Source organism: Pecten maximus, chromosome 5, assembly GCF_902652985.1.
Source record: "Pecten maximus chromosome 5, xPecMax1.1, whole genome shotgun sequence".
Taxonomy (NCBI): Eukaryota; Metazoa; Mollusca; class Bivalvia; order Pectinida; family Pectinidae; genus Pecten; species Pecten maximus.
This window is the reverse complement of record NC_047019.1, coordinates 30804380-30876468: the sequence shown is the minus strand read 5'-3', so window position 1 is coordinate 30876468 and position 72089 is coordinate 30804380. Positions and strand designations below refer to the sequence as shown.

The following is a 72089-nucleotide window of genomic DNA, read 5'->3' as shown; positions in this document are numbered from 1 at the left end:
ATTGAAGGGACTTGACCGCTCCTTATTCACAATTTTGACCTCTCCTTTCACCATCCCTGTCCCAGAAATGTATCAAAGTGTTGGTGTTTCTCTTGATAATCCCTCTTAAATACCTCTAATCTGATTTGTTTCCAATTGATCATTTGTAATTCATCAATTTGTCAGTGCCAGTTCTCCAAATAATTCATGCAACTGGCTTTCTAATTTACTCTTGAATGAAAGTAAATAATTTTACTATAAAAACAAGACGTCTCAAGATAGCAAGGAATCTTTCTGTTATTTATTTCATAATGATTTTGCATAAGTGCAATTAATGTATATATAATGTTGAATACATACCTGATAAAATAATGGTCTTGTGTAAAAGCAATTGTGTAGATAGTATTAAAATATTTTTGATCAGGACTGGAATTGCTATGGATGTTACTAAGACTTTGTTGAAGGCCTTCGAAAAGTCTCCTGATATAGGACGGATAATTGTCAGCCAACTGGAGTTACTCATACAGATGGGAAAGATCAAGGAAGCCAAAAACTTTGTGGAGGAATCTATCACTGGTAAGGGTTTTAATTATTGATCTACCATGTTGTCTCCTGAAGCTGTGAATCATACTGACATTGATGATCATGGAGACTAAACACATGGTAGGTGGGGGTGTCTGTCTCTGGACATGGATTTAATCCAAAATTAGACTTTTCATGATGTCTGCAGTGTTAGAAGAATGTTCTATCCAAACTGTGGTCAGGCAAGAAGTTGATCTGCACAGAGACATCAATCACTGTGGTACTTAATCTTGTCAGAAAACCCTCTTACATCAATCCAGGCTGTTTGTTATTGTCAACAGATACAGTCTAGTGATATAGTGGTTTGGAATTAACTCTCCTTGTTTTCCTCATTATGAAGGATCTCCCTCCAGTCAAAGTGAAACAAAATCAATCAATAAATTATAGACATTATATATGTACATGTATCTTGTCCTCAAAAGAATTTGATTGGATATTATATTTCCTGAAGAAATGCAATATGATCTTGATACTCGTGATCTAAATGATATAAGCTGTAAACATATCTTCACTTATGTATTTGAAATTGAACATGTCATCTTGTATTCATTGTCTTGTAAATTTATTTATTTTAAGGCCACCGGAGACAAAGTCTCAAATTTTGATTGTCCTTTGTCCTCCGTTGACAGTCCATTAAATAATTTACATTTCCGACTTCCTTGCAAACCCAGGACCAATTTCAATGCAATTCTGCAGAAATTCCATGGACAATGGTTGCCCAAAATTGGGAATTATATGGTCCCCACCCCAATGAACATGAGGTGTGGGGCAAAAAGGAGTTAAATTGACTGAAATGCTTAAAATCTTCTTCTCTAGGCCAAGATATCATAGAATGGAATACTCTTTCAAGATTTAAGGATCTTAAGGTGCTTTGTCAAAATCGTGAATTTCACGTCCCTATACATTTCCCCTGGAGATGGGATAAATTTACTACAGTTTATATAGGGAAATCACATTTTTCAGCATTGTTGGGAACAAACTTGGTTAGAATCATCAATATGGAATGTCAGTTTGATGGTATCCACGTGTTGCCCCCAGACTGACCCAAAGAAGCTAATGAACAGGGCCAAAAAGGGGTGAATTGACTGAAATCAATTTTTTTTCTCAAGACCTAGATATGAAAGAATGAAATACTCTTCATAGATGCTTTACCAAAATTGTCCATTTCATTACCCTGGGGGTCTTATGTGACCAAAAGGGTTGATGGGTGGTGCCAAAGACGGACTTGAAATATATCAACTCTGGTGACCATTCAGGCCTCTTATTTAAACTTGGTGACTCTAAGAAAAACTTGACCAGAACCTAAAATGTTATATGATGATGACCGAGGGATAACATAGTTATATGTACGATATTTTGAACTTCATGTACTGCTAAATATGTGCTTATAAAACTGGACAGTTAAGGATAACAGTTACACTATACTATACCACAAATCACCTACTGTATGTACAGGTAAGGGTAACACTATACTATACCACACATCACCTACTGTATGTACAGGTAAGGGTAACACTATACTATACCACACATCACCTACTGTACGTACAGGTAAGGGTAACACTATACTATACCACACATAACCCACTGTATGTACAGGTAAGGGTAACACTATACTATACCACACATCACCTACTGTATGTACAGGTAAGGGTAACACTATACCACACATCACCTACTGTATGTACAGATAAGGGTAACACTATACTATACCACACATCACCTACTGTATGTACAGGTAAGGGTAACACTATACTATACCACACATCACCTACTGTATGTACAGGTAAGGGTAACACTATTCTATACCACACATCACCTACTGTATGTACAGGTAAGGGTAACACTATACTATACCACACATCACCTACTGTATGTACAGGTAAGGGTAACACTATACTATACCACACATCACCTACTGTATGTACAGGTAAGGGTAACACTATACTATACCACACATCACCTACTGTATGTACAGGTAAGGGTAACACTATACTATACCACACATCACCTACTGTATGTACAGGTAAGGGTAACACTATACTATACCACACATCACCTACTGTATGTACAGGTAAGGGTAACACTATACTATACCACACATCACCTACTGTATGTACAGGTAAGGGTAACACTATACTATACCACACATCACCTACTGTATGTACAGGTAAGGGTAACACTATACTATACCACACATCACCTACTGTATGTACAGGTAAGGGTAACACTATACTATACCACACATCACCTACTGTATGTACAGGTAAGGGTAACACTATACTATACCACACATCACCTACTGTATGTACAGGTAAGGGTAACACTATACTATACCACACATCACCTACTGTATGTACAGGTAAGGGTAACACTATACTATACCACACATCACCTACTGTATGTACAGGTAAGGGTAACACTATACTATACCACACATCACCTACTGTATGTACAGGTAAGGGTAACACTATACTATACCACACATCACCTACTGTATGTACAGGTAAGGGTAACACTATACTATACCACACATCACCTACTGTATGTACAGGTAAGGGTAACACTATACCACACATCACCTACTGTATGTACAGATAAGGGTAACACTATACTATACCACACATCACCTACTGTATGTACAGGTAAGGGTAACACTATACTATACCACACATCACCTACTGTATGTACAGGTAAGGGTAACACTATACTATACCACACATCACCTACTGTATGTACAGGTAAGGGTAACACTATACTATACCACACATCACCTACTGTATGTACAGGTAAGGGTAACACTATACTATACCACACATCACCTACTATATGTACAGGTAAGGGTAACACTATACTATACCACACATCACCTGTATGTACAGGTAAGGGTAACACTATACTATACCACACATCACCTACTGTATGTACAGGTAAGGGTAACACTATACTATACCACACATCACCTACTGTATGTACAGGTAAGGGTAACACTATACCACACATCACCTACTGTATGTACAGGTAAGGGTAACACTATACTATACCACACATCACCTACTGTATGTACAGGTAAGGATAACACTATACCACACATCACCTACTGTATGTACAGGTAAGGGTAACACTATACCACACATCACCTACTGTATGTACAGGTAAGGATAACACTATACCACACATCACCTACTGTATGTACAGGTAAGGGTAACACTATACTATACCACACATCACCTACTGTATGTACAGGTAAGGGTAACACTATACTATACCACACATCACCTACTGTATGTACAGTCATACAGGTAAGGGTAACACTATACTATACCACACATCACTTACTGTATGTACAGGTAAGGGTAACACTTTAGTATGTCTTTTCATTGTTAAAAGGTAAGAAAGTTCTGGTTCATTGATAATTATACATTTGTTTCTCTTGAAGAAAAATCTGCAAAAAGATTATTTTCTTTAGAAGATGTAACCATTTGATATTTTTTAGAATTAGGGGCATAATGATAAGAATAAAGTTCATGCAATAGTATTTGGTACTGTATATACCTTTAATTGGTCACAGTTTGATTATATGTAAAATAAATGTCCACATTTAAAATTGACATTTAAGCTCACAATACTGGAAAGCCTTTAGATGCCACAGTGAAGAAAAGGTTTCACCTGACACTGTGGGAGCAGGCAGCTGTAGCGTTTGAGGTATGTCAGCTCTGGTTCCTTTACCCTAATACTCTTGCTTTGATTGGTCTGTCTTATATTCTGTTATCCATTAGGATCAACTTTTGCTTGATCACCTGTCTTGAATGTTTAATCACCTCTCCTTAACAGATTCTTTTTTCTGATTCAAGCCTATTATCAATGAAAGAGTGATAACTCAAGATTGAGGTCTATCTGTTACTTTTCACCAACCATTGACTACAACCTATCATGGTTTGTGGTTACCTGGTATCAAACCTGTCATCAATACTTGGCTGGTTACCCTGTATCAAACTAACCATCAATACTTGGTTGGTTACCTTGAATCAAACTTACCATCAATGTTTGGTTGGTTTGTATCAGACCTGTCATCAATGCTTGGCAAGTTACATTGTATCAAATATTTACCATCAATGCTTGGCTGGTTGCCCTGTATCAAACTTACCATCAGTACTTGGCCGGTTACCTTGTATCAAATCTATCATCGATACTTGGCTGGGTACCTTGTATCAAATCTATCATCGATACTTGGCTGGGCACCTTGTATCCAACATACCATCAATACCTGGCTGGTTGCCCTGTATCAAACCTACCATCAATACCTGGCTGGTTACCTTCTATCAAAGCTGTCATCAATACTTGGCTGGTTGCCCTGTATCAAACCTACCATCAATACCTGGCTGGTTGCCCTGTATCAAACATATCATTAATACTTGGCTGGTTGCCTTGTATCAAACATATCATCAATACTTGGCTGGTTGCCTTGTATCAAACCTACCATCAATACCTGGCTGGTTGCCCTGTATCAAACCTACCATCAATACCTGGCTGGTTACCTTCTATCAAAGCTGTCATCAATACTTGGCTGGTTACCTTCTATCAAAGCTGTCATCAATACTTGGCTGGTAACCTTGTATCAAACCTGTCATCAATACTTGGCTGGTAACCTTGTATCAAACCTGTCATCAATACCTGGCTGGTTGCCCTGTATCAAATCTACCATCAAAACTTGGCTGGTTGCCCTGTATCAAACCTATCCTTAATACTTGGCTGGTTGCCCTGTATCAAACATATCATTAATACTTGGCTGGTTACCTTGTATCAAACCTGTCATCAATATTTGGCTAGTTACCTTGTATCAAACCTACCATCAATACTTGGCTGGTTGCCCTGTATCAAACCTACCATCAATACTTGGCTTGTTGCCCTGTATCAAACCTACCATCAATACTTGGCTGGTTGCCCTGTATCAAACCTGTCATCAATACTTGGCTGGTTACCTTCTATCAAACCTGTCATCAATACTTGGCTGGTAACTTTGTATCAAACCTGTCATCAATACTTGGCTGGTTACCTTCTATCAAACCTGTCATCAATACTTGGCTGGTTGCCCTGTATCAAACCTACCATCAATACTTGGCTGGTAACCTTGTATCAAACCTGTCATCAATACTTGGCTGGTTACCTTGTATCAAACCTACCATCAATACTTGGCTGGTTGCCCTGTATCAAACCTACCATCAAAACTTGGCTGGTAACCTTGTATCAAACCTGTCATCAATACCTGGCTGGTTGCCCTGTATCAAATCTACCATCAAAACTTGGCTGGTTGCCCTGTATCAAACTTACCATCAATACTTGGCTGGTTACCCTGTATCAAACTTACCATCAATACTTGGCTGGGCACCTTGTATCAAACTTACCATCAATACTTGGCTGGTAACCCTGTATCAAATCTACCATCAATACTTGGCTGGTTGCCCTGTATAAAACCTACCATCAATACTTGGCTGGGCACCTTTTATCAAACCTACCATCAATACTTGGCTGGGCACCTTGTATCAAACGTACCATCAATACCTGGCTGGTTGCCCTGTATAAAACCTACCATCAATACTTGGCTGGTTACCTTGTATCAAACCTACCATCAATACCTGGCTGGTAACCTTGTATCAAACCTGTCATCAATACTTGGCTGGTTACCTTGTATCAAACCTGTCATCAATACTTGGCTGGTTGCCCTGTATCAAACCTACCATCAGTACTTGGCTGGTTGCCCTGTATCCAACCTGTCATCAATACTTGGCTGGTTACCTTCTATCAAACCTGTCATCAATACTTGGCTGGTAACTTTGTATCAAACCTGTCATCAATACTTGGCTGGTTACCTTCTATCAAACCTGTCATCAATACTTGGCTGGTTACCTTCTATCAAACCTGTCATCAATACCTGGCTGGTTGCCCTGTATCAAATCTACCATCAAAACTTGCCTGGTTGCCCTGTATCAAACTTACCATCAATACTTGGCTGGTTACCCTGTATCAAACTTACCATCAATACTTGGCTGGGCACCTTGTATCAAACTTACCATCAATACTTGGCTGGTTGCCCTGTATAAAACCTACCATCAATACTTGGCTGGTTGCCTTGAATCAAACTTACCATCAATGTTTGGTTGGTAACCTTGTATCAAACCTACCATCAATACCTGGCTGGTTGCCCTGTATAAAACTTACCATCAATACTTGGCTGGGCACCTTTTATCAAATCTACCATCAATACTTGGCTGGTTGCCTTGTATCAAACTTACCATCAATACTTGGCTGGTAACCTTGTATCAAACCTACCATCAATACCTGGCTGGTTGCCCTGTATAAAACTTACCATCAATACTTGGCTTGGCACCTTTTATCAAACCTACCATCAATACTTGGCTGGTTGCCCTGTATCAAACCTACCATCAATACTTGGCTGGTTGTCCTGTATCAAACCTACCATCAATACTTGGCTGGTTGCCCTGTATAAAACCTACCATCAATACTTGGCTGGTTGCCCTGTATAAAACCTACCATCAATACTTGGCTGGTTGCCTTGTATCAAACTTACCATCAATACTTGGCTCGTTACCGTGTATCAAACCTACCATCAATACCTGGCTTGTTGCCTTGTATCAAACTTACCATCAATACTTGGCATGTTACCTTGTATCCAACCTACCATCAATACTTGGCTGGTTGCCTTGTATCAAACTTACCATCAATACTTGGCATGTTACCTTGTATCCAACCTACCATCAATACTTGGCTGGTTGTCCTGTATAAAACCTACCATCAATACTTGGCTGGTTGCCCTGTATCAAACGTACCAACAATAATTGACTGGTAACTTTTCATCAAGTATTGATTACAACTGATCAGCATTGTTTGTTGGTTACCTGTCTCCATATGATGATGAATTTTGAATATTGGTAAAACCCTTTATCAGGGGGTCAAATGTAATTTGTACATACATGTAGATAGTCTAATTGTGCAAATCTTAAAATTCTAGAGCACATCTAGAATTTAAATATACATTATTATATTCTGGGTTACAACATGTCTCTGATTTATCATCTTTAGGCAAAAGACTTCAAGGAATCACTGGAATGGTATAACTACACATTGAGCCTGTTCTCTCACTCCGATATAGAGGCACATAATCTGGCCAAGTTGTACAGGAATAGAGCCTCGTGTTACCTGCATCTGGAGCAGTGGGAAAAGGTTGGTTGTCCTGTTTAAATAATTTGAACTCAAAACCAAGGTTATGTCATGGCACAGTGTCCATCTATTTGAATCATTTATAATCAGAATGCATTCTGAATAAAACCATTTATTATTTCCTGGTATGACGTATGATTTGGAAGTTTATATCTGGCTACTAGGCAGTTGAGTCCGCCGAGCAAGCAGAAAGATGGGAACCCAGGTCTGTCCATACCCAGTTCATCCTCTATAAAGTCTATCTTGCTGGTGCAGATGTTAATAAAGGTAGGTTCAAAAGAACAGCTCTGATCTTCCACACATCAATCCTCGTAGATAAAACTAAGAGGAGGTAATGTCTTTTCTTGTTACACAAGACAACAGTTACTAAGCAAGCTACACCATGTTTAAAGGCAAAGGTCCCAAATTACCACCCATACTTTCAGTCTACCCCATACTGAGCTCTAACTTAATTTCCTACATAGATACCAGTAACATTGAGATTGGGAAAATGTTTATTGTAATAGATGATTTGCTCAAGTTTCCTTGATAAGTGTTTTAAACCCATTTCAGCAAAGAGTGTACTACAGAATATGTGTGAGATAGTATCTAGCCCTGACCTGGGGGATGATGGTACCGATGCACATGGCATTATGTGTCTGGCCGCTCAGATGGCGTTTGAGGTAACACTATATAATTATATAAACTGATGGTATTTTAGCTCATGGTATTTTTGAGAGACTTATCTTGATATAATCAGCTCTTAACCAAATTTTTTCTCAGAAATACAAAAAGTCTATCTTAAAAAAAATCCTATTTTTTTAACCTGATTTCACACAGGAAACTTGTCCATGGAGATGGTTTTATTAAGCAAATCCCACTTGTATTTTGGTTAAAGCATAGTGGACTTAAACAGTCAAATACAGTATCATGGGATATCCTGAAACACTCCTACACGAAAAGACAGAGGAAATTTGGGATTCAGAATTTAGACAATACTTGGTCAAAAACTAGAAAAGATATGTAGATGATTTTTTTCATCATATGGATATACAACAAAGAAAGGTTAACAGCACTCAATAACCTTCTAAACACGCTGGATCCCAAGCATCAAATTTACCATCGAAATTAAATTCCAAGGTACTTGCCTTTTTAGACGGTAAGTACAGAAATCAGGAAATTATAAGAATCTCCACTGATCTATATTATAAGCCAACAGATTCCAACCAATATCTCCACTTCGGTTCATGTCATCCTGGACACACAAAACACCCAATCCCATACAATTTGGCCAGAAAAATTTGCACAATGGTCAGTGAGGAAAACACAAGAAAAATATGTTTACAAGAATTAAGAGGCTACCTCAATCTCGACATTATCCGACAGAATTAATAGAGGATGGAATAAAAAAGGCAACTGCAATAACCAAACACAATTGGCATCCCTTCAGCAAAAGGATAAATCCGAGTCATCAATTATACCATTAATGACGTCACACAACTCTAAAAAATAGGAATATTAGCCAAACAGTTAACATCAACATTTTACTAAAAGAACATACTCAAATAAAAGATATATTGAAAAATAATTATTTATTAATAGTAAGTGGCAAGCCAAAAATCTAAGAAGACTTTTATGCAAGCCAAATTCCAAGGATCAAACAGAATTTAAGGTTACAAAATGTAAAGATCCATGATGCGGCACATGCACACATTTAGAAGAAGAGACATCCTATCAACTTAGAATATGTGTTAAAAGAATATTTCTATAGATACCAATATGACACATGTAATTTATGTTATAACATGCCCACGATATAAGGAATATTTCTATAAATACCAATATGACACATGTAATTTATGTTATAACATGCCCACGATATAAGGAATATTTCTATAAATAGCAATATGACGTGTAATTTATGTTATAACATGCCCATGATATGAGGAATATTTCCATAAATAGCAATAATTGACGTGTAATTTATGTTATAACATGGCCAGGATATAAGGAATCCTATTGGAGAAACAAGCAATGCTCTACAGGCCCGGGTTTTCTTTTGCAAACAACATGTTAATGTGCAGGAATATCGAAAAAATTAAATTTAGTGAACATTTTGATATATGCGGGAAAAAAACAGTTAAAAATATTTCCCATTTATAAACGTTTTGAAAAAGATACTGTTTAAAGAAAGGAAAAGGAAAAATCTTCTATTAGAACTTAAAGATCTAAACTGAACAGACTGTTGTGGACATAATTACCTCCCATTAATATGACATCACAATGTATAACTAATGAATTATTGTACAGGTGAAATCACTGTCAATGTGTTTGGCTGTAGGAGAATCACCAGGTTGTAGCCTCCCTGGCACTCGAGTGTGTCGCTAACAGCGGTTCTGACCCTTGGCAGGTACTCACAGCCCTCCGGTGTCTTGTCAGGCTTAAACTAACCTGTCAAGGAAAAGAGCAGGGGTAAGTGTGATCATTTACAGGCCCTTAGAGCCCTCTACTGTCATATTGGATATAAACTAACCTTTCAAGATAGTAACCTTTTATCATTTTAAAGTTTCTGAGATGACCACCAACCATTTGGCTCATCTACTTTTATTGAGATATTTGGCAATCAAGTTTGAACTTGGGCCTTGCACCTTAAGGTAACAGAGGGAAATAGCTTAAGAATTTAAAACATTGAAATGTTCAATAACAGTTTATTAGCTTGCTTGCTATCAGCTTTGCTAGCCAAGGCCTCTGATTCAGTTACTCTCCACGAACCCTTGGCAGATACAGTTATGTGCCCTGAAATCCCAGGGCCTCCAATCAAATCACGTCTTACATTCAGGCTTGGTTTCGCAGTTAACAAAAATTTTGGAGTCCAGTAAAGAACTTCCTTGTCGAATAGGTCATGGCATTTTACTTAAAAACATTCAGAGTGATCGATCAATTGATAACATTTAGTGATCACATACCTCATAAAATTGACAGATGCCTCCATGTTGTTTATAAAAATCACAGATGAAGTACATCTGTGATGCTCATCTTGATTGGTCGAAAATTTCATGAGTAAAGGGCAGTAATTTTGAATCTCCACTAGAGGGCCAAAGCTGACAACTATATTTGTCAAGGCTTTGTCGAGTGAAGCGCAATCAGAAGCCTCGACTAGCAAAGATGGCTTGCTATCAAATCAACTGTGAGTTTACCTTTATCTACTCTGAAGGTCACAAATGTATTTGCTAACACAAATAATTTATTGAATATGAGGTTTAGCTATACAGGACCATCTGTGATTTCTTTTCAGCTGTAACCTTAAACCAGCAATTTCAATATGATGTGAAAATAATTAAGACCTTTGATTAGTGATTTTTCCTTGGTTATATTTTTAGAACAGAGCCTTCTGGTATTGACAGAAATATCCAAACTGGTAAGTTGTTTAGAAGTGTATAAGCAAATTTCTCATGAACAGGCTTGTTGCTATACACCAAGTGCAGAGCATATCACACCCTCGGGTCAATATGTTATGAAAGGAAAGAATTGCAAAAGATTTAAACATCAGTCTTGTGTTCATTCTTCGGAAACCAGCTAACTACTTAATTGTAATTTAATGTTCCACGTACAAATATTGCTGTTTCAGCTTACCACAAATTACTTCAGCTTCAAAATGAAAGCAAAGAAAACCAGAATCGGGTCCATAATGAAGCCAGCTGGTTCATCAAAATAGGTACTTATAAACTTATCATTATATGCATTGATCTGTGAATATGTAATTGTCTTGTGTGTGAATGAAAAGGAATGTGATATATCATCTCTACATGAATTCTGTTACAGACATCTGTTATATGTGTAACACTATTACAGCTTGGAACCTAGCCTTGCAGTGTGAGGAGAGTCCACAACGATTGAAAACACTTTTCTCTCTCTGTCAGCAGGTAAAATAAAAATGAAAATTACCCTGTAAATCATATCTGCAAACTGCATGTTTATCCTGAAAGACGGTGAATCAGGTACAGCTTGAGTTCACGCTTACCCTGATAATTGATAATGAATAAATTTACATACAGAAAATGGTAATACCAACATTTTAAACAAGAAGATCCTATAATGATGATGACTTTTTTGCAAAGAAACAAAGAGTGGACCATCTCGTCCTGAATAGAATTTGATGTTATGCTTTCCCGTTGTAAGTCCTGTCTTGTAAATAAAAACTGAACTGATCATTACATGCATATACAAATGCATATATGATAGTGCATTCCCTGACAAAACCAGTTATTTGACTGGACTTGTACATTGTTTGCCCATAGATGCCATCACTCTGTCCTTGTGGTGACAGTAACCTAACCAGACTTGTACATTGTATACCCACAGTTGTCATCATTGTGTCCTTGTGGTGACAGTAACCTAACCAGACTTGTACATTGTGTGTCCACAGTTGTCATCATTGTGACCTTGTGGTGACAGTAACCTAACCAGACTTGTACATTGTGTGTCCACAGTTGTCATGATTGTGTCCTTGTGATGACAGTAACCTAACCAGACTTGTACATTGTGTGTCCACAGTTGTCATGATTGTGTCCTTGTGATGACAGTAACCTAACCAGACTTGTACATTGTGTGTCCACAGTTGTCATCATTGTGACCTTGTGGTGACAGTAACCTAACCAGACTTGTACATTGTGTGTCCACAGTTGTCATGATTGTGTCCTTGTGATGACAGTAACCTAACCAGACTTGTACATTGTGTGTCCACAGTTGTCATGATTGTGTCCTTGTGATGACAGTAACCTAACCAGACTTGTACATTGTGTGTCCACAGTTGTCATCATTGTGTACTTGTGGTGACAGTAACCTAACCAGACTTGTACATTGTATACCCACAGTTGTCATGATTGTGTCCTTGTGATGACAGTAACCTAACCAGACTTGTACAGTGGACCCTCGATAATCCGAACACCTTCGTTCCCAGTCCAAACCGTCCGGATTACGAGTTTTCCGGACTGCCCAATTTCGTGTACCAGGTCAAAAAAATTGTCGTGTAAGAGTTATCTCCCTTGATTATATACAATCCGGGACGTTTCATAAACACGTCTAATTGTCAGACTTTTTAACAATAAATATACTTATGTTTCTGATATGATTCTTTTTTTTGTTTTGTAGAAAGTAAAAAATAAACTGTTTTTAAAAGAACATGTAAAGTGAAAGTTGTTTTATTTATAGCGGGCATATGTGACCTACAAACAACACACATGTGTCACGTCCCGGAGGTTCACAAACAAGTAGAAATTACAAACGTTAAATACCTTAAATAAAATACCCCGATTTTACAACTTACCGTCAGTCTATGTTTTTTTATGATTTTTACGTACCAGAAACCCCAAGCTATCTTTTAAAAGTACGCGACACCAGCGAGAACTACCCAAGATGTCTGATAATTATTCAACTCGTATTCACTTAACAATGTGACGCTTAGTTAAGTATCAGAAGACTATTGACTAATTTGTGTGTAATCAACCCAGTTCTTGTGATCACTGCTTAATACGTAAATGTGTGTGTAATTAATAACATTCAACTTTCAACGAGTCGTCTTTTCACGTAACGTTAACGATGTTACAATGCCGATAGCCGTGTTTACCCAATACAAGTGTTAATGATGTTAATTACCGATCATAAATTGAACTGAATGTGTGTGCATAAATTCTGTAACAATTAGGTCGTAGAGAAAAAGCAATGTACTGTTATAAAAACAAAAGCTACACATTGTAACACAGGTAAACACCCGGGGCTATGACCTGGCAGTGGTCGCTATGACTACGCACAGTGTCAAGCGATATTCTGTACAGCTGTCGACACGGGTGACTTGCCCCGACATTTTTTCTCCTCGTGGTGAAAAAATCGTCCGGATTATTGAGGGAAATTTACTGATGAAAAGTACGTTCCGTTCCCAAAATGGGCTTCCGGAATCGGAATCCGAATTTCCGGACTGGTGAGTACAAATAACGTTACGGAAATCCGTTCCCGTGCATTTCCGTCCGGACTGTGAGTTTTCCGGACTATCGGCGTCCGGATTATCGCGGGTCCACTGTACATTGTATACCACAGTTGTCATCATTGTGTACTTGTGGTGACAGTAACCTAACCAGACTTGTACATTGTGTGTCCACAGTTGTCATCATTGTGTCCTTGTGATGACAGTAACCTAACCAAGTTGTACATTGTATACCTACAGTTGTCATCATTGTGTCCTTGTGGTGACAGTAACCTAACCAGACTTGTACATTGTGTGTCCACAGTTGTCATCATTGTGTCCTTGTGGTGACAGTAACCTAACCAGACTTGTACATTGTATACCCACAGTTGTCATCAATGTGTCCTTTTGATGACAGTAACCTAACCAGACTTGTACATTGTATACCTACAGTTGTCATCATTGTGTCCTTGTGATGACAGTAACCTAACCAGACTTGTACATTGTATACCACAGTTGTCATCATTGTGTCCTTGTGATGACAGTAACCTAACCAGACTTGTACATTGTGTGTCCACAGTTGTCATCATTGTGTCCTTGTGGTGACAGTAACCTAAACAGACTTGTACATTGTGTGTCCACAGTTGTCATCATTGTGTCCTTGTGGTGACAGTAACCTAACCAGACTTGTACATTGTGTGTCCACAGTTGTCATCATTGTGTCCTTGTGATGACAGTAACCTAACCAGACTTGTACATTGTATACCTACAGTTGTCATCATTGTGTCCTTGTGATGACAGTAACCTAACCAGACTTGTACATTGTATACCACAGTTGTCATCATTGTGTCCTTGTGATGACAGTAACCTAACCAGACTTGTACATTGTGTGTCCACAGTTGTCATCATTGTGTCCTTGTGGTGACAGTAACCTAACCAGACTTGTACATTGTATACCCACAGTTGTCATCATTGTGTCCTTGTGATGATGGTAACCTAACCAGACTTGTACATTGTATACCCACAGTTGTCATCATTGTGTCCTTGTGGTGACAGTAACCTAACCAGACTTGTACATTGTATACCCACAGTTGTCATCATTGTGTCCTTGTGGTGACAGTAACCTAACCAGACTTGTACATTGTGTGTCCACAGTTGTCATCATTGTGTCCTTGTGATGACAGTAACCTAACTAGACTTGTACATTGTGTGTCCACAGTTGTCATCATTGTGTCCTTGTGATGACAGTAACCTAACCAGACTTGTACATTGTGTGTCCACAGTTGTCATCATTGTGTCCTTGTGATGACAGTAACCTAACTAGACTTGTACATTGTATACCCACAGTTGTCATCATTGTGTCCTTGTGGTGACAGTAACCTAACCAGACTTGTACATTGTGTGTCCACAGTTGTCATCATTGTGTCCTTGTGATGACAGTAACCTAACTAGACTTGTACATTGTGTGTCCACAGTTGTCATCATTGTGTCCTTGTGATGACAGTAACCTAACCAGACTTGTACATTGTGTGTCCACAGTTGTCATCATTGTGTCCTTGTGATGACAGTAACCTAACTAGACTTGTACATTGTATACCCACAGTTGTCATCATTGTGTCCTTGTGATGACAGTAACCTAACCAGACTTGTACATTGTGTGTCCACAGTTGTCATCATTGTGTCCTTGTGATGACAGTAACCTAACTAGACTTGTACATTGTGTGTCCACAGTTGTCATCATTGTGTCCTTGTGGTTGTCAGTAACCTAACCAGACTTGTACATTGTATACCCACAGTTGTCATCATTGTGTCCTTGTGGTGACAGTAACCTAACCAGACTTGTACATTGTATACCCACAGTTGTCATCATTGTGTCCTTGTGGTGACAGTAACCTAACTAGACTTGTACATTGTGTGTCCACAGTTGTCATCATTGTGTCCTTGTGATGACAGTAACCTAACCAGACATGTACATTGTGTGTCCACAGTTGTCATCATTGTGTCCTTGTGGTGACAGTAACCTAACCAGACTTGTACATTGTGTGTCCACAGTTGTCATCAGTTTGTCCTTGTGGTGACAGTAACCTAACCAGACTTGTACATTGTGTGTCCACAGTTGTCATCATTGTGTCCTTGTGATGATGGTTACCTAACCAGACTTGTACATTGTGTGTCCACAGTTGTCATCATTGTGTCATTGTGCTGATGGTAACCTAACCAGACTTGTACATTGTGTGTCCACAGTTGTCATCATTGTGTCCTTGTGGTGACAGTAACCTAACCAGACTTGTACATTGCGTGTCCACAGTTGTCATCATTGTGTCCTTGTGATGACAGTAACCTAACCAGACTTGTACATTGTGTGTCCACAGTTGTCATCATTGTGTCCTTGTGGTGACAGTAACCTAACCAGACTTGTACATTGTGTGTCCACAGTTGTCATCATTGTGTCCTTGTGATGACAGTAACCTAACCAGACAGAAGACTTGCATGCTGATGGCTGCTGCTGCCAGTCTACAAGTGGCCAGGATGTCAGAAGACGAGACAGAGAAAGTAATGTCTTGTGCTAGTATAATTTGAGTGAGATCTTAACATTACTATACTCTTTTGTTGTACATGTATATTAAATGGATTATGAATATTTATACCTGTTCCTTTAGATCACTGAAAAGATCTGTGATCTTGTATTTACTTAAATATAATTAATACATTTTAATGTTTTGAAACCTTCAAACTGATTTTAAGCTCTCATAATGCAAGAGCTCTTAAATGAGAGAGGTTGTTTCCTAGGCCCTGGTTTAGCATGTGGCTTTTTCCGTTTCAAAGCCTGGTTAACTGAACAAAAAATGAAAAATAAGAAAATAAGATTCAAAATTGTATTTCAGAGGTACTGTCTGGAAGAAGCTTTGCAACATGTGAAGAACTGTAGACATCTGATCAACCAGTTGCAGCAGAACACACTTGTTGCCACAGGTAGAGTTGTCTCCCCTTATTTCATTCTGAATGATGTAAAGCTGTACATCTAACTATATCAATACAAACTTGTCCTTGTTGTGGACACAACAGTAAATTCCTGTTAGGGGATTCAAAAACTCATTCCCTACCTAGCTTCTTGTAGATACAATAAAAAGTCAATAAGTATTCTTTATAACTTATTGAAGAGATATTGTTTGTTGTACATATCTGAGCATAATCTTGTTCTGTTCGTTTATACAATAGAGAATAAGGGGAAGGACACCACAGAGACATTGTTATTGCTGTATGAGTTTGAGGCACAAGTGAAACTCAATGATCCTGTGTCAGAACAGACCCTTGAACAAGCGCTACGCCTTCCCAACCCAGATCCAAAGACCTTTGAGACACTGGCTGGTATAGTAGTCACTTTGATCTCTGATTTTCAGTAAGATGTACATGCTTAAAAACAATAGAGGTTTCTTAAAGGGTTTATCCACTTGGAACATCTTAGCTGAATTTGGAATTGGCAAATACGATGATTATAGATTGCCTAAATTTTGTGAGGTCATACTTATGGTAAAAGACATATCTCAATATTCTATCTTTCCTTTGGGAAAGAAAGCTTGCAATTGCCTCTATTGTAAAGGCACAAATTTTCTAGGATCACATATCAAATTTAAAATATCTTATGCATGCAGATAAGCATTACACTGCATCATCTTGACATGGCATGTAATATGACCAACACTTTGCCGTGTATTGTTAATTTTAGAAGGAACAATCATCCAGAACTATTTAACTAATGTTATGATGAATGTGGTGTTGCTATATCCCATCAACACAAAAGCTCAAAGCAAGGAATGCTGTTTTCATACACTTAAAACACATGTGTTTAAATTTGAATTAACACCACTGCTTGGTAGGCAAATGAAACTACAGGTACATGTACAATGGCACATACTATGCTTCACTTCTGAGGCAGTTACAGGAAAATATTAAACTTTAGCCCATTAAAGGTGTGTTATTCCATCAGGACAATGCTCCTGTTCATAAGTCTGCCATTGCCATGGCTGCCATTCACGATTGTGGCTTTAAATTTATTGAACATTCACCTTATTCAACTGATCTCGCTCCATCAGACTTTCATCTATTTTCAAAACTTAAAACAGATATTTCAGGCACCCACTTTCAGTCCAATGATAATGTCATACATGCAGTGGATGACTTTCTGAACAGCCAAGAAATGGAGTTCTATAAAAGTAGCATTGATGCTCTTAAACACCACTGGCAAAAATGTATAGATATTGAAGGGTATATGTTGAAAAATAATACAATATGTTCGGCAAAATTCCAGTCCTTTGATATGAGACTCACAACATATCAATCAGCCCTCTCATTAAAGATAAGGATGCATATTATTCAAATGACAGAAAAAAAGAGAAATGTAAGAAAGTTATATAAGTTGATGATGAGATGGTAGACACATTTTTCAGCCCTGGCAATGGAGCCCCCAGCTCAAAACAAGAATGTTAGTGTGAGAGCAATCAAAGTAGCCATCAGGAAGCATCTACAGCTACCTCAGCCAGACTTCAACAAATGCAGGTAAATTAGTCAACGGGTTTCTACTTTAGGGTTAAACATCTGCTGTTCATTAAGTGGACTTGGCTATAAATTGGTAAATATTTTGTTCTACTTTAATGAAACCCTTCGATGTATCTCTTTGTCACAGTAAGCTTTTCCATAGTCTGGTGCAACTCTCTCTTTCTGGGGATGCAGGAGCCAGAGAGGAAGCTCTCACATACTACACTGAGGTCATAGAGGTTATCGACAAAAGGTCACAGGTATGTACTTTGCAGAATTCACAAAACCAAAAGATTACACTCACTTTACGTAGACAAAAAAATGAAAAAAAAATCAGTTCTCACTACACAAGTCATAGAGGTCATGAGCAAAATGTCTTAGACATGTGGTGAGTCCATGTTCAGCTAAATAGATCAGATGTCATCAACTTAATGTCACAGGCATGTACATTACAATGATAGGTAAGACAGAACGTAAGTATGCTAGGGCATCAATAGCTATGACTTATTATAACAGAAGTTATAAAAGAAAAAGTAATCAAGTTTGTATTACATAGGCATTTTCAGTCACATATATCCGTAGTTAAAAATAAATGTTTTGAGTCTCTGTTGATTAAGTGACAATGTCCTGCAAAAATTAGAAAAATTAGTTCTACTTATTTTTACAGGGTCAGTATCCCGAAATGGAGGTCCTCTGGCTGATGACTAAGGCATGGAATTGTGGAATCAACTTTTACAGGTGAGTTCATTGGTACAACTTTATTGTTTCAGGCACTTTGTTTACCCCTGACAACAAAGTCCGAGAGAGGGGACATAATGAATAGTGTATTGTTCCGCCCATCCTTCAGGCTGTCGGCACATTTTGCCCATTATCTGAAATTTCTGCATCGATTTTAAAGAAACTGCACTAATCTTAAATATCACATGGCCATCATCTTCGCTAACCAAGGGTTACTCTACGCTAAGCTCCATTAGCATAGAGTAACCCTTGGTTAGCGAAGATGCATGTATAATTTGTTTCATTGATTAGAGTTATGGCCCTTGATTTAAGAATGTTTGTTTATAATCATTTTTGTTCACGATTCCTGCAGTGCAAGATGCAAATAAAGGTTTTATCATAAACATCTTACATATGTCATTTTGAATTGTTTCATCACATAAAGAATCATAACCCTTGATATGTATAAATGAGTGTTTGAATTTGATGTATTGACATTTGGACATTTTCTCATACATGCAATGCTCTCGTGCTCTTTCACAGTTCAGGACGATGTGATGAGGCAGAGCGGTGGTGTAGTACCAGTCTTAAACTTCTTAAGTACCTTGACACCATGAGGGAAAACTATGAGGACCATGTAAGTACCCAGATAATTAAGTCTGGTGATACGCTGAGGCACCAGCAGATATGTGAAGGCATTTTGGTGTCAGAGGTTGTGAATATGAAGCAACCTCAATTTGTATTACCATGCAGTGCCAGCTTCATCACTGTAACATTTCAATGTCTAAATGTTGGCTTCTTAAAATGCTATTGAGGCAGGAGATAGGAGAAACATGATCCAGTTACATTCATAGCCATCATTGAACACAATTTCCTTTCAGATCGTATTCACGCAGAAATATGAATATTAATTTCCATATTGTGCCCAGATGTGAACATTGTCAGAATTAAGAGAAAATGAATTTAAAGATTACTTTATAAGAAATTTAAAGATTACTTTATAAGAAATTTAATCAGAGTGCTATGGAACTGAATGTGGACAAGATTGTACAATTGTAGCATGTGATGGGTGTTATTTATGCCTGATAGTACACTGTGATGGGTGTTATTTATACCCGATAGTACACTGTGATGGGTGTTATTTTTGCCTGATAGTACACTGTGATGGGTGTTTTTCTGCCCGATTGTACACTGTGATGGGTGTTATTTATGCCTGATAGTACACTGTGATGGGTGTTATTTATGCCCGATAGTACACTGTGATGGGTGTTATTTATGCCCGATAGTACACTGTGATGGGTGTTATTTATGCCTGATAGTACACTGTGATGGGTGTTATTTATGTCTGATAGTACACTGTGATGGGTGTTATTTATGCCCGATAGTACACTGTGATGGGTGTTATTTATGCCCGATAGTACACTGTGATGGGTGTTATTTATGCCCGATAGTACACCGTGATGGGTGCTATTTATGCCCGATAGTACACTGTGATGGGTGCTATTTATGCCCGATAGTACACTGTGATGGGTGCTATTTATGCCCGATAGTACACTGTGATGGGTGTTATTTATGCCCGATAGTACACTGTGATGGGTGTTATTTATGCCCGATTGTACACTGTGATGGGTGTTATTTATACCTGATAGTACACTGTGATGGGTGCTATTTATACCTGATAGTACACTGTGATGGGTGTTATTTATACCTGATAGTACACATGCCAAAATCAAATTTTGTTGAGTTTTCTTTTTTTATCTACATGTATTTAATAGATTGACTTTTTACAAGTTTTATCATGTTTCTGAAGACACATTTGGTGAAAACTTGTCAGATGTCTTGTATATATGTAGTGTGTATATAAAAATCACAAAAATCAAATATTTGTGAAATACAATGTAAACCATATTTATTGGAATGTTTTCTTTTAAGATGAACAACACCTATGGTCAGATCCTGGCAAGGATGGAAAGATTGGGAACAGATTCAAGGGAAAGGTCTGGAGGAGTAGAATCATCAGGTCAACATTCCCAATCAGAACTACATTAACTTTCAGTTTATCAGTTTCATTTAATGTAATTACAAAATTCTGAACTGTCTTCACATGGAGTGATCACAACCGCGGCACTGATATGTATATCTCAAGTAGGATGAACAAATTTATTATTTTCAAGAACAATTTTTATTTATTTATTTATTTGTCTTTTACATGTTTTATTGAATTGTATATAAAAAAAAATGTGCGTTGGATTCAATAGTTAAGATTATATATTATGTACTGAAACTCTAATGTACCTTCAATGGTATGCTGATTGTTGAAATACACCAGTTATAGAGAATAATTTTGTTTTTGTTAGAGTTGAGTGTTGTCTTCATCATAGTTTTCAATGACAGAAGATAATGTATCGTGGAGAAACTGTCCAGTATCACTTTCATAATAGTGTAACTTTTTATAGAATTAGTAAAAATATGTCTGTTAAATTAAAATTACATATAGCAATAGCATAATCAAGTAGCGGAACTGGACTGGAATGAATGCCGGCGACCAGGAAGCTCAATTGGTAGAGCATCTGGCTAGTATTTGGAAGTCCCAGGTTCAAACCCCAGTCTGGTGGTGCATTTTTCCTCTCCTTTTACATATGGCGCCCAGCTATATACCCACGGAGGTGGTATAGGGTCTCGTGTGTGTCTTATATCAGTATCAGTAAAATCAGTGTTATTTGACAGTGACCATGTGACTATATAGAATCTTTTCTTACCTTGAGGGTGTTATAAAGAATCTCCCACTTGAGGCATTGATATATGTTCTTGATCGTCTATAACCCGAGGCTCTGCAGTGATTTAGACAATCAAGAATCTCGACACTCCTCATGTTCTTGGTTGTCTATAACCCGAGGCTCTGCAGTGATTTAGACAATCAAGAATCTCGCTCCTAATGTTCTTGGTCGTCTATAACCCGAGGCTCTGCAGTGATTTAGACAATCATGAATCTCGACACTTCTCATGTTCTTGGTTGTCTATAACCAGAGGCTCTGCAGTGATTTAGACAATCAAGAATCTCGCTCCTCATGTTCTTGGTTGTCTATAACCCGAGGCTCTGCAGTGATTTAGACAATCAAGAATCTCGCTCCTCATGTTCTTGGTTGTCTATAACCCGAGGCTCTGCAGTGATTTAGACAATCAAGAATCTCGACACTCCTCATGTTCTTGGTTGTCTATAACCAGAGGCTCTGCAGTGATTTAGACAATCAAGAATCTCGACACTCCTCATGTTCTTGGTTGTCTATAACCCGAGGCTCTGCAGTGATTTAGACAATCAAGAATCTCGACACTCCTCGTGTAAGAGATTTCTCTGTTACATCCTTAAAGTAAGGGATGATTATTTTTCTCCTATCATACTACTTTATTTTAAAAGTATTGCAATGCAAAGCAATATTGATAACATCATTGTATTGTTAACAGCACGTGCTGTCTGATATACCTAAGGTGGTGACAGAGAAATCACACTCTAGGTGGTGACAGAGAAATCACACTCTAGGTGGTGACAGAGAAATCACACTCTAGGTGGTGACAGAGAAATCACACTCTGGGTGGTGACAGAGAAATCACAATCTGGGTGGTGACAGGTAAATCACAATCTGGGTGGTGACAGAGAAATCACACTCTGGGTGGTGACAGAGAAATCACAATCTGGGTGGTGACAGGTAAATCACAATCTGGGTGGTGACAGAGAAATCACACTCTAGGTGGTGACAGAGAAATCACACTCTGGGTGGTGACAGAGAAATCACACTCTGGGTGGTGACAGAGAAATCACAATCTGGGTGGTGACAGAGAAATCACACTCTGGGTGGTGACAGAGAAATCACAATCTGGGTGGTGACAGAGAAATCACACTCTGGGTGGTGACAGAGAAATCACACTCTGGGTGGTGACAGAGAAATCACACTCTAAGTGGTGACAGAGAAATCACACTCTAAGTGGTGACAGAGAAATCACACTCTAAGTGGTGACAGAGAAATCACACTCTAGGTGGTGACAGAGGAATCACACTCTAAGTGGTGTGGGAGATATCTTGAACAGGTAAAATGGGAGACAAATCTATGAATGATATAACTTTGGTTAATAATAAATCAATTTCCACTTATGATCTTTTTTTTAGTCAGTGTTTACTGACTTGAGAAAAGCAAGCAACATATAGGTATCACCATGTCTGCATCATCAACTTTACAGAGGTTTCCGTGCGATAATTCAAGTTCCCATGGGCCGATCAAACTCGAAATAAATGCAGACCTTCCGTACCAAAAGTTCTTGCTTGGGATTGTTTTTCAGGTCCAGAGGTTGAGTGTCCAGGTCACTGTTACTAAAAATAGAAAATTTGTTTCCTTGTTTTCAATAACTAAGTTCCTTTCGGCCCATCAAACTCAATTTTCATGCAGATTTTTCTTATCGCAAGTGCTTGCATGGGATTGTTTTTTTGACTTGTTCAAAGGTCAAGGTCACCGACTTTAAATAGAAAATCTGTCACTAGAAATAGAAAAAAAGTAGTTTCCTTGTGATAACTCCAGTTTCTTTGGGCCCATTAAACTGAAATTTTTAGCAGTTTTTCTTTACCACAAATGCTTGCATTGATTTTTTTTTTTTTTTTTTTTTTACAAATGTTCAATGTTCAAGGTCATTGTTAATTTTACTTTTTTGTGTACAGGCGACACATCCACCTCCGTAGAATTCTTGTTTTTATCATTTAGTCGTATTTTTATTGACAGTGGTGAATAGTAGAAAACATTTTTTGGTTCAAAATACTTTATTAATAATATTCAAAATATGACATATGAAATCTACATATGGTGATAAACATTGTCCTGTAACACATTAAATGAATGTGAACATAGAACAACCAAACAGATGTGCTATTAAAAATGTTTGCATGTGCACCAAAACATACCCCTCACACAACCACACTTCACTTTCTTTCATCATTTGTGCATGATTATTGATATCACAAGGACACCATTGTTAACATCTAGACTTCACAACCACAAATTATACAGTTTTCTGAGCCTATCACATAAAGACTAGATTAGATGGCATCCCTAAAATTCAAATTATGATTTTACAACATACCTCTGCTTTAATTTCTCAAGAAATATCAATTATGGTTTATCAAATTAAATTTCAATTCTGTAAAAAACTAAGAGTTCAATAGATTTTCCTCTGATTTTGCTTTCTTTGAGGTTAAACTTTAAACATTGATTGTTGTCTTCTATGATGTCTCAATGTTCGTGCCTGATTTCATGTAGTTCATCCAGTTGCTACTCAGACACTTAGCCTCCTGGAAATAAAAAAAATGTGTAGAATTGATACAAAATTATATACAATCTAATTGATTAAAGCATGAGGTCCAAAGGGACTAAATTTCTCACATTGGTATTTTGTGACAAATTATTTAATCAATTATGACTAGTGAAGTAATCATTCTTAGCGGCCACCATCTGTTTCAAATTGTCTTTCATCTTTTAACAATTTTATTTAACCTCTATTTCAAATTTAATATGTAGCACTGGGCCCCTAGCTGTGCATGTTTCATAAATAAATAAATAAATAATAATAATAAAAAAAAAAATGCTGGCATACATTTAAATTTCAACAGTTAATGTTTGTTATTTCTCAGGAGGTTCTACTTGGTGTATAGTAAAATATACTGAAATTGGAGACTGATTGAAAATCTTAATGGCTAACAGGTGGCCATCTTGGATTTGGACAGTTGAAGTTTGTTATCACTATTTCTTCAGAATACTGAATTATATATTCTCAAACTTGATATGCAGGTTCCCCTTAGTCCCTTAAGTTGTGCCCATTTAACTTTGAGTTTGATTTGAAAACAAAATGACCGACTGGCAGCCACCTTTAACAACTTAAGTTTGTTATTACTATTTGTTATGGACAGAATGTTCTAGGCTCCTCTTAGAATTCAATCGTAGGTCCCCATGTTATTGAATTATTAAAAAGAAAAGGGGAAGAAGGAAAAAATAGAGAAAAGATCAGTCTTACATACAACAAATCAAGTTCACTCAATGGTGAGTGCCAAGATTCCTCTGCGATCTCTTGTTCTATCTCTTGGAGTACCAATGGCAACAATTAACACCATTTCTTCAAAGATGATTCACACTTTGGTAGGAAAACACTAATTTTTCAACGCCTAATCTCTACTAGGCCTTGGACCTCTACCCATGATAAAACCATCCAATAATCCTCAAACCAAATTTGGTCAAATGCATGCTGTTGTACTCAACAAGTGGTGTTTTAAAGAAAAAGTTGAAGGATAGATGACTTTTGCAATCCCACCGCATAAGCTTTACATTTCTATAGACTAAGTGAGCTAATAATTACTATGGTAGAATTCAGTCTACTGCAATATTTAAAATCTGCGAGAAAAGACCTAATGGATTTAGAAAACTCAAAACTGTGACATTGTGTCTTCACATGTACATCATCCCCTACTTACAATAACCTTGGTCTTGCCTCTAATTTCGTCCATGGTAAGGGGCAATGGTGGTGCTTTGGTACGATTTGATTCCCTAGACTGTAATCTTCTGTACAAAGGAATGAAATGGTCAATTACCATACTAACATATAAATTGTACATAATTTAAATATACATGAAATATAGTCAATAAAAAAAAACTTACTTATATTGATAGATGATGTATTTTCACATTCTCCATCTTTATTTTGCATCTATAGACACAAATATTTATATCATGCAGCCACACACTGATCAGACTCCTGCTTTGACTGTAAGGTCAATATCTACGATAGAACCAGAAACAGTTACCTGCGAAGACCTGGTGTTCTCACAGACTTGCTCCCCCTAGACTGTTGACTCCCGCGGGATGCGAGGCTACCCCTTGAATGTAGAGTTGCACGTGAGCGGAAACTTCCATTACTGGATGATCCTCTACTGTGGTCATCCTGCATCAGTTGACCACCAATCTCTGCCACCTCTACATCTTGTTGAGAGATATACTGGTCCTCTGGGGCAGGCAGCACAGATATCTACAGAAAAAATATCAATATGACAATGTATGCTGTACCTTATTGACAGTAAAGGTATCTTAATAAAATATCTATGAAAAAATTCATCAAGTACCAGCTCTAGCCTTGAGTAGTGTCATCATCACAATGTACAGTATGTACAATGTCCATTATCCTCTCCCACACAACTCGCATTCATCAAGTACCAGGAGCTGGGCTCAATCACGTATGCAGTTCTAATCCCACAATCAGTATTACTAGCTTGTAGTCGCACACTCATCTTAAGTCTATCTGGTCTTGCAGTCATCAAATCAACATCCATTTAAAACTACCAAGACTGGTCATTATGTGATGAATATTTTTACTGAGCAAGAGGAATGTGCATTTTACAACGTAAAATGTCAAAACATTTATCATGCAAGCCTTAGAAGCATTTTCCTCGGGATAATTTATGAGTTAAGAAATTTGTTTGAGCCTCAGATTATAGTCATAGTATGACTTACAGAGGTAATTATAGTATAGATTCTAACGTTGACTTACCAAAGTTAACTATAGTCAGTACAGATTCTAATGTTTTCATTATCGACAAGACAGCATAGCTATATACATGTAAGCATGGAAGACATAATTTTGCATCACCTCAAACAAAAATCCAATATGTACATACACACGCATATATATGGCATGCAAGTTTACAAGAAAGGTGTAATATAAAAGAGACATCCATTTGTATGAAGGAAGTCTTCTTGCTTTGGTAACATATGTGGCTATCAGCAAAATGCTAAACAAATGTGGTTTACATAACACTGCAGTGGGCATGTGTTGGACAGACACAAATTGATTCACTATCAACAATACTTATTCACGTAACTGATTGTTTATGATTCACTAATGTTTGTTAAAAACTATGATCCATGCTCTGCTTATTGAGGATAGGCAAGATACCAGTGTCATAGATTTCAATTAAAACAATTACCATATAAATACATATACTAACAATTGCTATTCTACAAACAAAACATCACAGACGATATAAATCCCCTTGTGCCAGGAACTCATGAACTGCAAATATCTGAAAGATTTTTTTTTTTTAAGATATCCATTTTATCAAAAAATAATCTAAATCTTTGAATCATATAAAAATGAATTCTGTTGGAACAAAATTGTCACGTTTGACCACCAGAAGACTGCTACACAAACATGTTCAAAGACTAATGTCATGTGTTTTGAGCAAGTGAGAGAAGTTTAATGACAATCAGATTAATAACCCAAGTCTGCAGAACTAGGATACCAAAGTGTAGGTTTTTGAACACATGGCAAATAAAGTCCACACCATTTGTGTAGGAGGTGATGGTTGTTAAGGCGAGATGTGTGAAGTCTTATGAATAGGATAAAATACAAGAAGCCCATGGGCCATAACGGTCACCTCAGTTTTGATATATTTTAGCATATTTGGCCCCTGTGACCTTGAATAAAGGTCAATGTCATCCATTTCAACAAACTTGGTAGCCTTCATCCCAGCATGCTACAGACCTAATATTGAATCTCAGGGCCTTTTGGTTATCAAGAAGAAGTTATTTAAAGATTTTAGCATATTTGGCCCCTGTGACCTTGAATAAAAGTCAAGGTCATCCATTTGCCCAAACTTGGTAGCCCTTCATCCCAGCATGCTACAGACCTAATATTGAGTCTCATGGCCTTTTGGTTATCAAGAAGTTGTTTAAAGATTTTAGCATATTTGACCCCTGTGACTTTGAATGAAAGTCAAGGTCATCCATTTGAAAAAATTTGGTAGCCCTTATCCCAGCATGCTAGACATAATATTGGGTCTGTGGGCCTTGGTTATCAAGAAGAGGTCGTTTAAAGATTTTATCGACCCCTGTGACCTTGAATGAAAGTCAAGGTTATCCATTTGAACAGTCTTTGTAGCCAGTCATCCCAGAATGCTACAGGTCCGAAATAAGAGCTCTTGGTCTGTTAGAAATTGAGATGAGGTTGAAAATGTAATTTATGGCGATCGCAATAGGTCAAGGTCTCAGGTGACCAAAAAAAAATCACAATTATCTGAACATTCATATACAACTCTTATAATTAGCAGGTCATGTGGAAAACGTGTTTGTGAATATGATATAGCTAGCTACTTCAACAATTCACATGTTTGTGTGCTGGTGTTTTCAGAGTCAAGGCAAAGCGTAAGTGCATTTCAATACAGGATGCATAACTGAGTTAGTTTAGAACACATGATTACACGTTCATCACAACAGGTAGAGGGGATACACATACAAAGTTCTGTATTCCACTATACATGGATGCCTGAAAACAGAATTACTGAAACATCACAACAGGATTCTCAAGCAGAGTTACTGTCACATAACTTAATAAGCGGTTCCGCTAAAATTACAACAAGGCAATTTTGAAACAAAAACATTTCCACATCATAAATGACAACACAAAACACAGATTTGTCTCACAATGTGTTTAACAAGGATGTCATTATTAAAGCTACATGGTTTGGAATAAATCAAATACAAAGGAAATGAAGTCATGGATGGCTAGAAGGGTATGGAAGTTCACTTCATGGATGGTTGATATGTAAATTATGGAGAGGTCACTGAACAGTGCATCAGAAGATGGAAGAGCATGGGAAGATCATAACCCACAAGGTGGTTTGTTCACATGGTATGAATAGTCAGGATATTCACATTTTTATCAATTCAGTGGAGACAATTAGACAAATAGTTAAGAGGCAAGAATGGTAGAGTCAACAAAAACAGCACTGTATGTATAAGTATTCAAATCGTGTCTCAGATTTAAAGGTAAATGAAAGAATGGCTGGATCTTTGGGAATTCCATTAATACAGGAAATTAAATTTGATTTTGTTGAAGAGGTGTTGGATTTAGGCCTCACAATATACATAATTCTTACGTAAAAATCAGACGGTAGATACTGTAAAAATGACATCATCCAGTCAGTTTCATAGAGTTTTATCATGACTAATGTATTTATACCAATTTCACCAGAAAACATGTAGTGGTATTATCCAGAATTAAATTCTAAATTTCACATTAATTACTGGTAAGGTTGTAACAGAATCAGCTGATGTCGGCTAATTTAAAGGTGATTTAATTACAATGATACAATAATACTATATATTAGCATCTGATGTTTAAGATAATTTTACATATTTTACTAAGATTGTCAGATGCGACATATTCACAAAATAATGTACACATGCAATGACATTCCGACAAAGTTTCTAATACTGATATGAATATGATATACAATAGAGTTAAAAAGAATGTAACACATGCATACTATTATATACTTTCAGTTCTGACATACAGCTATATATGAGCAACTAGTAAAAGCAGATTATAGAAATTACTACAGCTACATCTATAACCCTATACATGGTCTTTGTAATGGTTGCGGTACCTACCACATCTCGCAGTGAGTTCCCATCAAGTATCCCTCCAATCTCCCCATGGTTTTCCATTATTCTGCATAATGAAACGATCTATGAGTAAATATCAACACAATCTTGATACAGTATAAATGACCAATTATGTCAATAAAAATCTGTAAAAGTAAATGAAGAAATGTGAAAAGTTGATTTGCTGTCTGTTTGGTTTATTTTGTTTAACGACCTATTTAACAGCCAGGGTCATTTAGGGATGTGCCAAGTTTTGGATGCTGAGGAAAGCTGAAGTACCCGGAGAAAACCACCGGCATATGGTCAGTACCAGGCAACTGCCTCACATGGGTTTTGAACTCGCAACCAAGAGTTGGAGCGCTAGTGATAATGTGTCAGGACACCTTAACCATGCAATTTCAATTTTTTTTTTTAACTGTGGGCCATATTGCCCATTGGTACATATTATACCTGGGTATATACAATCGTAATATACGTGAACAACACCAATACAAAATACAAAGTAGAGAATGAGTTAAGAATCTGTACATATTGCCTGGATCTTATTGGCTTCGAAAACATAACCAATCGGCCACTGTGGCCCCTCCTGTTGTCAGATGAATCAACTACATAAATATTCATTTTATGATAATAAATCAAGTTATAAATGTATGTCAATCACCATGGTTGGCCTAAATCAAAGTGTGCAAGTTATAATGTAATGTAAGGAATCTTGGGTTGAAATCATTGTGGTTTTGCCAGGGACCCCACAGCTTTTAAAGTCTGATGTGGTAATTGAATCCTGGTCAACTCGGTAAAAAAGACCAGTAGGTTACAAGCTACCTGATCACTCACAAATATGTTTGTAAAATTACTGGACACCTGTAAATTATGCTAGTTTTACTGTGTTGTAGGTCTATCCTCTAATTAACCAGTAAATACTGGTCAGTGTTTTTAACACAGGTAACCAGAGCTGCACTACCTGTTTATTAACAGTTTAAGGTAATAGTATGATACTTTAATATACCTGCTAGCTGCAGCACTATGAGCCATAGCCATCTGGTGCATTCGATGTAATTTGCGAAGGAATTTCTTCCTCTGTTTGATCCGCACCTTCAATTCAGCCTGTCTTTGTATCTGACAAATTAAAATAGCATTTTTCACACATTCATTTATTGAAGTTTTATAATATGACATGATATATCTTTACAAAATCATTAAAATTTGAATTATTCAAGAATTGAAAAAGTCAGCAGCTTGAATACAGCAGCGGGTTTTAACGTGAAATCATTCGATAAATTCAAAATAATGTGAAATTAATGAAGAATGAGATCTAATGTTAGTGTTTGCTTATCGTTACAAAAAGTACAGTTCTACAAGAACTGTAGATTTTTGGTTTGGTGTTGAATAGATATTGTCACTGACCTCCTCGGGATCTGCAGGTTTCTCCCCGAGATCCATAGCGAAACACTTCAGAGGTGGCATCTGAGGCTGTATTAGAAACATGTTAATAACTGATGACATTAACACTCTACAGTTTCTCACACCAATATTTATATCATTTTCCAGGATTTTTTCATGGTCTACATAAAAATGACTGGTTCAAAAACACAGGAGAGAAATTAAATAACTCGTTTTAACAGGAACTCTAGCAGACCCCTATCTCTAGTCCTCATTAAAAATTTCTAAAATTTGGCCAACAGGAAAGGTTTCAAAACATGACATAAAAGAAGAAAAGCTTCAGAATATTTTTAGAAGGGTCTGATTGTAGAGGTAGATTACCTTTGGAAACCGTTTTTCTTGATCAGAGATTCCTTGTTTTTTAGAGGTCATTGCTTTAGTCTGTTGAAAAAAATAACACAAATCAATTGTTCATAGATTTACATATGCAAAGAGTAAATAAAAAGGAAAATAGGAAAATGCTTCATTTCACCACATGACGATGGTATGGTGAGTCTCTCCGACCCATTTAAGTATATTTCTACCAGAGACAAAAATTAAGAATATTTCTGTTTAGATGAACAAATTGAAATAACCTGAAAAAGATTTGATGATTGGAAAATTGAAATGGTTAAGTATTATAAAGTGACTTCACTTTACCATATGAAAAGGGGATGTTCATTGTGACAATGAATAGAGGCAAGGGTTTCCTATTTCACAGTTTTTTCAAGTCACATATATAAAAGGTCACTGTATATTGAGATACCATACCTCTTCATATTTGGGTGCAAACTGGTGAGTAACTGCCCATTCTTCCCTTGTTGGTGGCCGAGATGCTTCTGCGATATGACCGAGAGCACGAGGATTGGGGGGTTGAACTTTGGGCAAACTGATAGTACTGCCTACTACAGACCCTGTATCTGGTGATTGTCAAGCAATATACATGTGTAAATTATATATAATTATTTTACATAATTACCAAGGTAATGAAATGCTGGAGAGGAACAGGCAGTATATCTGGCATTTCAAAATATCATCTTTAAGTTTACAAAGTGGTATGACCCTAACTCACTAAATTTTAAATCTATGAGTTCATAAAGCGGTAATGTGAATCCCTTGCTCATTGTAACTTGTGTTATAACAGTGTTACAAGTGAAATATAAAGGTTTCAATTAAAAGAAAACATGTCACTACAGTGATAACGTTCTTGCTTTCATACTAACTGACCAGAGTAGAAGTATTAATGTAAAATAAAACAATGGGCATTGTCAGTTGAGATGTTACAAAAGCATTTTTACATTTTTTCTTAAATGTGAAGCAAAATTACACCAATCCATCCCTTTATGGTTCACCTTTTTAGTAACAGCTCTGATTTTAATACCGTAATTTTATAACATATTTTTTTCCCCATGAATTATTCAGGCTAGGTACCAGTATATATATCTAGCATTAAATCTTCATTTTAAACATTTATTATACCCACCTGAAGTTTTAGCATTTTTGAAATATGAATTGAAGACTTCTGGCTTCTTTATATCTTCCCTGAATTTGTCAATATCATAATGTGTTTTTAGTTTTCCTTCCTTCATCAACTTGTCCTGTAGCTCAACAATCTGCGGAAAAAATCACAATGTTTAGTCTGCTAGAGGTCATCAATGACATTAACTATTGACATTAACAGATTAACTTTGAGGTTTAATTATCTAATAACTGATTGTGATCTTACCCAAAAGGTGGCACATTTTAGACTGTTTCCTTTCTAATTTCCCAAACATACTATAAATCATTAATGGTGTTGTAAATATTCAGCTGGCAAAACAAACATGGATAATTGAAACCACTAGAGCAGTATTCACACCAGACTCAATGATGAGTTACCAGGGTCACATCGATTGACCTCACTACATGACAGACATACCTTTTGCCATCTTTAAAGAACAGATACAGTAACATGCCTACCTTGGCTATGTCAGACTTAGGCATGTCCTTTAGGTAGTCACTGTTGGTGGTTAGGACATGTTTCTCCATCTTCTTTTTCAATATTGGCTTCTCTTGCTTCTGCTGTAAAAGCATATACACTGTGTATCATTCAACTCCAGAAGTTTGTAAGTCTGATGATATTTGTTCTTAAAGACATCAACAAGAGGCCCAGAAGGCCTGCGTCACTTACCTGGATATTTCAGTAATTATGGCAAAATACTCTATTTCAAATATTTTCCAATTTTTGAACTGCCTCTCTTTACAATGCAGGTTAAAACTACAGGTAGATTCTAGACTAAATCCCATCATTCTTGAAAAAGAACAAGTTTTTTTTGGAGGGGGGCTATTTCACTCCTATTTTTGGGCCCCTTTTCTCCCACCCCAAGGGTGTCACATCCTTCATTTATGCAACATACAACATTGCCAAATAATTTGCCAAACCAAATTTCATCAAAATCCATTTACCGGTAGTTATTCAGGATTACTAGTGTTTTAAAAAGATTCACCCTTTGGGCCAGGTGAAATAAATAATTATTAATGATAATATTATTACTCAGGGCAATAGCTCTGTTAATCATAATTGAACAATTCTTATGTTCGAACTCGTCTGAGATCTTGTCGATAAATGGCTACATACAAATTTTCATCAAACTTGTCTGATATTTACTCAAGTTATTATCAACTTGTGTTCATGAGATAAGTGTTGATGGACAGAAAAACACCAGATGCCAAGGCATGGCATAAGGTCACCTTGGTCCTTTAGGTAAGTTAAAACCAAAGCATAACTTTTTCAAAATTACATTTTGACTGGAATATCAACAGAACTTTTATCATATACATGTGTTTTTCTGTATCCACTAATCTAATGGCTAAATCGAAACACACATGTCACCTGAATAGGACAAGATCTTACAGTTGACATACATGTACTAACAATAATTTTTGTATTGAGATACGAGTTACACCTTACCGAATCATCAGGCTCCCCATGATGTGTATTACCCTCCCGAGGGGTATTCAGCCTGGTCATCATGTGCGACACCTTTTTTGAGAAATACTGGCTTCCTTCTGGCATGCTCTGCCTCTCCTCCATTAACTGTAAGTAGCGCTGTCAAAGATAAAACTCACCATCAGTTTCTGTACTTTCATTGTAGATCACTACCATGTTTGTTGTCTGACTTTGTCAGTTATTACAACTGTATCAAACATCTCCACTGTACTACTGGGTATTCTGCCTTATATTATCATAAAATGTCATAATGGTCTTCTGGACTTATTCATCAGGCTACATGTACATACACGTGCCAGGTTTTGAATTGAGTATATGTCTTTTCAGTTAATTTTCAGATATATGAAGGAATTCTTAAAGTATTCTGCTGCATCAAGGAAGCCATCTGTAAACTTATAGATCAATAATGTAGGGTCTTGTCTGAAAGATTACTATTAGTACATTAGCTATGACTGATAACTGGGTGTGATAAGCCACTCAATATACAATGCACAACTTCATTTCTGATGATATATTATCAAGTATCGGTACTAACAGCCATGTTATACTAGTACTTCAGAGGATGTTTTTGCTACATACAATCAAAGTACTGAGTCATTTTTAAGGTAATTAACCTTTCCACTAACTTAACATTAAACATCAATCACAGTATAAACTGATCTTTAAATCCACCAGCTGTGCCATGCTTGCACTTAATCATACTTCATATTTAAAGATTAGCATAATCTGAAGAGATTAAAATTTTAATCTGCAGATTTTAATACTACATATCCTACTTGGTGAATAGTGCCCCTATCATACTACGTACCAAGTCTGATAGGGCTCTGGCATTACCTTGGACACATGCAAACAAGCACTGTCAGTAACGAGAGACCTGGTATAATATTAGTAAGTTGAGTGTAGATCTACTTAGTAAGAACCTACAGGCTATACTTTATACATAGTCCCAGGATCTTCACTACATTTCATATAATGAGGTCATTAAATGAGTTTTAAGAAACTTTTATTTTAGCTAATTTCAGGTCTGCATGCTAAAATGAAAATTACACGTTTCACCACAAAAGGTTAAAGTATGCACTAAGAAAGCAGTGAGTCTAGTTTCCTAATTATGATTATCATATATTAACATCTACTGAGTTAGTAAACAAAAAACAAATCTCATAGTTCAGCTTATGATATTAGACAGAAACACAGCAAAAAAATACAAACTTGTCATTCAGATAAAAAAAAATGCATTGTACCATCAGAGGTTGTCAATCAGAATAGAAAGAGAATTATCCACTGTATCATCCATGATTGTCATTCAGAATACAAAAATATTTACTGTATCATCCATGCTTGTCATTCAGAATACAAAAATATCCACTGTATCATCCATGATTGTCATTCAGAATAGAAAAATATCCACTGTATCATCCATGCTTGTCATTCAGAATACAAAAATATTTACTGTACCATCCAAGATTGTCATTCAAAAAGAAAAAAAAAAAAATCACTTTACCATCGAAACTTTGCTACTGTACCATCTACATGTAGCAAAGCAAACTGCTATACATACATACATGTGTATGGTGTATGTCACACTTGACTGGATGTAACAGAAATAAATAATACTTTGTCAATAGAATAAATATTTAAATACAATTTGTATATATAAGAAATCAAATGAACTTAAAGCCTGTCCAGTTATGATCTGATGTATAACATCATTTCAATATCAGGAGGTGTACACAAGTAATATACGGGTTGGGAATTGACCTATACCCTGAACAACATATACACTTGTATTGCCTCACACTCAATATCTTACCAGATAAGTGATGTGCAACATTTCCACGAAGTTTACCAATATTGACCTAACATTCACAATCAGTCAATGACTAACACTAAATTGTACCTACATCTAAGCTGTACATTCAAGCACACAAAACAAAAATACTTTGACAAAAAAATTAGAGTTTTTATGACACAGAAAGATCAGTATTAATACTCAGATCCAGACCAAGTCAAATATTCAAAAAGGTATTTGTTTGATTTTCAAAAAACTGTAAAATTTTCAGCTGAGCTATTTTGTTGTTGTTTAGATGTTATGTTAATTTATTTTTCAAAACATGAATTGATCAAAGCAGTATTCAATTTTAAATGTCTGTAAACTAAAACCTGTATTAGTTTTACACAAATCATTTATCATGCAGTGATTATCATCACATCAATCTAGTACCGAATTTTCCCTCAACAAAGTGGCCTGGAGAGACTGAGAGGTTCTGTAGTGGTGTCTTATTTTTCTTGCTTGCTGTTTGAATAAAACATTATTAGATCACATACCTACGAGAAGTCATGAAAGTGTACTTCATGTTTACAAGACAACATTTTTAGCAAGGAAATGTTCCATGATCAATATTATTGCATACTTAGTAAGTTTGAAAACGAAATGAAAACATTTACTGTATGTAAGTAATATATCTATAATATACGCTGCAACTGAACATAGAATCTAATGCATTTCTAATCAATAAAGATTACTACTTCGACAGAATGTAACAAGTAAAGATTACTACGTCGACAGAATGTAACAGGATCATTGTCTGTTTACCTCTTCCCTCTTTTTGCGTCGTTTCTCCTTGCTATCTGTTTCTTCTGGTTCCTTCGCTGTCTTTTTCGATTGCCGTTCTTTGTGTGTTTTGCGACTTTCCTGTAGAACAAACATCAAAGGTAATATACAATCTTGATATCCCAAACAGGGTTCATATTAGAGCTTAGCCTGACAAAATACATGGACTTTTCAAGTTATGCAAGTCTTGAAATGACATGATCAGATGATATCAATTTCAGGGCTTGTTGTTTCAGGATTACAACTTTAATGACTTTTCATTTGAAATGTGGACCATGTCAAGTAAAATTATATACATGTATATTTCATATACACGTACCATGTATTGTAGATTTCATTTACACATGGCTGCACTTCAAACATTTTAAATTTTAATTCTTAATATTGATATCAGATTAAATAGCAAATATATTTACCAAAAGAATGTTTGTACAACTGTACATTAATCTAAGCCCAGTCATAAATGCTTAGATATACAAGAACCCCCCCCCCCCCCCCCCAAAAAAAAGAGTTGATATACATGTATACTTTTCTGTACATGCCCCCATGAGGGATGTTACACTCTAAGAGTCTAGCCTATTCCCTAAACAGAAGAAGTATACAGATTTACAATGTTCAATTCTTCAGTTATGATATTACCCGAGTCACCCAGAAGACCTGGATACAGAAGCCTGCAGTCTATATCTGGGATATAGTGTAAATATACCATTAAAAAGATCAATGTTATGATTACTATTGTTATTGATATCAGTAATCATGGTCTAGGAAATCCAACGATTCTTCTGGCTCTGATCCTTATATAATATTTATATTTATAGACTTACATTCTGACAGACATCTACCCATCAAAATGTGGAAGTCTGATGTTAGGGTCAGAGGAAACTTGGCCAACTAATACATCATGTGACCAATAAATTGAGACAAATCTCTATCATACATGTACAAAACTTTCACAAATCACCTTGTATTTGTTTTCCTTTTCTTCCATTCCATATTCATTTAGTACGTTGGGTAAGTTTGACTGACTATGAAGTTTTCCTTTGTATCCACTTTTTATCCTGGTTAAATCCACCCTCGTTGCATTTTGAACCTGGGTATCAATCTCTTCTTCATCAGTTTCTTCATGTTCAGTCTTATGATTTATCACTTTTTGGTCATCTTCATTTTCCTCCATCTTAAAGATAATGCAAAATGTAAATAAAACTCCTTATCCAGACATACATTCGTAATTCTGAGTGATTGATGATATCCTGTACAAAACATAAAGGTACAACTATAAAAAGATTTTCTTTATGATTGTGATCTTACTAAGTCTTCAGTTCTTAGTTTTTACAGAATAATCTATATTCAGATCCAAATCTCTTGAATTAGTTGTAGTACAGTATTATTGTCACTCCAGTTGGCGATGATGATTTGTTGAATTTTGTGTTTATATTTTACTGTATAGATCATGATTTACAGTCATGATTGCCAAATCCGGTATATCACTTACTATAGGCCTACATGTACACTTGTAAATATGACTTATTGTAACATCATGATGTTTCTGGATCCCCTGTCAGCCAAACTGAATAACTGCAAAATCGCCATGTAGGCCTAGTATTATTCTAAGTGATTCATTGGTATAGTTAGAGGCATATTCAATTTCATAATCGTTAATCTGAAGTATTCATAACATAATACTTTAGTGCATTACCTTGCAGTTATACACATGCAAGTCCTATGACAGCTAACACACGTGAAGCGTCAGAGCTCCACACTCAGTCCGCCATTATTGTTTACGTTGTCCATGGTTGCGCTCAAACTAATAAATGAAGCCGGTAACGTAGGTCGAAACTAAAGATCCGGAAAAATAATAATTTTCGTTACAACCACACACACTTTTAAATTTCACAAAACATATCAAAATTTGCACCAATTTTCTTGCAAATTAAGTACATTCTTCTACCACAGGATGCAAGAACAGTCTTACAGCATGTCAAATACTTGTATGAAAAATGTTTATGTGATTGTAGATTAGCCTACTGTACAGGTAGAACTTTACCCCTGACGTCTTAGGCATAGTTTGGGAATTAAAATTTAAAAACAAATCTTCTTTATACAAAGAAATCCCACAATATAACATATTACTATCAATTATGGAAATGCATACATATTATTCATCAAAGCTGGATTTAAATGTAAACTTTATTTATTTTACAACTGTGAAACAAGTTATATCAAATTATATCAATCACCCTTGTTGGCCATGACAGAAGCATGCGAGGGGTCTTACTGAGGGAAGAAAACCAGAGTAGGGGGGAATCCATGTGGTCGGGCTGGTGACCCTATATGTTTCCATTCCTTTTCATGTCCGATCAGGAAATTGAATCCCAGGCCTATTTTTTGCAACATGATTGTGTTATCTCTTGAAGCCAAACAATACCTTTATACAGTTATGGGGTCAGGATCTCAATGGTTTCAAAGACACAGCAAAGGAATTAAGTCTTCAAGGGTGGGTAAAGACCCCCCTGGGCCCATTTTTTTCACCATGAATATGTTTATCTGAGTATTGGGTAGGGATCTCAATGCATGGTTTCAAAAATACAAAGATTCTTCTTGTTAAATTGGGTCAAAAAAAGTTTTTCATGACTATTAGCAATTTAAAGATTTACTTCTATTTATTTTATTGGGCCCTGTACCTCTGGCCCTTGGGTTCAGTCACCATTTATGAAGAATTTGGTCCTCTTTCCAAAAGGATGCTTTGGATCTAATTTGGTTAAAATCTATTCACTTGTCCATGACAAGTAGTCATTTAGAGGACTAACTGCTATCTCCCTATCGGGCCCCGCCCATCTTTCCCCTGGGTTCAAGTCACCATTCATGCAAAATTTGTTGCCATTCCCCAAATTTAGTTCAAATCCATTAGGTACTTTGTGACAATTAGCAATTAAAAGGACTTACCTGTATTTCCGCTATTGTGCCCCACCCCTCTAGGCCCTAGTAGTTTCACCAATTATGCAAAATCGGTTGTCCTTCCCCTAAGGTTAGCTCTTATCCTGTTTGGTTCAAATCCACTCTGTACTTTGTAGCGATTTAAAGGATTGCTTATATTTCCTGTTTTTGGCACTCTCCCTGTGAGCTGTTCCTCTGGCCCAAAAGGGGGGGTCAGTCACCATTTATGCAAAAATGTTGATGATATAAATTCAAGCTAAAATAGTGGAGGTTTCGGCTTTCAAAATAGAGTTTCTGCCTACATGAATGAAGAAACAATTGGATGAAGAATTGCCGTTATTTTGTAACAATCAAATAGCTTATATTCTTTTCAATTCCATTGCTGCCATGTTACACTATTACAGAAAAATATGTTTAAATTTTCCTTTTAAAGTCCACAAACAAATCAACAAGAGGCCCAGTGGGCTTGCATTATACTCACCTGGATATTTCAGTAATCATGCAAAACACTCTCATTGAAGTTAGATTACAAATATTTTCCAATTTTTTGAGCTACATTGCGAAACAATGGTGTAAATCAAATGTTGACCAAGTCTCCTGTCATTCTTAAAAAAGAAAAAGTATTTTAAAGTTATTTGCTATATTTCCCCTATAGGGCCCCATCCCTCCTATACATTGGATCTCCTTCGCCCATTAATGCTCCTGACCAAATACCCTCAAAATCCATTAAGGCATGTATGTCTTGGTAGGATGTGATGATTGTTGCATGTGTTGAATGAGTTCCATTTACCGATACCAGTCAGCATGTTGCTGTGTTATCTTGGCGACTATAGAGATCAAGTTGTATACTGTAAATCACCTATATTTCGCGTGGGATTTATTTTCGCGTTAATTCGCGAGGAGTGTGAAACGCGAATTCAAATCCCTCGCGAATATTTATATAAGAATGACAAGAATAAGTGGCATCCATTTTGAACCTACTGTGATCTTTAGTTGGTGAACAGACATCATCGTTAAAGTAATAAAAGAATGATAAATTATATACTTTTATGAGATTGTAATTTTATGTCACAAAACACTATATATGAATAGGCATGAAAGCTTTATTTACAATGAAAACAAATCACTTCATTCTCCACATGGAAATATTGCCGACCTGTTAATGTCAATCGCAAATTTAAAGTCATTTTGAAATTAGAATTCACGAAATTATGTATTCGTGAATAAGTCGAATGAGGTGAGTTCGCAAAATTAAGTACTCGCGAAATATAAGTGATTTACAGTAGTCAACGTTTATCTTGTCTTCAGGAAGACAAAGTGTGACATTGGTAATAATGGGTTCACCCGAGATAATGCCAAGACGTCATGGAGTGGTGATTGACATGTCCAGAGATGACGTAAGAGCACTATGTCTAAGATAGAGTTGAAGTGGAACGTGGAGGAGGGATTTGTTGGTGTATGATGAACACCTTTGTTAGTGTATTCTATTAGAGGTTGTTCTAGCCACCGTGTTCATGTATTTCTGTTGTCATGCACGGTCCAAGTCATAAATGTGCATAAAATAAAGAAATAATAATATCACTGAGGATGTAACAATTACCCTAAATACACTGTAAATGATTCTTCCATCATAGAGTAAAACAGGTTAAAATAGGGCAGGACATAATCTTAAGATTTACATCACTTTATACACTGACTAATGTAATGGATATAAACAAAGGCAATGACTTTTGCAAAAATAGTTTTATCAAAATGTCTCTCAAGGGAACACAGATTTATGTCATGATTATAAATCCTGCCATGTTTCAAAGAAATCCGTTGAAAATGTAGATCTCTGAAGAAAACCGTGATCGTCAGTCATATGATCTCGGGTAAAGATTTGAGGTACATGTTTGTGATTCTCGGGAATCAGAGAAATGGGCTAATTGCACTTGGTGGCATGTGATGGGCCTCCTGTATATTATTCAGTGAGGTAGTCACCAACTACTACAAGAAAACCCCAACTCAAAATTACCTTGACTGTTCAAAGGTGATAAATCCAGCAAACAATCAAACAGACCTTCCCAAATAAAATGAATACTTTTTAACATGATTATATGATGGTATTCAACAAGTATATATTTTGCAAAAGATACATGAATTACAAGATCATAATATCTGGAGAAAACCCTACACACATACATTTGTATGCAATTTACCTTTCTCGGTGGTTACTTTTGTTTCATACAAGTAAATACAGTCACAAAACATTGAAAAATAACTTGAAAATATGTTTTTGATATTGTTTATTACAAGCAACAGGGTAAAAGAATGCTTTAAGTACAAGTGTAGTACAAAAATACAGTACAGAATTTTCAGAATCTGATGACACTATTACCATGTCAATATGTTTTGATCAACTCTAGTTCATCTCCAGCTTGTAACATTACCACAACACACAAATACATTTTTACTGTCTCTAGGTGTTGATAGCAATATTTTTAATCTCTTTATAAAAATGATCAAAAATGGTACTTTAAAATAATGATAAAAAAAAAATACTGTATAGAGTTTTTAAAATTTAGTAAAATTACCTCACAGTCCAAATGAGTTCCTTAACAATTTCAGCAATATGGATTTTTTCATATCCCAGCCATTACTGAACAATCACTTGCCAACATTTTTGTTTGCTTCCCATACTGCAGCAAAGTTGAGGATGTCCTCGGACTTGTAGCCACACAGAAATTGTATGGGGACATCAGCACTCTGGTGAAGTTCATAAAGAAAACCAAACCTAGACACATCATGTCTCTGATGACATAACAAAGGTTCTTCTGTAGTCAGGATCATACTCACACTCGGGAGATCTCCGTCCGTGTAAAACTTCACATATGCAAGGCCAAATGTGCCCAGTGATAACTTCTTACTTAGCTCGTACACAAAGTTGTCAGGGGTGATCTGTAGCCAGGATATGGTGGTACAGTGTTGACCACCATTGTGAAAAAAGACAGAGGACACAAATATGTCACCCAGTTTTACACTCACAGATTGTACTTTTATGTCATAATTTACCTTTTTCAAATCAGACAAATGTTCCAAATGAATTTGTCCAGGCAATTGAAATGATAAGATTTGCTTTATAAAGGTGTTTTTCTTTTTACAAACAAAAATGTATTGAAATTTTCCTTTAAAATAACAGGTATCTAAAATATCTACACATAAATCTGTTTCACATTCCTCAGGAAAATCCTTGTAAAGCTGAGGATCATCATCCGTATAAAGGTTTACTTTCCAGAAAATATTGTCTTTATTTTCTCTCCACACAATGTTAAAATACAGCTGATGATGGTGTTCAAACATGTTGAGGGCTGTTATCCAATAACCCTTATCAGTCAAATCTCTAATGTGTGTAATCAGCTCCCTATACAACACAAGTACACACACTATCTGTAACTTTGATTCAATTTTATAAAAGTTATCTCCCCTTACTTCAGTCAAGGATAGCATCACTGGATTCCACAGTGGAAGATCTGACACATGAGTCAGTGCAAATTTGACAAGGCCATCTAGATCCATATCCCGTGACCAAGAGTTGAGGAGGAGGACCCAGCTCAACCCTGATTTATGGTGGAGAAATGTTGTTGATGTGCCTTCCATAGCACCTGTGTGACCCCAACTATGACCCCCATCCTGAACATCCAGTCCAAAGCCATACCAATCGTTTCCATTTTCATAGGTAGGTCGCTGTACCATTCTTTTGAATGTATCTGGTCTCAATATAAAGATACTGGAACTGTTGAAGAAGTAAATAAAAAAATAAATAAAACAACATCACATACTCACATCACAAAGATTTTTAATTTCTAAATTCTCATTTTTAAGTCCTACTTTTTATATCATTCAAAATTACAAATTTTAAAAGCAATTGTATTCATTAAATCAGGAGAGCATTCCTTGTATGTATATTGACTATTGTCACTATTGAATAGATGCTGGTAATAGCCAATATTTTGGAGCTACATGTGTATATATATATAACTAAGAATACATTGAAGTAGTAGTACATACTCATTGCCAGTCAGTCTGTCGAACAGAGAGAGGAGGTGTCCTGCCGAGGACACCCAGCCCCCATAGGACCCTGTGTCCTCCATTGGGAAGGAGCCATACTGGGGGGTCACCAGCCCCTCCCCCGGGAAGACAGATGGGGCCATACTAGGTTCTCGGTTATTGTAATATTCAACCTGTGTAAAAATCAATAATGTTATAGACAGTAATTACAGGTTTAGTATGTAGTTAAGACATGTAATACATTATTGTCTGTCAAATGCTATGCTTTAGTGTGATCAGATTTTTAAACAGCAGTTCAATTACTATCTGCAGATAAATGCCGATCTTTGAAATAAGTTGACAGTGTCGAAACAGATAATGAAAATCAAAAGCATTATTTCTTATCATGAAAGGTATATTCTCTTTAAAACCCCAAACAGAATATTTATAACTTTATTAAAGACCAGATAGATTGTCTCTGTAAAACAATAGATATGTTGCATTTGCAAACCCAGTGTCATACATATTCTACATGTCTCTAAAACAGACACATTACACCTGCACAGTATTATATAATTATACAAATGTAAGTAGGATATCTCTTCAAAGACTCTGAAAGATCTAGATTACCTCTTGAAAGTCCTCTACCGACTTTTTTGCTGTACCAACATACATTGTGTTTCTGGTGACGTCCCCCAGACATTCATGCACCAGGTCCTCATATTTCATTCTAAGTTTCTTTTCTAGAGCTATTCCCAGCACCAGGTAGCCAAGATTAGAATAGGAGTGACGTTTACCTACAACATGTAGACAGAAGATATTAGGAATACTCAGTCCACTATGTATCTATGATGAGTTAGCTTACAGTTATTGTAACGGTACTACAGCGAATAGCTAATAGCGTATTAATTAAAGTTTTATGGACTGGTCATGTTTTTGTTTCAAACGTAAAGCAGATAATAACTGATATCAATATATATATATATATATATATATATAATATATAGTTAGTACTTACAAATCATAAACTAACATACGTAACCAAGATATGATTACAAGTACATTTGTATGTAATATATGGAAAGAATATCTGTAACATAATTCACAATTAACTAGATTTAGAAATTGTTTAAATAGGTGTTTCACAAAAACATCAGCTTGTAATGATGACGCATTGAAAGATTTTTTTATATTTCAGTTATTTCAGGTTTTTAACACCATAAAAATCACAAAACATGGACTGTTGGTAAGTTGTTTATTTTATGTTTTCAACCTATGTAAAAATCACAAAACGTGGACAAAGCCTTGGTGCTATTTCACCATTCTGCAGGGTCTTTATCTAAGGTAAAAATACTTTTTAAGAAATCAGATTGTACACACAGTAGCGGTACGTAGCACATGTATATCTTATATGCACATGTGTGTTGATTGTAGGTCACCATGACGGAGTTAACCGATTCATTAAATAAAAGTGTTCAGTGAGAAAATGTCTTTTTTTATTGCATTTTTGCAAGATATATAGAAATTTATCAAACTAATAAAATAAAACAAGAGGCCCAGAGGGCCTGTATCGCTCACCTGGATTTCATGAGATATGAAACAAGAATGATGATTAAGTATATTTGTCACTGGTATTGCTATGTCAATATATCATAGGCATTTTATATGGGTACGTAAGGATTTGATGTCAAAAAATGCATTAATCCATGAAATAAAATTAACTTTTGGCACAACCCCATAGGGATGCTACCACACAAATGTGAGTGATATCCATTGCTTAGTTTCAGAAAAGAAGTTGTTTAAACCAATTGACCCCTTTTGACCCCGCCTTCTGCACTCCAGGGGGAGTGAGGGTCAGTTCCTTCCTTTATAAAATTTTGAATCCCTACCCAAAAGGATGCTACCAGGCAAATATGAGCGATATCTCTTGCTTAGTTTCAAAGAAGAAGTTGTTCATATCAATTCAGCCAAATTAACCCCTCTTGGCCCTGCCCCTCAGCCTCACCATTTGTACAATTTTGAATGCCCACCCAATAGTGATGCTACCAGGCAAATATGAGCAATATCCATTGCTTGGTTTCAGAGAAGAAGTCGCTAATATCAATATAGCCCAATTGACCACATTTGGCCCTGCCCCTAAGGCCCCGGGGGGGGGGGGTCAGCTCCATCATTTGTACAATTTTTAATCCCCACCCCATAGTGATGCTACCAGGCAAATATGAGCGATATCCATCGCTTGGTTTCAGAGAAGAAGTCATTTATATTAAGAGAGCCAAATTGACCCCTTTTGGCCCCGCCCCTCAGACCCCTTGGGGGTCAGCCCCACCATTTGTACAGTTTTGAATCCCCACTCCATAGGGATGCTACCAGGTAAATATGAGTGATATCCATTGCTTAGTTTCAGAGCAGAAGTCGTTTATATCAATTCTGTAAAACTGACCCCTTTTGGCCCCGCCCCTGAGACCCCAGGGGGTCAGCCCCGTCATTTGTACAATTTCGAATTCCTTCCCCAAGGTGATGCTACCAGTAAAATATGAGAGATATCCATTGTTTGGTTCCAGAGAAGAAGTCAATTATATGAATATAGCCCGATAGACCACATTTGGCCCTGCCCCTCACGCCCTTGGGGGGTCAGTCCCATCATTTGTACAATTTTAAATCCCAACCCCATAGTGATGCTACCAGGCAAATATGAGTGACAGGCATTGCTCGGTTTCAGAGAAGAAGTTGTTTATATCAATATAGCCAAATTGACCACAATCGGCCCCACCCCTCAGGCCCCTGGGGGGTCAGCCCCATCATTTGTACAATTTTGAATCCCCACCCCATAATGATGCTACCAGGCAAATATGAGCGATAACCATAGCTTGGTTTCAGAGAAGAAGTTGTTTATATCAATATAGCCAGATTGACCACATTTGGCCCCGCCCCTCAGGCCTCTGGGGGGTCAGCCCCATCATTTGTACAATTTTGAATCCTCACCCCATAGTGATGCTACCAGGCAAATATGAGTGATAGCCATTGCTTGGTTTCAGAGAAGAAGTCGTTTATATATCAATAGTGCAAAAATGACCCCTTTTGGCCCCGCCCCAGAGGCCCCCAGGGGGTCAGCCCCATCATTTGTACAATTTTGAATCCCCACCCCATAATGATGCTACCAGGCAAATATGAGCGATAGTCATTGCTTGGTTTCAGAGAAGAAGTCGTTTATATCAATATAGCCAGATTGACCACATTTGGCCCCGCCCCTCAGGCCCCTGGGGGGTCAGCCCCATCATTTGTACAATTTTGAATCCCCACCCCATAATGATGCTACCAGGCAAATATGAGCGATAGCCATTGCTTGGTTTCAGAGAAGAAGTCGTTTATATCAATATAGCCAGATTGACCACATTTGGCCCCGCTCTTAGGCCCCTGGGGGGTCAGCCCCGTCATTTGTACAATTTTGAATCCCCACCCCATAGTGATGCTACCAGGCAAATATGAGTGATAGCCATTGCTTGGTTTCAGAGAAGAAGTCGTTTATATCAATAGCACAAAAATGACCACATTTGGCCCCGCCCCAGAGGCCCCCAGGGGGTCAGCCCCATCATTTGTACAATTTTAAATCCCCACCCCATAATGATGCTACCAGGCAAATATGAGCGATAGCCATTGCTTGGTTTCAGAGAAGAAGTCGTTTATATCAATATAGCCAGATTGACCACATTTGGCCCCGCCCCTCAGGCCCCTGGGGGGTCAGCCCCATCATTTGTACAATTTTGAATCCCCACCCCATAGTGATGCTACCAGGCAAATATGAGTGATAGCCATTGCTTGGCTTTAGAGAAGAAGTCGTTTATATCAATAGCGCAAAAATGACCACTTTTGGCCCCGCCCCAGAGGCCCCCAGGGGGTCAGCCCCATCATTTGTACAATTCTGAGTCCCCTACCCATAGGGATGCTTCTGACCAAATTTGGTCAAATTCTGATGTGTGGTTATGAAGAAGAAGTCAATTGTTGACGGACGGACGGACGACGGACGACAGACGGACGGACGGACGACGGACGACGGTCGCAACGGTATGGCATAAGCTCACCTTGGTCCTTCGGACCAGGTGAGCTAATAATATGCAGCGATGAGCAGTGAAAATACTAAGATTTTGTGGTGAAAATATAAGTTTTTTCGTTTTCGGCCTGACCCCCAGGACCCACCCATCCACGTTTTTTTCAGGGGAGGAACATTTTTTCATAGCCTTAAAAATGAACAAAAATTCAGCTCACGCCTACCGTGCTAGCATAATCACTTAATTAATGGACACCCCCCCTTTCAAAAATCCTGGATCTGCACCTGATCCCGATTGATCCTGCCTTGGAACCCCCTATCAGGGCACTGCCCTGCACCCACTGGGAAGCAGCCAGTCCTCTCGCCAAAAAAGAAATTCGGCTCACGCTCACATTATCAGCACCTGGTGATTCATGTTTTCCTATAAATGATATATCCTGATTTGCATAAACAACTTATTTTGTATTACATAAATTATCATGGGGATGTTGAAATGATAATTATTGGCTAACTTTGCGGAGATGGCATACGATTTGTTTAGTGCATACAATTTAAGATTAAAAAAATATGCCCCCCCCCCCCCCTTTTTGACAACTTCCTAAGCCACTGGTTTGGCTTGAACAGTCGCTGGTGGAAAGGCCATTGTCCGCTGGCAATCCACGGAAATCTCCGATGTACTTTATGACTAGTAGCATTTTAAATGATTTGCCTCTATTTCCCTTATTGGGCCCTCCTCCTCAGGCCCCACGGGGGTCACAGTCTCCATTTATGCAAAATCTGTTCCCCTTCCCCAAAGATGTTTCTGACCAAATTTGGTTCAAATCTATTCAGGACTTTTTGACAAGTAGTGATTTGAAGCAAATGTTGATGGAAGACGAACAACAGATGCTGCACCTTCCGGCCAGGTGAACCAATAATGACCAGAAATATGGAAACCTGCTGATTCGCAATGTTACACTGTTTAAACACATGTAACACACTAACAATTATCATAATTCTGACTGAACTCTGAATTAGTAAATATTGCAATTTAATAATGTATCATTTTAGGTAAAAAAGTAGATAGTTGATCCAATAAAATGTTACAAATTCAATAATTAACTACATTAGAAAATATTGATTTCTTATGAAAAACCTACTGCAACTGATTTTTGTGACATGACAGATTTACAATAGAATCATGATCATCAGTATTAAACAATGACCTGGCGAGAACTGAAGCTTGCGTGACATCATGTAATACAGCAGTGTTTCCTTGGCTGTAGGCTCATGTCCAGGACACACCTTTTCTAGATTCCAAAACACTGGATCCCCGACCCTGTCTCTATCCCAGCCGGATGAGTGCTGGAGGAGGTGTTCTACAGTAATCTTGGTCAATCGACGGTCACCCTTACTGGACGGCTTATAACCGGTAATACCTGTACATAAACAAGAGGCCCAATGGGTTTATATTGCTCATCTGTCTCTACAGCAACTTTGAAGTTAATCTAGGTCATTTCTGCAGATACTATGCTGATAATCACTTCTATCAAATATCAAGTTGGCTAGGTTTATTCAAGTCAATAAATTTTCCAGTCCTTCATTCCAGCATACATTTGGCCTTATATCAGGTCTCTTTGCTATCAAGGATATTTATTTGAACAAACTTGGTAGTCCTTCACCACAATATGCTAGAGGCAAAATATCAAGTCCCTGAGCCTCTTGGTTATTGAGAAGAAGTTGTTTAGAGTTCTTAACCTATTTGACCTATGTGACCTTGAATGTAGGTCAAGGTCATTCACTTCAACACACTTGGTAGCCGTTCACCCCATCATGCTACAGGCCCAATATCAAATCCCTGGGCCTCTTGGTTATTAAGCAGAAGTAGCATATTTTACCCTTGTGACCTGGAATGTAGATCAAGGTCATTCATTTAAGAATTTGGTAGCCCTTCACCCATGCTTGTTTCAGACTCAATATCAAGTCCCCAGGCCTTTTGGTTATTGGGAAGAAGTCTGTTGAAAATGTAGGCCAATATGACCCCCGTGACCTTGGAAGTAGGTCAAGGTCATTCATTTGAACAATCTTGGTAGAGCTTAGTCCAAGGAAGCTAAATGCAAAATATCAGTACCCTCACCCTTCTGGTTATCAAGAAGAAGTTGTTTCAATTAAAAGTTTATGGATGGCAGACGGCGAATGACAATGGATGATGCATGATGACTATGGGTTATCCTCACCTTTTGGGTCAGATGATCTAATAATGGATGCTTTTTAGAAACGCACACATCATTACAAGCTATATTTACCCTTCAATAATCCTAACACATGACCTCTGACTTAAAATGGCTATTGCCACAAAAATGAATCATCCAGGATGTAAGTATTTCCAAAATGTACAATTTCACCCAAGATCTAACATTTTCATCCTCTGAAATATACCGGAGGACTAACTTTTCATCCTCTGAAATGTAAAATCTTCACAGAGAAATGCTGGTAGAATTTATGGCATAGCTTGAACATGTTAGCAACAGTAATTTTACTTGTAAAACACTAAACCAAGATATAAAGTAAGAAAGACATACCTTTAGCTCCAAAAATTGTGTCATTCAGTGAGAGAAGACCACTCTGAAACAGTTTCATTGTAACAATGGCTGTGATTGGTTTACTGATACTGGCCAATCGGAATTTGGAATTGGACAAAACCAGTTTCCCAGGTCCTGCTGTACCATAGCCTGACAAACACAAAACAGTGACCACACTTAAAAACAAGAGGCCCATAGGGCTGTATCATTCACCTCACTGGATTTGACCAAATGTCAAAATAATGTTCATGTTCAATTTGTAAATATATGTATTTGATGATGTAAAACAATGATGATGTATATGATTGAAGGGTAGGGATCCCACGGTTTCAAAAATACAACCAAGAAACTAAGACCCTAGAGGTGGGGAAAGACCCCAGGGTTTTTTTTTTTTTTACATCATGATTGTCTTTATCTCCTTATGCCCAACAATGCTATATATGGTTATAGGGTTGGTATCTCAATGGTTTCAAAGATATATAAAACAAGAGGCCCATGGGCCTTAACAGTATCTCAATGGTTTCAAAGATATATAAAACAAGAGGCCCATGGGCCTTAACAGTCACCTGAGATTTGAAATATTTCAGTAAATTTAATTGACACTTTTTGGCTCGACCCATTAGTCTAAGGGATCAGTCAGGGCCAACATGTGCATACCATTAAGCAGTCATCCCAATAATGTTAACAAATTAAGAATGAATTCCAAAAGATATAAATCAAATGATAGTTTTATGAAACAGACTATACCTTATAACAGAATACCAAAGACTGTTGGAAACGGTTAAATATTCAGTCATAAAAATATTCCAGATGAAGATATCTAATCATTATGATTATTCCTGTAAACTTGTAAACCATGCCAGTTGTTCTTTTGACCAGAGAACGTGTGTTCCACCATTTATGTTCAAATGGAACTCATTTGTGTTCTATTTATAGACACAGGTGATTTCCCAGATCATATCAGACAGTGTTTTCTTTTCAAGACCTAATAATTGATTTACAATGTCTTTTACTAGCTTTTCTGTTCTGAACAACAGTTACTTAACAACATGAATTAAGTCTTTTACTTTATCTTCAAATAAGGATGGTAAGTTATTATTTTTATATGTGTTAAGTTTCGGGTGCACTTTGCACTGACATCTGTAGGAATGCTTCAGTAGACAAAATGTGGCGAAAACTTGTGTTCCAGTGTCTTAATTTGCTGAAGAAAATTGAACACATAAAGTAGCCAAACATTCCACATGAATTTTTTTAACACCATTTTGACACTCAAAGATTTTTTTTCTTGGGGAAAAAAAGGTAAGGATCTTATTAAGGCAGGCACCCTTTTTAGGTCATATATGGTAAGTCCATTTAAAATCATTAGCAAATTTGACCCATGTGACCTTGAATGACAGCAAGGTAATTCATTTGAACACTCTTGATAGCCCTTCATCCCAGCATGCTACAGACCAAATATCAGGTTTCGAGACCTCATGCTTACTGATCAAGATGTAATTTAGAAATTTTGGTATATGTATAATTTGATCCCTGTGACCATGAAGGAAGTTCAAGGTCATTCATCTGAATAAACTTGGTAGTCCTTCATCCCAGCATGCTACAGACCAATACTAGATCTCTGTACCAAAGATAATTGAGAAGAAATTGTTTAAAGGAAAAAAATAAAGCCAGATGGCAAAATTGATGGACAGAAGGCAGATTCCGCATCACGGCATAAGCTTATAAACAAGCGGACGATGGGCCAAAATGTCATCAACAAACACTTACAGCAGGGACACAACCATCAATCTAAATGGCTCAAATCAGCATTATTGCCATAAATCTTCGATTCACAGCCAGTTATGTTTCAGATCAAATTTGGATTTTATCCATTTTAGCTTAGGGAGAAGAAGCATCTTAAAGCAAAATTTCAGACAAGTTAACATTTTGGGGGCTCACCCCTCTGTCCCAAGGGGTCAAGCCAGCCTCATTTATATAAATTAAGATTGCCCTTTCCCTAATGATGTTCCAGACAAAATTTCGCCCTCTCCAAATGATGTTTCACTCCAAATTCGGTTGTAATCCAATCAATGATGAAGGAGAAGTAGGATTTTAGAGCAAAATCTCACCTAAGTTCCCATTGTGGGACCCCACTACTTGGGTCCCACGAGTCAGACCAGCCTTATTTATATAAAATATGATCGCCCTTGACAAATGATGTTTCACACCAAATTTGGTTGTAATCCACCCAAGTTACAGGGTTTTAAAGCAAAATTTCAGCAAAGTGTCTATTTTTGGGCCCCACCCCTCTGTTTCCAGGGGTCCGACCGGCCTCATTTTACATAACATAATTGCTCTCCCCCAATGATAATTAACACCAAATTTGATAGTAATTTGCTTTGTCATTGAGGAGGAGTAGTGTTTTGAAAGTAGTAGTCTAACAGGGGACGGTGGACAGCGCATGACGATGGATGGAGCACAATGGCTATAGGTCATCCTAACCCTTCTGGCCAGATGACCTAAAAAAAGGGCATCCATGAAAAAAAGGGTTTGATGTTTACCATTTTGAATTACTAATTGAACCTTCAATTTCAAGATTGTTCATTAAAGTCTCAGACTCCTGTCTTATAATAACAAAATGCTGTGAAAACTTTTTAGCATTTCATCCTGTCTAACTACCTTATATTTTACAATTGGATACCAGTATATTTTAATTTTATACACCAAATATTTCATGGACTTTTTAATTATTGGATGTTGCAAAGCACCTTATTGCTATTGTCTTGAATTAGAAATGGACAGCTAGAGCACTTATAAATGCTGTTTACTATTATCATTCATGGAAACCCGTCAACTTTCCTTACAATAAGATATCAATGTTAGAAAATTAAGAAAATTAATTGATTTACCTTGCATATATACAGGCTTTCCATGCAGAGTGATGGCCATGGAAGCTCCAGGAATACCATGCTCTCTCAGGAAACTGGTGATCACATTGTCAAACATTTCAAAATGTTGAGGAGTGTTTTCATTGGGAGAGATTTCTAAAAAGTAATTAAATAAAATGTAGAACTATTACTGCCAATAATTTAGGGTGAATTAAGATCATAAAACTTTTAATGGAGAAGATCTACATAGGCTTTTCCTGTTATTTTATTTCAGCATCGTATCTGTCATGTATTTTTACAATAACATTAATTGAATTTGCTACATGTACCTACAGGTAAGCAGAGCAAGAACAAAGGGGCCCTAGTATTTCTCACCTGTTTGGATTTGACCAAATGTTAAAATAATGTTAATTTTCAATTAAATTAATAACTTTACTTGTTGAATTTGAGCGATACTATATATTGTCATGGGGTGAGGATCTCACTGCTTTAAGGATATAACCCAGAAACAATGTCCAGACTCCCTTGGGGTGTGAAAAGAGCCCAGATAATTGTTTTTACAACATGATTGTGTTTGAAGAATTGTGTTTGAAGAAACTAAGTCCCTTGAGGTGGGGAAAGACCTCTGGGCCTATCTCTACAACAGGATTTTCACACTTCAGGCTCCTTTAGAGTTAGCCCAATCATTTGTATTAATTTGAATCCCAACCATCTAGGAATTTTAGCACTGAAATATAAATGCCATACATTGCTTAGTTCCAGCACAGGGCCACGTCACTATCGTATCATTTTGTAAACTCTTAATATGTCTACCCTACGACTCATAACCTGTATTAGATATTATGAGTCGTAGGGTAGACAAATTAAGAGTTTACAAAACGATACGATAGTGACGTGGCCCTGTGGTTCCAGAGAGGAAAATGTTAATATCAATGTTGCCAAATGGACCCCTTTTGGCCTCTGGGTGGATCAGCCCTTTCATTTGTATAAACTTGAATCCCAACTACATTCGTAGTAGACCACAGTAGGAAAGCCTGGCCATAGGTGATTTTTTAAGCAAATAACTCCTGTATCATGATATGCATAAACAAGAGGCCCAGAGGGCTTGCATTGCTCACCTGGATATTTCAGTAATCATGGCAAAAATATTTTAATTTAAGTTATATTACAATTTTTTTTTCTTTACCTTTTACACTGCATCTTCCATGGTAAAACATATATGAACTTAATCCAGTAATTCTTCAAGAAGGAGGAATTTAGAATATTTCTTATTATTTTTTTGTGCCCTCTCTCCAGCCCCAGGGGCCCATACCCTCTTTTGATACACTATTGGATCTTCTTTGCCCAATAATGCTTCAGACTAAATTTCATCAAAAAGTCAAATCAAAGTTCCATCAAACCTTGTTGATATTTACTTATCTGTTATCTGTTCGCAAGGTCAAATGATAATATCATTACAAAAGGTAATAACTCTCTAAGTTACTGGCAAATAATAGACTGCAAATTCTGTAACAGTCAATTAACCATGTACCAGCAAACAGGAGTAAACTGCACAAATTTTCAAATATCCTGTACACACTAAAATCTGATATGTTCCATAGAAATGGATTGATTTATATGTCAAACATTACCATCAGAGATACTGTGCCTGGTATAAAGGATTTTTTTTTATCTCCCAAAACTTGATACCTATAGGCTAGATCTTTAACAGGGCAGGTGCAAATTAATTTAAACTGTCATCATGAATTAGACTCTTGAGACTACTTTAGTCTAATTCCTGGTTTTTCTTTCAAAAGGTATATCTTAAACATGAAATTGTATACACCCCTGTACAGTAATTGTATACCGCTGAGATATCGATCTGTACAACAGCCAGTAATTCAATGCACTACAAGTACATGTATTTCTTTTCTCAGTAAGTTTTTGAACATCTTGATGTAGACTTTCTTAACTTTCATTTCCAGGATCACATTGAGCTCCTTAATTTGTTTTACTGACATTTTATTATTGATCTCATATACACAAGTAGTAATAACGACAGTACAGACAAGTAAATTGTCGAATTTTCAAGGCAATCTGCCCCTTTATCAAGACACAGGTAAATTGCAAACCATCAAATATAGATATAGAACATGGAACAGTTACACAAGTTAAGTAGATACACAATGAACAATATCATTATGAATGTGATAATGATCCCTTCGGGCAATAATTAATTTCCTGAATGCCTATTATAATAAGTCAGAAAACATCTACAATGTATGTAGTATCAGACGCGTAGCCAGGCGTACTAGCGTTACCCAGGGTTCCACATCATTTTGTTAAGATGATATTTTTTGTTTTCATCTAATTATTTTCAAGAATTTATTCTTTTGATAATATCATATCATTCCCTCTACACTACCATACTGCATCACATAATTTGATTTCGTAATTTCATTGTTAACAGCTGAACACATCCTCAGCCCTGTCTGTCATCTTACAAGAGAAATTAGTTGACTCCTGATAACGTCAAAAGTGTATCATACTTTTATCAAACAAACGTGCAGATGACAATGTATGGGAGATCGATGCCATATCTAATAAGGCTGTCGATTTGGCAGGAAAGAAATACTTCGTTCTGTCCGAGAGGAGCTGATGTATCGAGCAATTGTGCCAGTAACAACCATTTCTTGGTATCGGAAGAGAAATCTGTATCTGCCATTTATGGACCATTAAGTCATAGAATTGGCCGATAGGTTAGCCTTGAATCTTCATAGATTAACTGCGCAATTTCATTTACCTACAAACTTTCCTGACATGAACGATGGACAGCTGTCTCATTATGTACTCATCATTCGGTGATGACATACCGACCACTGCCAATGTACAATTTAATACAGAAGTTCAGCGATGGAAGACCAGATGACAAAAGGTTGCCAGGTCAGAGAAAACAGCAACAGTCGCTGTAACACCAGTTGGAATCTAATCTGTATCAGAACGTCTCAGGGTATCTAGATATTCTCCAATGTATGCCTATTACATCTGTGACTGTGGAACGCCCCTTCAGCATCATGCGTCGGCTTAAGACATACCTAAGATCAACCGTTGACAGGGAATGAATGTCCTCTCTGGCATAGTTACATGAGTATTGCGACTACTCTGTATGTAATTGAAGGAGCAAATGTAGCAGTCATTTCAATGTTTCTTAAAATATATGATTAAATTTCTCAATTATATCCCTCAGAATAGCTCTAATATCACTTCTGTGCATCTAGAAATATAACAAAAAACCCATAGGCCTTAACGGTCATCTGATAAACACTTACAGCAGGGACACACCCCTCAATCTTGCATCATTACCATAAATTATCTATACCCAGCCAGTTATATTTCAGATCAAATCTGGTTTTTATCCATTTTGGCTTAAAGGAGGAGCTGCATCTTAAAGCAAAATTTCAGCCAAGTTCCCACTTTTGGGGCATGCCCCTCTGTCCCAATTGGTGGGACAAGCCTCATTTAGGGATTTCTCCAACGATGTTTCATACTAAATATTGTTGTAATTATCAATTAAGGCATTAATGAGTAGTAGCATTTTAAAGCAATATTTAATCTAAGAACTCCTTTTGGGCTCATCACCTTTCTTCCCCCAGGGGTCAGACCTGTCTCATTTACATGTATATAAATTATGATTGCTGTTCCATTAACTTAAGGGAACAGCAATCATAATTTATATAATTTAAGTTAAGATGTTTCAAATCAAATTTGGATGTAATCAATAAAGGCATTAAGAAGGAATACGATTTTAAAGCAAAAGCCTCACGTGCCCCACAAGCCACATTTATATAAATTGTAATTGCCATCCCCTTATAATGTTTCAAACCAAATTTGAATGTAATCCACCCAAGGGTTAAAGAGGAGTAGGGTTTTAAAGCAATAATTCACCAAAGTTCCCCCTTCGGGGCCCCACCACTGTAGCCTCAGTGGTCAGACCTGCCTCATTTATATAAAATATGATTGCACTCCCCAAATGATTTTTCACACCAAATTTGGATGAAATCCAAACAAGGGTTAAAGAGAAGGATTTTTAAGCAAAAATTCACCAAAGTTCCCCTTTTTGGCCCCGGCCCCTCGGGCTCCAGGGGTCACACTACCTAATTTATATAAAATATAACTGCCTGCCCCAAAGGATGTTTTAAACCAAATTTGATTGTCATCCACCAAAAGGTTAACATGGAGTAGGGTTTTAAAGCAAAAATTCACAAAAGTTCCCCTTTCTGGGCCCCACCCCTCCGGCCCGAGGGATCACATAAGCCTCAATTATATAAATTATTAATGCCTTCCCCCAATGTTTCACACCGAAAATCTTAAAGTAAAAATTCACCAAAGTTTCCCATTTTGGCCCCTAGGGGTCACATTACCGTCATTTATATAAAATAAGATTATACCCTCCCTAAACAATGTTTCACACCAAATTTGGTTGTCATCAACCCAAGCCCAAGGCTTAAGGAGGAGTAGAGTTTTGAAGCAAAAATTAACAACAGTTCCCCTTTTGGGGCCCCGCCCCTCAGGCCCCAGGGGTCAGACCAGCCTCATTTATACAAAATATGATTGCTCTCCCCAATGATGCTTCACACCAAAATTGGTTGTCATCCACCCTAGGATTAAGGAGGAGTAGGGTTTGAAGCAAACATTCACCGAAGTTCCCCTTTTGGGGCCCAACCCCTCGGGCCCCTGGGGTCACACCAGCCTTATTTACATTAAATATTACCACCCTCCCCCAATGATATTTCACACTAAATTTGATTGCAATCCACCCAAGGGTTAAGGAGGAGTAGGATTTTATAGCAAAAATTCACCAAAGTTCCCTGTTTGGGGCCTCGCCCCTCTGTCCCAAGGGGTCACACCAGCCTCATTTATATAAGATTTGATTGCCCTCCCCCAAAGATGTTTCACACCAAATTTAGCTGTAATCCACCCAAGGGTTAAGATGAAGTAGTTTTGAAATAAAAAGTCTTACGCACGGCTGATGACGACAGACGGAACACGATGGCTATAGGTCATCCCGACCCTTTGGGTCAGATGACCTAAAAAAACCTGGGGAGCCCTCGTTCCCCTTTTATGAGAGGCAGAAAAGCCTATCCTTCCGGGCTTCCACTTTCATTTAGGTCTGGCTACGGGTCTGATTTACATGAGTCAAACTAAAATGTTTACTTTTTTTTAATTGTTGAATATTTCATTACGAATGCATGTAAATCATGGATGCAATCTAAATGAAAAAAATACGAATGCATGTAAATCATGGATGCAATCTAAATAAAAAATCTAAGCATACACACCAAGCTTGACACTGTAGTTATGGTCTTTCGCAAGATGACCATCCATTCTCAGCATCTTAGATCTGTTATCTGTTTACAATCTTCTGTTCTGTATATGGACCTGCAACAATTACATCAATTTTTCTCTCTCAATTTGTTGTTGTGCATTCTTTGTTTTAGATTTGCAAATTAATGCTAAGGCAGCAGGATAGTGTTTCGATCGTGAGTTTTCTCGGTGTCTTACTAAGGGTATAATGCATTCTATACAGTGAGAAATTCTTATGTGTTCTATATGTAATCTGAAAACTCTGCATGTTTGGAAGTTTGTGAGCATAAACACTTTTAAAGATTCACAGCAGAAATAAGCTTCATTTTGAAACCAATTGGTCTTGGGCTGTTCCGAGATCCCTGCTTTATTTTCTTTAATGTCCCACGCCCTCTAAACAGTAATCATGAAATTTCATTAAGAAAATCGCGAAAATAAAAGTAGGAAAATGTGATCCTGAAACTTCAACAATATGATGATAATACTGCTAGCCTAATACACCATTTTAGAGCTTGAAAAGTATGGTCCAGAAACTCTGCTAGGATTTGATGATTATACACCATTTGTCGAGAGATTCTGCAGGGAACTGGGCGGCCCTAGACCCCGTATTGTTTCCTGCTAGTCATATAATTATTATAATTGCCTTCACACTTTCTGTGTACATACACAAACAAGCCACAGGTCAGTTGTCCTGATTGATAAGGACCAGATATGATTGACAATATAAAGTAGGCACTGCATGGATGCCATGCAACCCAATGGCTAGTCCGAATTTTCTGACGATCTTACTACGTAGACACAAGGCAGCTTGAAAGGCGATATTAACATCAGAACCCTTCGGATTACCCAATGGCTTGACGTGATATGGAGGTAGAATTTTTTGAGAGGTGGGAGGTCTTCGTTGGAGAAAGCTTTGAATATCGTGAGTCCCCAGCGAGGACGCGAGAGGTGCCATCTAGTCTCTAGGCCTATATATACTGTTAGACTTACCGTGAATTTTGGGTAACACGACTCTGGTAGATCTACCTAGGGCCAGTAGGAGACCCGTTACTCGCGATCGAGAGTCGTCTCCCTACTTCACTAAAGCCTTACAAATAAATATTAGCTTCCCAAAACTCTAGTAACAGTATCGAGAGCAGTATTTAATTTATTAGTATACGTCTCTGGTTATAGGTAAAGCCTTGGATAGATATGGGTGAGTGGAAGTTTGTGTATGCTGAAAATTTATGAGAAACATACGCATGTCTCTATGATTTTACCCATTTCCACCATAACAAATAACAGTCGGAGCACCTCGTCATTTTCTCAGAAACGTTCGCAGACGGAGGCGAGGTGTTCCGATTGAGCAAAATAACAGCGCCACTAAGCGTGAAATAGCAGAACAATGTCCAACAATTCTTTATGAACATTCGGATCTATCTAGTTTGATCAATCACATATTTTCAGATGAAATATCAAAAGCCGTATGTAATTTGAAAAATAACAAATCCCCTGGTCTGGATGGAATCCCCAATGAAATAATAAAAGCAGGGATTAACCACATGAACCCAGCCATAGAAAAAACTATTTAATCTTGTTCTTTCATCTGGGTACTATCCAACCAAATTGTCATCTTCATACATACATAACCCCGATATTCAAGTCCCAAGACCCAGTAAAACCCAGAAAATTACAGGGGAATTGCTATAAGCCCAACCCTTGGGAAACTGTTTGATACCATCCTAAACAACAGACTTAACAATTTCCGTAAATCCGATAAAATCATTCATCCATCCCAAATTGGATTCTCAAAGAAGTCAAGGACATCAGACCACATCTTTGTCCTGAAAACCCTCATTGACAAATATACAAACATACCAAAAGGCAAACTCTATGCCTGTTTCGTTGATTTCAAGAAGGCCTTTGACAGGGTTATCCATTCTGGCATAAAACATAAAATCATAAGTCTTGATATCAACGGTAAAATTTACGACATTATAAAGAGCATGTACCAGAAAAAACTATTTATGTGTTAAAGTAAACAGTCGTATAACAGAACCATTCCACTCTAACATTGGAGTAAGACAGTGTGATGTCCTTAGTCCAAACTTATTCAAATTGTTTACAATGCCATACCTGATTTATTATCAAATACCCCTGACCATTTAAGTAGCAATGACCGCCGAATATTGACTATTTAATGTACGCAGATGACATATATATAGTTATCCTATCCAATACCTTTAAAGGCCTACAGAAAAGATGATTAAAACTGGAAGAATTTTGCGAACAATGGTGCTTGGATGTTAATATATCAAAAACTAATTTAATAATATTTAACAAGACCGGTAATTTTTTTTTCTAGACAATTTTTCATTTAACGGTTCATTTATTGAATGTGTGAAAATTATAAATATCTTGGCAACACATTCACCCCCAGTGGTCTTTTTTCAGAGGCACATAATGAGTTGTTAAAAAAAACTACGAAGGCCATGGTGCCCATACTAGGCCTATCTACAAAAATACATGTCATCCTCAAGCCCTAGTATACATACATTGTTACACCTTTATGACCATACAATCAAGCCGATTCTCTTGTATGGGTGTGAAATCTGGGGGATGTTCAAAACAAATTCTTCTGCGTGTAACAAAGTAGATAACATTATTGGTGACAATGAATATATATGGAAAGACAAAACCAGAGATATCGCATATAAAATACCTGAAATACATATCGAGAGTAAAGAAAACAACAAGTAATATTGCAGTTATGTCAGAAACTGGTCGCTTTCCCCTCTATTTCACTATAATTTCATCCATGATTAGTTAATATAAAAGGCTTGATGAGCTCACAGAGGGTCTGCTGTATGATGCAAATACCTGTAATAGACAGTTACACAATAACCATACAAACATGATATTCCTCTGTTGATTATTTATTAAATCAGCTTAATGTACCGAAAACTACATTATCGGTTATGAAGCTAAAATGCCATGTTCAAAACAATTTTCGAAAAGTTTTTTACTTGCATGGCATGTCACAAAAAAAAAAAAAATGATAATAATAACATAGAGTCCAAAAGTGGCAAACTTGATACCTACTTTAACATTAAAAACTGTTTTAAAATGGAACCTTACCTGAAAATAAAAGACTTCAGACATACACTTGTAGACAGGCATTATGTAAACTAAGGATTTCGGCACATTGCCTAAGGGTTGAAACAGGGCGGCATACAAAGCCCTTATTGGAAAGATCGGAGCGAATTTGTGTATACTGCTCTTCAAATCTAGTTGAAGATGAAAGTCATTTTCTCACCAACTGTCTACTTTATGATGAACTTAGAAAAGATATCCAATCTTACTTGCTTTACCGAATAATTCTAAATTTATATGGCTGGTCACAAATGAAGACGAAACTATTTTAACAAATGTTGCCAAGTATATATCAATGCCTTTGAAAAAAAGGAGTAAATTTAAAGAATACACTTTTAGTCGACCCACCTGGGCAGTTTATTAATTCATAACTTATTGTCTTCTAATGTATGCAAGTACTGTACATCCAGTTTTTACCCTTAGCAAGGCCTTACTGTAGGCAGAGACCTATATACTAAATATGATATAGGTCTCTGCTGTAGGTTGTCACTTCAAACTTGTTTGTATTGTATAATTTCTAATATGTTTGTATTGAATAAGTAGATATCTATGTATGTTTCACATCATAATGTCCACTTGCCCCTTCGTGTGCCCACTTTATGGTTCAATAAAAAATAATGAATTTAAATATACATTTGCAATCCCTACATGCTACAAATTATGATAGCAGCAACTGAAAGGTAGACGTTGTCGTGATACATAGGCATATTCGAACATAATGAAGTGAAAATTGGAGGAGTTTTCTCCCCTGGTTGGAACTCTCTCCGCGCACGAGCTGGAGGTGCGCTCTCATATAATCCCGCGATGTGACAGGGAGCTCACTTTGATCGTGAACACCTTCGCCGCAACACCAGAAATTATTTATGCAAGTACCGTGCACGGCATTGTCGGGTTCCGGGAGCTGAGAACCACATTCATTAGTCTTTTAGAGAGGTATGTCGATATACCACACAGATTTCTCGACGCTAGTGTCGGATTGTGTGAGAATTTCAGACCAAATTTTGTTGTAGCCTACTTTATCACATTTACATTCTGACCAGCACGTGCATGCTCGCGCCATCTTGAATTGACACGACCGCACGTGTTGGTCATGGAGTCGGTGATGTCACGGTCAATTATTATCCGTAGGTTAAGGTAGCTTGCATTTGGAGCCTGTTTACCGCTCCAACAACAATCTCGTTTTTCTAAAAATATTCTAATTGAATTTGGCTTGTAAATAAAATGGGGCTTAAATTGGCATTATATTCAGAGAATGGATCCAAATATGTTCTTAATGCCATACTGTTTCGTATGTAAAATATAAGGGGTTAGTTTGTCCGAGAATTGTTTTAAATCAAGTTTTAATAATTTGCTTTTTGCAACCCAATTGCCGTCGGAGTTGAATTGTCGAAATGAACAAAAATGGACTTGAAATCGCCATTTTTACAAGAGATTGGGACCAATATAGAGCAAGGAACATAAATTTTGCACACTTGACGGTTTTGTGTGTGTCACTGTGTTTTTCCTCAAAGTGGTCGAGGACTTTTTGTTTCTGTGGTGACTCGGTGACATACACGTAGAGGGATCAGTGCTCCAGATAACTTTTTAACAGGTGGGATTTTTGTCCATACCTTAGGGACTTCAGTTATAAAATTATAAAAAAATATGAAAACCGCTAATATAGATTACAAAAGTATGTAGTTCAAAAGTAAATTTGAAGTATGTTACTAAATATTTTTTCCTGAATTGGCTATTGCAGATCTAGATATGTGCATAATTTTAACATAAATTTGTAGTGCAATATTTATTCAAGTGAGAGAATTTTGTTTTGACACCATTTCATGTTTGTGTGCGAGGGACACAAAGGAAGTCTCATTTCTAGACTCGATCTATTCCCTTCTGCGAAAACCACATGCAGAAATTCAAAACCAGTGGTTTTTGCTTGGAAAGCGCCATGTTTTGTTACTATTCATGATCATGTAAATGGTTTACAATAACACGCTTACATTATTAGACAAGCGTTACTGTGATATGAATTATAATCTGCTAAAAATTGGATTCGGAGTCCGACGCAAGTATCCGGATTTTGTCTGCGTTGTTGACGCAAGTATGATTATTTTGCTTACATTATTTGCGAAGAATTGTGCATAAATACGAATTACACAGACTATCTGGAGCACTGAGGATTAAACTACAATTAGCTGAAGGTCTCTGGCTATTTTTAGCTCACCTGCCCGGAGGGCAAGTGAGCTTATGCCGTGGTGCGGCGTCCGTCCGTCCGGCGTCAACTTTTTCATTTAAATAACTTCATCTCAATAACCAAGAGGCCCAGGGACTTGATATTGGGCCTGTAGCATGCTGGGGTGAAGGGCTACCAAGTTTGTTCAAATAAATGACCTTGACCTTCATTCAAGGTCACATGGGTCAAAGGTTATAATCTTCAAACGACTTCTTCTCAATAACCAAGAGGCCCAGGGTCTTGATGTTGGGCATGTAGCATGCTTAGGTGAAGGGCTACAAAGTTTGTTAAAATAAATGACCATGACCTTCATTCAAGGTCAAATAGGCTATAATCTTCAAACAACTTCTTCTCAATAACCAAGAGGCCCTTGATATTGGGCCTGTAGCATGCTGGGGGGGGAAGGGATACCAAGTTTGTTCAAATAAATGATCTTGACCTTCATTCAAGGTCACATGGGTCAAATAGGCTAAAATCGTTAAGCGACTTCTTCTCAATAACCAAGAGGCCCATGCAGGGACTTGATATTGGGCCTGTAGCATGCTGGGGTGAAGTGCTACCAAGTTTGTTCAAATGAATGACCTTAACCTTCATCAAGGTCACATGGGTCAAATAGGTTATAATATCCAAACGACTTCTTCTCAATAACCAAGAGGCCCAGGGACTTGATATTGGGCCTGTAGCATGCTTGGGTGAAGGACTACCAAGTTGGTTCAAATAAATGACCTTGACCTTCATTCAAGGTCACATGGGTCAAATAGGCTAAAATCTTTAAACGACTTCTCAATAACCAAGAGGCCCAGGGACTTGATATTGGGTCTGTCTATAGCATGCTTAGAGCCAAGAGTCTCCAAGACCGGATCTTAGGCCAATAGTATGCTGGAATGAAGGACTAGAAAATATATTGACATGAATAAACTTGGCTTACTCTGATATTTAAATAAAGTGGTTATCGGCATAGTATCTGTAGAAATGACCTCAATCAACTGCAAATGCTGTAGAGCCAGGTGAGCGATACAGGCCCATTGGGCCTCTTGTTTAGTTCTGTCGCCAACTGACCTTCAGAAACCGAAACCTATTTGCCACTCAGTCACTGTCATAATTAGCAAGCAGCTTCATTTTTTCCTCAACTACACTCAAACATGCTAAAATAATACTCAAATACACATGGAATTCACTCAAAAAGCATTTTGTGAGAATAGACCAACTATGTTTCTTCAGTGCCAGACTGTATCATATGTCAAGTATTAGGGGTTTATTTGACCGAAAAACATAAAAAGCGTAAAAAGTCGAGCCCAATTGGCCTGTGAAAGGCCTTGAAATCGGGACGGAAAGAAGGACAATAATAGTGCTGCAACGGTAATCCATGGTATGGTATATCGCGGTATAAATGGCACAGTTCTGTTCACAGCATTTTGATCTCGCATCACGGTACGCTCACGGTTCAGGCCGTTTCCAATTTTCAGCGCGGTAATTTGTAACGTTACTATCGGTATTATCAGAATAAATTTGAAATTACATTTGAATACTGACGGACCGGTTTGTCCTCATAAACGAACAGGCCCAGATCAATTGGAAATTGAGTAGAATTCTAATTGAAAACAAAATAATTTGAGATTTACATTAGATAATTTAAGAAGAAAACAATTATACTCTTTATAAAACATATATATTAACCCAATGTGTCAATTGTCAAAATGCCTTATTGATAATAATAAGCATGTTAAAACTTTTAAGAGTCAATTTTTTTAATTAAACTTTATTAACATTTTTCATAATTACAGCTGTAATGTGATGTCTAAATTTGTACAAATAAGTAACCTTGATTAGTGAATTCATGATAGTACCCCTGGATTTATGTTTGTATCCCTCCAATTTTCAGACTGGATAAACTAATGTAAATGTACCGTGATACGTATCGTACTGTGAGACAAGTATCGTGATACGTATCGTATCGTGAGGGAAGCGTATCGTTGCAGCACTAGACAATAATATTGGGTATTCACAATTGTCTAAACTTGGTGACTTCATACTTTCGCCCTTCCGTGTTCATTCCAAAATGGTTGAAATCAGGGCTCAGATAGAATTTTTAGAACCACTAGGCGCTGTGCCTAGTTACAATGCAAGCACTCGGCACTATTTGAAATCCACTTGGCACCAAATAGCAAACTTATGATTTCATCCTGCTTCAAGTTAAGACTTTATATTGTACGTCATTGTGTTAGTGCATATATCTAATAATATCTTAATAGATTTAGTTATAGAACAAAGAAAACATGAGAAATTATCTTTTATTAGGTCACAAAATTCAATGAAAATTGGCAGAAAGTTACTATGGCTGAAGGTCAACCAAAATTGTGAATTATATGGTCCCCACCCCCCAAGGGCCTTAGGGGTGGGGCCAAAATGGGTCAAATTGACTAAAACTTCAAAAATCTTCTCTACTCTCAGATATGGTGGAGTCAGAACACTCTTCATAGATGGAAGGGTCTTGTGGTGCTTTACCAAAATTGTGAATTGCATGACCCTGGGGTCTCGCATTTGCCCCTGGGGAGGGGGTAAACTTTAGTGTAGTTTATATAGGGAAATCACATTTTTGACTATTATTTGTTAGCTTGGGGATCACCCCTGATGTTACTATTACTAGTTCAAACTGTAAATAGCGCTTTGTTTTCTCAAATGTTTTTTTTTTGTTTAAACTTAATGATTGTTTTATAATGTTTTTAAGACTTGCTGGTAAGTGATACTGTAACCGAGTGTAATAGTCCAGCAGCAGCCCACTCAACCTTACAGTAGCGTCCACATAATGTTTTTTAGTGTTTTGTGTATGTTGGTTGAGTGCTGATTCCAAAACTGCTTGGTGCCACTTTGGCACCCTTGAGCATTTTGAAATATTCAAGATGGCTGAAATATCTAAACATGGCAATAAGTTACTCATTTATTACTCTAGATTTACATTTTTAGCTCACCTGGACCGAAGGTCCGGTGAGCTTATGTCATGGCGCAGCGTCTGTCGTCCGTCGTCCGTCAACATTTGCTTCAAATCCCTACTAGTCAAAAAGTTCTTATTGGATTTTGACCAAATTTGGCCAGAAACATCCTTGGCAGAAGGGGAACAGATTTTGCAGTAATGGTGACCCTGACCCCCGAGGGGCCAAAAGGGCGGGGCCCAATAGGGGAAATGGAGGTAATTCCTTTAAATCTCTACTATAGTCATAAAGTTTCAAATGGATTTGAAACCAATTTGGTCAGAAAGATCCTTGGGGGAAGGGCAACAGATTTTGATTAAATGGTGACTCTGACCCCGGAGGGGCCAAAGGGGCGGGCCCAATAGGGGAAATAGAGTTAATTCCTTTGAATCACTACTTGTCATAAAGTTATGAATGGATTTGAACCCAATTTAGTCAGAAAGATCCTTGGGGGGAAGGGGAACAGATTTTGCATAAATGGTGACTCTGACCCCGGAGGGGCCAAAGGGGCGGGGCCCAATAGGGGAAATAGAGGTAATTCCTTTGAATCGCTACTAGTCATAAAGTTATGAATGGATTTGAACCCAATTTGGTCAGAAAGATCCTTGGGGGAAGGGAAACAGATTTTGCATTAATGGTGACTCTGACCCCCGAGGGGCCAAAAGGGCGGGGCCCAATAGGGGAAATAGAGGTAATTCCTTTAAATCGCTACTTGTCATAAAGTTACGAATGGATTTGAACCCAATTTAGTCAGAAAGATCCTTGGGGGGGAAGGGAACAGATTTTGCATAAATGGTGACTCTGACCCCAGAGGGGCCAAAGGGGCGGGGCCCAATATGGGAAATAGAGGTAATTCCTTTGAATCACTACTTGTCATAAAGTTATGAATGGATTTGAACCCAATTTAGTCAGAAAGATCCTTGGGGTAAGGGGAACAGATTTTGCATAAATGGTGACTCTGACCCCAGAGGGGCCAAAGGGGCGGGCCCAATAGGGGAAATAGAGGTAATTCCTTTGAATCACTACTAGTCATAAAGTTATGAATGGATTTGAACCCAATTTAGTCAGAAAGATCCTTGGGGGAAGGGGAACAGATTTTGCATAAATGGTGACTCTGACCCAGGAGGGGCCAAAGGGGCGGGCCCTATAGGGGAAAAAGAGGTAATTTCTTTGAATCGCTACTAGTCATAAAGTTATGGATGGATTTGAACCCAATTTGGTCAGAAAGATCTTTTGGGGAAGGGGAACAGATTTTGCATTAATGTTGACTCTGACCCCCGAGGGGCCAAAAGGGGCGGGGCCCAATAGGGGAAATTGAGGTAATTCATTTAAATCGCTACTTGTCATAAAGTTATGAATGGATTTGAACCCAATTTGGTCAGAAAGATCCTTGGGGGAAGGGGAACAGATTTTGCATTAATGGTGACTCTGACCCCAAGGGGCCAAAGGGGCGGGGCCAAATAGGGGAAATAGAGGTTATTCCTTTGAATCGCTACTTGTCATAAAGTTACGAATGGATTTGAACCCAATTTGGTCAGAAACATCCTTGGGGGAAGGGGAACAGATTTTGCATTAATGGTCACTCTGACCCCCGAGGGGCCAAAGGGGCGGGGCCCAATACAGGAAATAGAGGTAATTTCTTTAAATCGCTTATAGTTATTAATGGATTTGAACCCAATTTGGTCAGAAAGATCCTTGGGGGAAGGGGAACAGATTTTGCATAAATGATGACTCTGATCCCAAAGGGGCCAAAGGGGCGGGGCCCAATAGGGGAAATGGAGGTAATTCCTTTAAATCGCTACTAGTCATAAAGTTACGAATGGATTTGAACCCAATTTGGTCAGAAAGGTCCTTGGGGGAAGGGGAACAGATTTTGCATAAATGGTGACTCTGATCCCAAAGGGGCGGGGCCCAATAGGGGAAATAGAGGTAATTCCTTTAAATCGCTACTAGTCATAAAGTTACGAATGGATTTGAACCCAATTTGGTCAGAAAGGGCATAAATGGTGACTCTGACCCTGGAGGGGCCAAAGGGACGGGGCCCAATAGGGGAAATGGAGGTAATTCCTTTAAATCGCTACTAGTCATAAAGTGATGAATGCATGTTCTAAAAGCAATTCTTGAGGTCTCTCAGACCTGAACTCTTTCCGTACTCACGACGACTACATACGTCACAAAAACGTGCTCCTGTATCCTTCATGACGACTACACACGTCACAATTAACATGCCTTCCATCCTTTGTGACGACTCAAATCGTGGTAAAACATCGCGAAAGATGTTGATATTACTTGCTGGTTTAGCATAGTCATACGAAGGAATCGACACGGAAATGATGTTTTTAAGAAATAAAAAGCAATGTTAATATTGTATTGATGGTATATTTTACGTACCAGAAGCATATTCATTCGTTAAGATTGTCTATTTCAAAGAATTCCGCCGGTTCATGCCGAGTTGTTTACATAGCTACAAAATGGCGGCCTCAAATTTACTTTCGTTTTCTGCGAGATTGTTGAGGTTTTAAACACAATAAAACAATTAAAAACGATAATATATATATAATTGAGTAACGTTTATCATCAAAATAAGTAAGAAATACGTAAAATATTTTTACACACCGAAAAAACGATGTTTTGCAGGGCTCAGATAGAATTTTTAGAACAACTAGGCACTGTGCCTAGTAACAATAGTACAAGCACTCTGCACTATTTGAAATCCACTTGGCACCAAATAGCTAACTTGTGATTTCATCTTGTTTTAAGTTAAGACTTTTATATTGTATGTCCTTGTGTGAGTGCATACATCTTATCATGTCTTAATAATATATTTAGTTATAGAAGAAAGAAAACATCACAAAATTATCTTTTGTAAGTTTTTAATCTCATAGAACCAGTACCTATAAAAAGTGTCAACTAAGTATCTGCAAGATTGGGGCACTCTGTACAATATTAACAGTTCGTGATACTCCAACAATGTTATAGGTTTTACATGTATACAGCGCAGTCGGCAAAATCATTTCCGATAGAAAAAGGGCCGACCAGCAGCCTCTTATATTATAGGAGTACAGTTCATGATATCTTAAATGTCGTATTTCGTCATCTATTCTTTATGGAATTACCCTTCACCTTTCACCCTCACTTGAGTCGTAAAGAAACTAAACAGGAATACGCTGCAACCTCAAAAAACACATACGCACTCGCCACACACAATCATGCATATCGCACGCACAGGAGGCAGTCCATCTGTTAAATGAATCAAACCAAACTAAACCAAACACCAAAAACTCATTTAGATCTCTAGTTTGTCGGACTTCCTCATTACCGTCATTTAACGTTCGTCAGTGATTGTTTTGAAAAAGAAATCAACAAGCCGCTCGCTCGTTGTTGTAAAGGAAGTTGTGAAGAAACGCCCGCATGCGCACTGGTTTGTTAACAGCATTTCTTTGATGCTTTATTATCAGACGCATGCTTTAGTAAATTACAAGCGTTTGAACGACCCGGCCCGTACTAGTGAAGTCATTTGTAAACACATGTCACGGTGTAGCCTAAGGTATGTGTATGGTTCATCTGATCGACATATGATATTAAAATCTTTTTTAAAAAATGTCTTTGGATTAGTAACATATCGACAGACTGTGTGGTCTAAACTTTTGCTCGGCACTAGGACGAGTCTGACCCAACAGTTCACTCGGCACTTGCCTGTTTTGACCCGGGCAAGACGAGTGGACGAGTGGTTTATCAGAGCCCTGGTTTTGGCTGCGTGATTTCTTGCACACGTGTGACACATGTGCCGATCAACATGTCATTTCCCGCGATTCTGCCTGGTGATTTCGCCGTATTTTAAAGGAAAAATTGGGTAAAAGAGTTTCCGTACTCAGTACTCGTTCCATATGATAAACTTCATTTAATATTAAGCATTATACAACAGTAAAAGATCAGTAAAAGATCTTTTTATCGACGTCTGATGTGATAGCCATATGCTCCAATACACAAAGGACCTACCCAGCATTCACTTCCGGTAGCGACCGCGAAATTTGAATGAGTACGTAAAGAGTTAAAGAGCCTGGACTTCATTAATCTTTAAAGCAGTTCGTATTCCCATACTTTAACCATATATAGCATTGTTAGAGATTAACAAATAAAACAAATTGAATATGAACATTATTTTGACATTTGGCCTAATCCAACCAGGTGAGTGATACAGGCCCCATGGGCCTCTTGTTTGTGTCTATACTGGGGTTTTTGGGGTCATAGATACCACTAAAATCATGTAAAATACAATGCAGTAATCAATTCTTTAACTGAATCTAAAAAAGCCGCTAAAATGGCCGCCGAACCCTAAAATTGCCATAAGTCATTGTTTCCCTAGAGTGATTAGTCAAATCATAGAATTTTAATGACCACCATGAAAATCAAAGTACCAAAATTACAATATACAAACTCAGAGCTCTTAACTTCAAATGTATGGGGTATATTGGCGTACCAATGACACCAACCACAGCCCATATACATACAGTTGTATGGGGTATAAGCGTACCAATGACACCAACCACAGCCCATACACATTAACTTGTATGGGGGTATATAGGCGTACCCTGACACCAACCACACCAGTACAAAAGAAAATATTTGTGTTACTTCATCCTTTTACACGACTATTGTTCGAATGCACACACTGTAATAACAACATCCACTTTAGGTTCATTATATAATATTCTCTCGGCTCTCATCTCATCCATCCTGAGTTCCAATTCCAGTATCACTCAGCTGATCTGTATATGTTGTCCACTGCTTCTCACAGATATGTTCCATGGCGCAGTCACTCTGTCCTCATCCATCCTCAGTTCCAATTCCAGTATCACTCAGCTGATCGGTATATGCTGTCCACTGCTTCTCACAGATATGTTCCATGGCGCAGTCACAGAAAACTGCATGTCAGTTGAGCCTTCTGACAGCCACAATTAGCTGTATACACGGATGATCACTAGTACAACCACATCTGATCATCTTCAGAATTCCAGTGGAGTTTAGGGTAAGTTGGAAGGCAGTGTAACGGGTGAAAGAGTTTTTGACACTTCATCCCGGATCCAGCCAATGCCTCTCGTATCAAGATCGGAGGCCTTTCTCTATTACTGCCTTCTTAATGTACATCTGTATATGAGCACGTTTGACGTTTTCAGCAAATGACTTGGTGTTGGTGGCGGTGACTTTAATTTCTTGATTTTTCGCCAGTTAAGATATCAATATTAATTTTGAAAGTGAGGTTCGGAGATGCTATCTATGATTTTGCTGCCATAACATGTTGCAACAAATGATGTGAGCTCTGAAATTACTTCAATTATATTTGCTGTCAGCTCACCAAGCTTTCTGAGTGTGTGTTCTTTTTTAAGAACCTTCAGTACTGTCCCAAATATGTTGTACTTTAATAGGATGTTTCTTTGCCGTTGCTCGTTCATCTGCTGATGACCATTGTGGACTGGTTGCTTCCATTATGACAGAGCATGTCGGATTCTGGATG

General features: G+C 37.4%; 3 protein-coding genes across 9 annotated transcripts in view; 1 reads left to right on the top strand and 2 right to left on the bottom strand.

Annotated features, from left to right (window-relative positions):
- LOC117327777 (testis-expressed protein 11-like) overlaps positions 1–21520 on the top strand; it is a 28791-nt gene extending 7271 nt beyond the window's left edge. Inside the window, exons 13-29 of one of the 2 annotated variants that reach the window (XM_033884950.1) lie at positions 404–555; positions 4181–4266; positions 7663–7803; positions 7965–8067; positions 8353–8462; positions 10121–10251; positions 11160–11197; positions 11408–11494; positions 11602–11702; positions 16175–16291; positions 16624–16711; positions 16958–17107; positions 18187–18295; positions 18423–18534; positions 18942–19012; positions 19535–19628; positions 20924–21520. In XM_033884950.1, coding sequence (XP_033740841.1) covers positions 404–555; positions 4181–4266; positions 7663–7803; positions 7965–8067; positions 8353–8462; positions 10121–10251; positions 11160–11197; positions 11408–11494; positions 11602–11702; positions 16175–16291; positions 16624–16711; positions 16958–17107; positions 18187–18295; positions 18423–18534; positions 18942–19012; positions 19535–19628; positions 20924–21040 — 1807 coding nt within the window. In that variant the 3' untranslated portion in view covers positions 21041–21520. The remainder of the gene's footprint in view (positions 1–403; positions 556–4180; positions 4267–7662; positions 7804–7964; positions 8068–8352; positions 8463–10120; positions 10252–11159; positions 11198–11407; positions 11495–11601; positions 11703–16174; positions 16292–16623; positions 16712–16957; positions 17108–18186; positions 18296–18422; positions 18535–18941; positions 19013–19534; positions 19629–20923) is intronic. The other variant, XM_033884951.1, reaches the window with a different exon arrangement.
- A 2255-nt stretch (positions 21521–23775) lies between these two features.
- Positions 23776–38296, bottom strand: LOC117327776. Of its 4 annotated transcripts, XM_033884945.1 has the most exons (16): positions 38176–38296; positions 37441–37653; positions 36462–36560; positions 33830–33967; positions 32839–32940; positions 32363–32492; positions 31651–31799; positions 31222–31281; positions 30865–30930; positions 30467–30576; positions 29467–29527; positions 28953–28973; positions 28310–28339; positions 25827–26047; positions 25497–25584; positions 23776–24323 (listed from the first exon to the last, which is right to left on the bottom strand). In XM_033884945.1, exons 2-16 carry the CDS (start codon positions 37651–37653, stop codon positions 24255–24257), a joined length of 1557 nt encoding a protein of 518 aa, XP_033740836.1. In that variant the 5' UTR covers positions 38176–38296; the 3' UTR covers positions 23776–24254. The 4 variants fall into 4 exon arrangements, with proteins under 4 accessions (XP_033740836.1, XP_033740838.1, XP_033740837.1 ...); XM_033884947.1 differs by lacking the exon at positions 28310–28339; XM_033884946.1 differs by lacking the exon at positions 28953–28973.
- Positions 38297–41685: 3389 nt separating this feature from the next.
- Positions 41686–59581, bottom strand: LOC117327774. Of its 3 annotated transcripts, none has more exons than XM_033884944.1 (8): positions 59515–59581; positions 58231–58330; positions 52934–53068; positions 50046–50195; positions 48690–48902; positions 44070–44236; positions 43461–43633; positions 41686–43185 (listed from the first exon to the last, which is right to left on the bottom strand). In XM_033884944.1, the coding sequence occupies exons 2-8, from the start codon at positions 58283–58285 to the stop codon at positions 42060–42062; spliced, it is 2019 nt and encodes a 672-aa protein (XP_033740835.1). In that variant the 5' UTR covers positions 58286–58330; positions 59515–59581; the 3' UTR covers positions 41686–42059. The 3 variants fall into 3 exon arrangements, with proteins under 3 accessions (XP_033740835.1, XP_033740833.1, XP_033740834.1); XM_033884942.1 differs by having other exon boundaries at positions 59495–59579; XM_033884943.1 differs by lacking the exon at positions 59515–59581 and adding an exon at positions 59246–59328.
- Positions 59582–72089: the final 12508 nt, after the last annotated feature.

Bases quoted from the DNA above. Each gene is read 5' to 3' on its own strand.
- LOC117327776 (XM_033884945.1), bottom strand. From the start codon at position 37,653: ATGGAGGAAAATGAAGATGACCAAAAAGTGATAAATCATAAGACTGAA. The intron at 32,941-33,829 runs GTAAGGTGTAAC...ATGCTTTTACAG, and splicing joins ATGGGGAGCCTGATGATTCG to CAGAAGCAAGAGAAGCCAAT. The intron at 30,577-30,864 runs GTCAGTGACAAT...TTAATTTGTCAG, and splicing joins AACCTGCAGATCCCGAGGAG to ATACAAAGACAGGCTGAATT.
- LOC117327774 (XM_033884944.1), bottom strand. From the start codon at position 58,285: ATGCTGAGAATGGATGGTCATCTTGCGAAAGACCATAACTACAGTGTC. The intron at 53,069-58,230 runs GTGTGTATGCTT...ATTACTTTTTAG, and splicing joins TAACTACAGTGTCAAGCTTG to AAATCTCTCCCAATGAAAAC. The intron at 48,903-50,045 runs GTATGTCTTTCT...GTTTATGTACAG, and splicing joins CACAATTTTTGGAGCTAAAG to GTATTACCGGTTATAAGCCG.